This window comes from Cyprinus carpio, chromosome B20 (genome assembly GCF_018340385.1).
Source record: "Cyprinus carpio isolate SPL01 chromosome B20, ASM1834038v1, whole genome shotgun sequence".
NCBI lineage: Eukaryota > Metazoa > Chordata > Actinopteri > Cypriniformes > Cyprinidae > Cyprinus > Cyprinus carpio.
Window position 1 is genome coordinate 13,288,701 of NC_056616.1, and position 72,089 is coordinate 13,360,789.

Sequence of the window (72,089 nt, forward strand, 5' to 3'; positions counted from 1 at the left end):
TATTTGCGAACGTTCGTTCCAAAATGCTCTCTGGTGGTGGGAGTTACGTTTTGGCAAATTGACGGCAAAATTAGCATGAATTAATAAGATCTTTCGTTTTTTACAATTTGTTTACGCCCCGCTGAGCGTTATATGTTTTATAAAACTGAACGAATAACTCATGAATAAAATAATTATATTTTTATCGTAAGTTCAGGGTGTAGGCTATTTTACGCAAAACGCCTTTTTATTATTATTATTATTATTAATAATAATAATTATATAGCATATATATATAAACAAAGTTTTTAAGTGCTCAACAAGATTAATAAACAAGGTTAGACGATCTTTCTGCCAAATCAAAGTTCTGTCAAGCTAAGAAAGTTCACTATGTTTAGGCTAATTGAGATTTTAATTAACTTTTACGATTTTAGCAGGAATTGATCTAACTAACCTAATTAAAAAAGCATAGATACTTTCATATCACTTTACACTTTCAACCTACCACTCTTTTAAAGAAAACATTTCATTCTCCATTAAAAAATATCATCACAATACAATAGCAATATCACAAGACGCAACCCAACTTTCTTCAGACTTTATTTGCGAGGGTATAAACCTTAATTATGAGGTCACCATGCCCCCCAACCCACCATGATTTTCACCCTGCATGGTGAGCAGTTTGTTTAGTGGAAATTATGCGTTTTGTACATCCTCAATACTTGACTGAATTAGGTTCCTATCGTAATCGATCTCAGATAATGTGACTGTTCAGTTTAGTCCCTGAGGTCTATCTATATTCTCCAGACCTTCGACCTCTGGAGTCTGCAGACATTAAATGATCAGTAATGTCTTTGATTAGTAGGCTAAGTGTGTTGCGCTCCTCCCTCGCCGTCCTCTCTATCAGCGCACTTCAGTCAAGCGTCCGTCAGTGAGCGCGCAACAGGTCTCTCTCTCAGTGTCAAACTCAGAACTGTCCCTTACATAGTCTGCTCTTCATCCGTCTCTGCAAGGTTAATAATTTTTAAAGAGCACAACTGTGTCGTATTATCGTGATGAGGAGTTAAGGAACTTCTGAATTTTGGTTTCATGTCGGGACGGTCCAGCGTTACTGTCGGGCGATGGCAAAGACATCTCATGTGCTTTCTCTCGTCGACGTCCTCTTCACCATCAACTTGGTTATAGGTATGACATAAGCGTTTCTAAATATACAAAACACACTCTGATATTAAATATACAAATGCTCACATCACCATTAGCCTACTTTTCTCATCATATTAGGCAACCTATTGTTAGGTATTGTAAATAATCTTAATGTTGCTGGATTATGGATTATAAAAGTCCTATTTTATTTATTTTATAAAAGCCTATTGTTACTGATTTGAATAAAAAGTAGGCTATTTATCGCGTTATATTTTTTATAATAGCGTTCCGATAAATCCTTGCACGAATAACATTTGTATAGATTTCTGTTGCCTGTCATTTATGTTCTTTTTTGTTGTATGTTGCATTTAGGCTATGTAATTTTTAGTATAATTGCTTTATTGTTGTGCTTTTTTCTTATGTTGTTTTCTGTGCTCTGTCGTAATATTGGTCATAGTTGGTGAAGTCAGGTTAGTCATCATGTAGTTTTACATATTTTAATAAATATTATTGTCAGATCATTTAATAGTAGCATGTAATTGTTAGTATGTTATATTATTTAATGCAATACAGTTAAATATTGTTCATGTGTTGTTGCTTTTTAAATCTTTAGCAACCAAAGCTTTTTAACTAAATTTAAAAACTTGAATTTACAAATGCAGCTAAAATGTAAAGTAGAGATTAAGAGTTCCTTCAGTATAAAAAAGCAAAATGCATCTATTGTTTGATTTTGAATTTCATCACAGTATTAATAATGCTGTATGTAATATATAGCAACTGAATTAATCAATGGAACCTTTTTTCTTGCTCCAGTTCTCCACTGCTAATATTGAACTTATTCAAATTAAATGTATAGTTTCAAGATTTCAAATGGGATGTTTGCTCTTAGAATAGTTAAAAATAAACCTATTCTTTCTTGCCCTTATCTTGTAATTCCCTCAGTTCGCTCTTATTCATCAGATACAATCAAGCCTTCACCACCATTGTTGTTTCAAATGCTTTCAGTGCCTGGCAATTTAAATGTTAAAACAAACAGCTGAATAAGTTAGTCTCAATGGAGTGCATGTGTTTAAGCATGATTGTGTGTACCCATAAGAGTGTGTGTGTTCCCAGAGCTAGTTCCTCTGGAGCAGGAATCCCACCTCAGGCTTTGGAGCATGGGGGCATTTAGCCCGGCCCCGGCCCATCTGCCCAGGCTTCCTGTTTTGACACATCCAGGCCTCTGTGCTGCTCTTGCAGTTCCAGTGGAAAAATATCCCAGAGTCCCACATTACGCTGCTTCTTTCCACAATGCACTGTGCCATACTCTACACGTCTGCATCCTTTATATCCATTGTAAAACCAGGCCAGGCTATGGATAGACATTCACGGCCCCATCACTCCAGTTGACTGTGAATCCATGCTCATGCTGTAGTTTGAGCGGCAGAGCAGCACAGTCTTTCAACTGCACATACCCTTTTCAAAGATAAATTGTTGTGGTTTGTTGATCATACAGTAGATTTGTCTCTTTATGTATGTTGCAAATGTACTTAAGATAAAAGAGAAAAGGGAGCTGCTTTTAGATGAAGTTGAAGATAAAGTGAAGTTGTGAAGTTTAGGACTAAACTAAATTATTCTGGGCTTAAAGTTACCATATTAGGGAGATCCTAGGAAAGGTGCATGCTGTACCTTTTAAGTTTATTTAGTTTTGAGGTTATTGTAATATATTACAGCCATATGTACAGTGGTTTATTATGCTGAGGATGGTGGTCCTACTGTCTAGTGTTTAGCTTTAATGTGAAATATTGTTATATGTTGACTAGATTCCAATTTGCAATGGATGTTTTGTGTCTCTCTTGGTTTAAGTTGGTTTAATTCAACAAGATAAAAAGCAGGAATCTGGTATAATTTTTTCTTTACTTTATTATTTTAATTTATAAGATTATTTTCCCTTCAAAAACAAAGAAAAAATTGTAACATTTTATTTTAAAGTGACAATTACACTAGTTATACTAAATATATTTACTATGGTAATAACAGTTAATTGTGCATAATTAGTATATGCATAACTAAGCAACTAACCCTAAACCTAACCGTAACCTTTAGGTCAACCAGACTTAAGTTATTTGCACCTGTAATAAATGGCACATATGAAATTTATCTAAAGGCAGAGTAAGTGTTGATCTAGAGTCCTCATTAAAATCAATTAGTGAGTATTTATGTAAATATCAGCCGCTTTCCTTAATTAAAACCTTCTGGTGTATTTTTTCTTGCAGCGATAGAGCTCAGGTTTGTGCCTGATCCTCCAACCTTAAACATCACTGAGAAGACTCTCAGAATCAATGCTTCAGATACACTGGAGATCACATGCAGGTAATATTTGCTTCTAGAGAAGAGCATTTCTGTCTTCATTCATTTTCATTCTGAAGCTACTTTTCCCCACAAGAGTGCTGTTTTTGTTAGCTATTATTTTTTTATGAAGCTAAACAATGTCATTTTTGCTTGAACATTGTCTTTTCAACCTGTTACACAGGGGACGTCAGATCCTTGAGTGGTCTACACCTCATAACCGAACCCGCTCTGAAACCCGGCTCACCACAACAGACTGTAGTGGCAATGGACTCTTCTGTAGCACTTTAACGCTCTCAAAAGCAGTAGCCAATGAGACTGGAGGATATCGCTGCTTCTATAAAAACCTGCCTGTAGAGGATGGAAAGACTTCTATATCTGTGTATGTCTTCATACAGGGTATGATTTTCATTTGTAATTTTTTTACGTACGTTTTTAACAAACAGATGAACATGTTTTTCATAACTTTCCAACCCGGTCTCCCACTCTCTTTCAGAGAAAGTGGGTGCGAGAGAGTTGGAATTTTACAAAAATGTGTTCATCGCATACTTCTACTGTTATCCTTCAGGATAACCTCTTGACCTCTTCAAACTTTATAACCTCTTCATTCTGGTGGAACCACCACATTTTACTTCCCTTTTCAACCATAATAGCTGTAAACATCTGCCTTGTCCAGACAGACAAAATAGGAAATGTGTTTTTGTTTGGTAAACTTACTTTATTCCATAACTATGAAACCTGATCAAATGTGCATAACAATTTGTAAGCACTGGTGTATTATGCATTATTTTGTCAACATTATCTTTTCTGCATGTGTTTTTTTATAAATAACTTTTTGGATAAATATATAGAATACATGCTTATGTTTTTAGATTACCGTACGCCATTTGTCCGAATGGCTCAAGATTATGATGTGGTGTTCATTCGTGAGGGAGAACAGGTGGTCATTCCCTGTCTGGTATCTGTGGAGAACCTAGATGTCACACTGTACACAGTAAGTGTTTACATTGTTAACCTATATGTTACCTTCTATTTCTAAGGAGTTATTTCTGTTTAATCTAAATGTAAATTTTCATTGGCATCATTTTTATGTGTTAAGAATAGTTCAGTGATGTTAAATATTATTTTTGATCTAAATAAAACCAGTTAATTTTGCTGTTGTGATTTGTGCAAAACTTGTAGTGAGTTTTCAGCAAATTACACTACAATTCAAAAGTTTAGTTCTTTTTTTAATGTTTTTGAAAGTGCATTTATTTTACAAAAAATACAGCAAAAACATAAATATTGTGAAATAATATTACAATTTTAATTACCAATTTTCTATTTGAATATACTTTAAAATATAATTTATTCCTTTGATGCAAAGCTGAATTTTCAGTAACCATTACTCCGGTCTTAAGTGTCACATGATTCTTCATAAATCATTCTAATATGTTGATTTGCTGCTCAAGAAACTTTGCTTATCATTATTAAAGATGATTTTCATCGTGCTGCTTAATATTTTGTGGAAAATGTTTTTCAGGATTCCTTGATGAATAGAAAGAACAGCATTTAGAGAAATCTTTTGAAACATTATAAATATCTTTACTTTCCTTATTTGATCAATTGAATTCATCCTTACTTAATAAAAGTATTAAGGCCCATTCACACCAAGGACGATAACTATAAAGATAATGATAAAGATAGTTCTAAAAATCGTTCTCAATATTGAAGAATAGCCACACCACAGCTATAACGATAAAGGCACAGAGAAACAACATCGCTGGATTCACTTGCAGAATGATTTTTTTCAGCTGATGAACGATACAAACATTGACATCCAATCAGAATCCGTCCTCAGATATCGAGCTCGAGAATTTAAAGCGGCAGATGCGTGTGCGCTTAAAATAAACAATAAACGCTGGTGTAGATGCTAATATCTTTATCTTTATAGTTATCATTCTTGATGTGAACGGGGATTTAGTGTCTTTCAAAAATGTGTTTATGGTGTTTGTCTTCAACAGAAGTATCCAGTAAAAGAGCTGGCCACTGATGGGAAAGAGGTTATCTGGGATAGCAAGAGGGGCTTCATCCTGCCTAGTCATGTGGTCAGCTATGCTGGGGTGGTCTACTGCCAAACCACTATACGAAATGAGACCTATCAGTCATCACCCTACATTGTGGCTGTCGTAGGTAAGCAAAAAAAAATAACAAAGACAAAATGCTCATTTGCATGAAGTCTTGTGATTAAGAAATATATTATGACTATGGTTTATGCATCTGACTCTTTGCATGCATGTCAGAAATGATAAAATTGTTTTTGAGGAGGCAAGATTGTATTTGTTTAGACTGTAGAGCAGTCTGGTGTGAGATCAGCTGCCCTGGTCTCATGAGAACAATGCTCCACCCGGCACGTCCCTTACTCCCCTTGCCTCTTCCGCAGGATACAAGATCCATGACCTCACCCTGAGTCCACCTCATGAGAGGCTAACCGTAGGGGAGAGGCTAATGCTAAACTGCACCGCTCACACCGAACTCAATGTGGGAATTGACTTTCAGTGGACCTTCCCTCATGAGAAGGTCAGTAACTTATTCAGAAAATTGTAATACAAGTTAACCTCAGTCTTCGGCATTTGTGACATAACCTTGATTGCCACAGGAAAAAAAACTGGATTTTTTTTTTTTTACTTGTCTCCTTCCTGTTCTCTACATAAGTTCACAATGTCCGGTGATGAAAAACAGCCAGAAACAGTCTAAACAAAAGCTGTGTGTTCCGTCTTTATTTGATAGCAGGTGTGTGACAGCTTGTCTCTGTTGATGTATGAACCATAAATGGTGACAAATAACTAGAACTTCTCCTATAGAAATATTATTACAATTTAAAATACCTGTTTTCATATATTTTACAATTTATAATTTATTCCTGTCGTGGCAAAACAGAATTTTCAGTAGCCATTACTCCAATCTTCAGTGTCACATGACCCTTCAGAAAACATTTTAATATGCTGATTTGCAGCTTAAGAAACATTTATTATTAGTAGTATATACAGAGATAGAGAGAGAGAGAGAGAAAGAGAGAGAGAGAATTCATTTCTAAATTGTAATATTTTTTATTTCTTTGGTAACTTACATAATGTAACACATGCCCAGAACATTCCTTTCAAATTTATCATCAGCTAATCTTTTCTGACATTTGTGTTTTACTTTAGACACTTCAATCATAATCTCAGTTTGATATGTTTCATATTTTTATAATTTGATTTGATTTTATAATTCGATTCGATTCAGCCCAGTCCAGCTCAGTTTTGGTTGGATTGCAATTAATAAATAACATCATGCATATTTTAAACCGTTTCTCTCCTCCTGCAGAGAGGCATCAACAGCTCAATACCAAGGACACGCTATGAGACCAGATCCTACAAGAAGAAGCTGTGGAACTCCTTAGAACTGTCCAATACTCTCATTGTAGAGAATGTAACTGTAAATGACACAGGAGAGTACATATGCACAGCCTCTAGTGGTCAGATGCAGAAGATTGCCCGAGCACCCCTTATCGTCTATGGTATGTGCTTTTAGAAAAAACAACTTAAAGGGATAGTTCACCCAAAAACGAAAATTCTGTCATTATTACTCACCCTCATGTCGTTCCAAACCCATAAGACCTTCGTTCATCTTCAGAACACAAATTAAGATGTTTTTGATGAAATCCAAGAGCTTTCTGACCCTGCATAGACAGCAAGAGAATTACCTCGGTCAAGGCACAGAACCGTAATTATGACATCTTTAAAACAGTCCATGTGACATCAGTGGTTCAACTGTAACTGTAACATAGCTGTTACGAAATGCTAAAAAAAACCTGCTCTATTCAACTACTTCTTCTCTTCCGCGTCAGTTCGGCATCATTCACAAGAGTACCACGATGAAGAGAAGAAAATGTTGAATAAAGTCGTTATTTATGTTTTCTTTGTGAGAGTGAGTAATTAATGACAGAATTTAAATTTTTGGGTGAACTATCCCTTTAAAGGGGTCCTATTATGCTCTTTTACAAAGTCTTGATTTTTGTTTTGGGTGTGTACTAGAACAGGCTCTCACACTAGGTTGTTCGAAAAACACATTATTTTTCCCATATTTTACATTATTATAACACCTCTCTCCCCGGTCTGGCATGAACGGCTGGAATAGTTCCTGTATCAAATGAAGGCCCATCTTCTGAAATATGAAATGTGCTTTGATTGGTTAGCTGGGCCAGTGTGTGTTGTGATTGGCAGCACTCAACGCGTGGTCTGGAAATGTCATGCCCCTTACCATAGCCACCTGCTGCGAGCTTCAGTGTAAATATTGTGTCGAAATCAAATCAATTTGAGTGCGATTTAAACCCGGATGATTGTAACCACTCTAAGCTTGTCTGCTTGGGAAAGCTAGCGCGTCTCCGACATAGTGATAACACTTGTTGCCTTCTCTAGTGAACACAAACCACATCAAAAAACAATCTGTTCACTTAAAAAAAAAACAAATCCCAGGCAATGTGTGTTGTAGTCCAAACGAGTCGTTCATTGTAGTTTTTGAAAAGTGATTTCTGTTAAATAAAATATCTCCTTTTGAAGTGAACTTTAAGCTTTGTAACTTTGCAGATTTTTTATTTTTTATTTTTTTGCTCAAACAGCAACATTACAGACTAACTTAAGTTGAAAAAGCACAATAGGACCCCTTTAAACAAAAGAGAGCATTAAATCATTGAAAGAATCTATATTTCAGTGCTGCCAGCACACCTAAGCCAGTTATATGCTGCTGGCATAGATAGCATAAAGAGCATGTGTTTTACAATACAAATAATACATAATACATAAAACTATGTTTTAATACATTTTGCTAACATATAAATTGATATTTCAGAGAAACCATTTATAGCGCTCAATGATCAGATCTTGCAGACTGTGGAGGCAACTGCTGGCCAGGAAGAGGCAAAAATCCTGGTTAAATATGATGCTTATCCAGAGCCCTCTGTCAAGTGGTAAGTGATTAGTGTATTAAAGAATAGATTAGGATTTTGTGTAAGTCAGACTGAACTTTTCACTCTTGTCCATCCAGGTATAAGAATAATCAGCTGATAGTGTGGAAGGATGAGTACAGAATGAAGCCCAACAGAGGATATCTTACTATATATGGGGTTACAGAGAAGGATGCTGGGAATTACACAGTTGTCATGACAAATAAGATTACCAAGGAGGAGCAGAGAAGAACATTTCAACTGTTGGTTAATGGTAGTGAATCTCTTCTCTTCTCTTCTCTTCTCTTCTCTTCTCTTCTCTTCTCTTCTCTTCTCTTCTCTTCTCTTCTCTTCTCTTCTCTTCTCTTCTCTTCTCTTCTCTTCTCTTCTCTTCTCTTCTCTTCTTAGTCTGTTCATTTATGTGTTTATATGTACAGTTCACCCTAAGATCTTTGAGAAGGAAGTGCCGCTGGATCGAGATGTTCACATGTATGGCAGTAGCCCTACCCTCAGATGCACAGCTAGCGGAGGATCCAGCCCTGTCACAATACAATGGCAGTGGATGCCGAGAGAGGACTGCCCAGTCAAATTTCTGTAAGTCTTATATCACATGATTTGATGCATTGTTTTTGTTTTGCTTCAAATGTAACCTGTGTAATACTGCCAAGAATGTAGACTGTTAAAAAAAAATAGAAACCTAATGTCAGATAAATGTGTCATTCATGTGGTAACAAGTAAATTTATTAAAAATATTAATTAGTATAATTAGTATAACTCAATTATCCTGATTTAATTAGGTTAGGGAAGTGATAGTTATTTGAAGAACAATTGAACATGCCACATTTTACAGTTTATACACACATGCATTATTTTTGTTAGTATTTTACCAACATATTATATTTGCTTGAGTTGTCTTTAATCGTATTGTACTATATTATGAGAAGAAAATCTAGTATCTTGTGTGTGACAGTGTACATACACTAGTATACCCAAACATATGTAGAGCATGTTTCTTGTTCTCTCTTTTTTTGCAGTTTTATATCTGCTCTGTGTTTATATTACTGTAAATATTTCTCTTTTATGACAAAATTTGTTCATGATATTTTTCATTTGTACATTCATCTGGAAGAGATGTAATGCAAATGCTAAAACACGTTTATCACAGCAAAAACAGAATTTCCTCTTGACCTCACAAACAGCTTGCTACTAGGAGGCAGCAGAAACCTAACAAATCAGCATTTGCCTGTAGCAAAACCTGTCAAAATCATACTCTCTAAATGGTAACATTTAAAAATTAAAATGAAAATTAAATATACTTCCTGTATTTGTGTGGGGAAGCCAGTAACTGTGTTAAGTTGATGATAATATCATTAGTCATCATTGTTTTGCTGACAAAATAAGAATGGAATGAGAATGTTTGCATGTCCTTGTTTGCATTTTATTCCAAGAGAAAATGTATCAGAACTGTGCAAGCATATTTGTTCCTGGTGTCCCACAGTGCAGTTCATTAGCATGTTGTGCTCTAAATGGGCATTCATCCTGAAACAACTGTTGTGATTGGGCAGCCAGCCTGCCTTGGTTAGAGAGATCTGCTTTACTAAGAAATCAGCTCCAGTGAGTTTTGGTTGAATTGTGACTTTGATTGGCACCCTGCATTTACAGAAGATCACTTCCAAGGATGTTGTGATCATGTAATGAGCATTCAGGGCCAGGCATCACGCGAGCCTTATCTTCAGATTGCACCCTCACCTACTTCCGTAGTCCTCATCACAACTTCCTGTTGTTCTGAAAGCAGACGCATTCAAAAATCCTGTCCTTGATCTAACATGAAAATAGCACACTGTCTATCACTGCATCCTACTAACAAGTGTTCACCCTCGCTCTAACCTTTCATTACAGCTTTCATGTGTTCTATTTTTGTGTTTGTCTTTTTTTCCATCTCTTTTTCCCTTTTCCGCTCTTTCTCTGTCTCGTCTCCCTTGGCTGACATACATGAGGTGCTGATGTCTAACCCAAGTTTAAAGCTGATGTTTGTTTATTGACATTTGTAATAATTCCTATTGCTCATAAATATGTGTGGCACAGAAGTGGAATAAGAGAGGAACGTCTAGTCTGTTATAGGATGGTCTAAATTTAGACTGTTAATAATAGGTGCATTGTTGTTGTTGATTCCGTGTGGTGTTTTCTGTTCTTGCTGGAGATGTGTAGATAGTTAGTGCTTTACTTTTTGATATTTCATGAGATTTTTTTTACTACAAACAAACTGGTAAATCATATTATTATGTGTTATTCACAGACCTAAGTCGGACCAAAATGTGGTTAAGTGTGGCAAGTGGAGGGAGATATCAAACAACACTGGGAAAAACCCCATCATCAGCCCCACATCTGTCATTGAACGCTCTCTTAAGGTAAACATCAATTCCAGTAGGGTGCCAGCTGTGTTCAGCTCAGCCTTTGAACATGCAAAAAGCAATGTCTAAACACAAAATACACTGCTGGGTCCAAAAGTCTGAGAATATGATTAAAAAGCGAATTTAAACCTGGTAATAAATGTGAAGCAAATAAATTTTTGAATGTACTGTAAAATAAATATGATTCTGCACTATTTCTAGGTCACTAATCAAATAAGTGAATGTACAGCAAGAAGTGCTTTGTAAGACAGTCAAATATTTGAAGCTTAAGGTGGTCTGTGGATCATCACAATGATGCTGGAGAACATGATCATCAGATTCTAAGCACACTTGATGAGTTCATGAGTTTCGCTATCATTAAAGCAAAAGAGGCACAAACCATTTCTAAATTCACATACATTTTTCAATTTAACTATTCACTCAAATTTGTAATGAAAATGCAGAGGAGAAGCATTTTCACTAGTGATCTGAGACCTTTGGACCACACTGCATTATTGTTGGTGATTTTTAAAATCATCCATTGCCTTTCGATACTGTTTTGAAAATCTGCTGTTCTCCAATAGACCATCAGCACACTGAAGATCCAGAAAGCAGTTGATCATGCTCTCTACAGGTGCATTGCTTCCAATAAGATGGGAATAGAAGAGCGGGTCATTGTGTTTCAAGTAGCTCGTGAGTGCTGACACAGTTTTTACTCTACATCCCAACTTAACTGCAATTAAATTTTAAGAAGTGGTCAAATCTGAACTTTTGATCTTTATCTTCATCACAGGTTTCCTCAACCTAAGCGTCCTCCCCTCCAGCAATCCTATTGAGGGAGAGGATGTGGTAATGCGCTGTGTAGCCGATCGACTGCTGTACTCTAACTTGCGTTGGTATCGGGTAACAAACATAGCCAACCCTGATGCCTCTCCAGCAGCCGTGCCCTGTGACACCCTTACCCTGTCGCCTCTCCACCAGACCAGTGTCACCATATCAGGCCTGCAGGGCACCAATGCAACGCTGGACCTGCCCATACCCAATGCCACATTGATGGACCAAGGCCTGTACGCTTGCCAAGTGGAGAATGTGGGCACCAGTGAGAGAACCTGCTTACTTCACAACCTCCGACTCAGAGGTTAGTCCATAGCTTTACAGTGAGTGATTTTTAGGAAACTTGTTTGAAAACAGTCATTATTTGTGTATTTATTTGATTTGCTCAGTTTGCATATGTTCAGATGGGATATATTGCAGAAATCTTGCAAAGGCTTGAATGTACATCACAGATCAGTTTATATCTTTCTGCAGCGCTTGAGATGTCAAGAATTGTCACCAATCTGACTGACCAGAGAGTGAATGTGAGCGAATCTACTACTCTAGTGTGTGAAGTGTCTGGCACACCAACCCCTACTGTAGTTTGGACTAAAGACAACCAGACCGTCATGGAGGGATCAGGTGAGCAATGTAAAACCTCTATAGAAGTACAAAAATATTATAGGTGCAAGAATAAACAACTCTCTCTATATCCGCAGCAATAATCAATTAGCAGTTGCCTTAGGGTTGGAATACACTACACAGCTTTCGTATGGATTTTTGCCATTTGCAGTTAAATTAAGATAAATATTAGATTAACAACTTAAAAAATATGAATATTAGAAAGAAAGTGAGAAATGTTGCTGAAAAAAAATGGAAAAAGCTACATGAAAATAAAAAGGTAATTATAATAGTATATAAATAATACTGAAATAACACTGTTGATAAGTCAGCACTGGTTGCCAAATCCCAAATGCAGATTTTGGCGTCAGATTTCACAGAAAATCATGTTGCATATAATGGCCACAGATTCAGATTTTTTACCTTTATACTATGAATCAATTTACTCAGAGGATATCAGTTCACATGTTGAAAGGAAATCTGATTTTGAATAATCGGAACTCAACTCTGAACTCTTTTTGTTTGACCACAATTCTTAGGATTGAGAAAAAAATCATTTATTGTTTTGTTGAATCTCCTAATAAAAAGGAGATTTTAACAAAAATCTCTTAATAAAAAATCAGTTTGGTTTTAATGTGCTTTACAGACCAAATGAACAGCAGAAACCCACTCTGAGAGGTGATTAGTTTTCTTTTCCCTTCATTTTTGAGACTAATATTCAAAATGTCTAATAGCTACCTGTTCATTTAGATCTGGGTTCCAACAGAGCAAACAAAACCAGTGATGTCAGTTATAGTGCTGCTGTTACTGCATGTCACACAAATTAAATATTAATCAACTTTGGGTAATACACTGTATAAAGCTGTAATAGGCAATTGTTACCTTAAGAAGCTATGTCTGTCTGACCCTTAAAATGAATTATAATATATTAAATAATATTGATTTGAGTAAAACCTTTTAAGATGTTATGCCATGAAACACATTAATTAGGCTACTTGACAAAGCTTTTTTTTTTACAGTGACAGTAATGGTCATGCGTTTCTGTTGTCAGGTGTGATTCTGAAACGGTCAAATCGTGTCTTAACCATCCAACGGGTGAAAAAAGAGGACAGTGGTCTTTACATATGTACAGCATGTAACCAGCAAGGCTGTGACTCTCAAGAGGCTCATATCACTGTAGATGGTGAGTGTTTAAACATTGCTTGATTTATTATATTTAATTGGTTTGCAGTTTTAAAGAAAGGGCAGTAGGACCTAAACATTTTTTTTTTCTGTGAAGTTTTGCAATACATTAATTTAATTTGTTTTTGAAAGAATCCTCTTATGCTTACCGGGGCTTCATTTATTTAATAAAACACTAATCCACACTATTAAAGACCCCGTTTTAAGAAGATACATTCTCTGAACGTGTCATGGTTGTGAGGCGAGCTCAGTCTCCCACTGACTTTTATCCTCATTGAGATTTTGTTGTAATCAAGGCCTTGTGGCAAAAATAGCTCTCTTTTTAGTCTGTCAGGAAGGGGGCTCTGTTAGTGTACATCCTTTAGGGAGTGCTTAAAGAAAACAAAGCAAAATCCCAGAACACAAAAGAAGAGAGGGGCGTCCCACCCTCTCTCTATCACTCTCTGTCAAACACATTTTTCCCAGTCACTTACATCTCTGTATGGTTCCGCTTCTTGCCTCACACACAGAAAGCACAGAGAGCGCAAAGGCCCACAAATAACAGAGACATACTCAGTGTGTACGTGACTTGTTTCTCGGCATCACTATTTCTTGTTGTCACTGCAAAGGCGACTGTCGCCTGACTGTCACAACAAGAAACGTTCAGTGTTCCCACAAAGAGTAAAAGGTAGGAAGAGAGAAAGAAAAAAACTAATTCATGTAGTGATCCACTGAGCAGTTGCATGTTTTAATATATAGAAAAGAGAACATGGTATTTTTCAACCAAATGTGATTTGGTTCTTGCTGGTCTTATTTTGATTGGATGAAATATCAGGTCAGCAAACAATCAACATTCTTTGCTCTTGTAGCCATGACACACACCCAGCAGCATACAAATATTTCCTGTAAACTAGGTTCTTCCAGGCAATTTGTGCCTCCCTTTGCTATTAATATAAAATGAAGAGGCATTTTTTCAGCTCTATCCACCAATAAATTTTGGTTAAATCTTTTTGTCATCTTTTTTTGTGATGTCTGATTGATCATGTGACCCATCTCACAGGTGCAGAAGAAAAGATGAATGTGGAATTGATCATGCCTATTGGTGCCGTGGTCATCGCCATGTTCCTTTGGCTCCTCATCGTCTTCGTCATCCGTAATAGGAAGCGGGTAACATTCCATCTCTTTCCCTTTTCCTCGTTTGCTTCCCCTCTCTCTTTTTCATGCACAGACACACACTTCACTCTCCTGACTGATCAAAACTGACTACCCGGACTTGGCTTACGTCTTCTCTATTGTATGCTCAGCCCACATTCTGCTGCGATGCGTCACGTACACCGGCCAGCCGTGGGCCCAAGTCCTGCTGTACCCCAGCCTTAATTCTGCCTCTGAGTATGATAGTGGCTTCCAATAACTCATTAGTGGGTGTCTTTATAATGAGGGCTTGATTCTGGGAGACTCAAGCTGGACAAAGTTGGAGGTCTTGCACTGTGTTTGTCATTCAGTCATGCTCTCCCTTTCCTTCCCTACCTCTTCCCTCTCCCACAGCCTAATGAAGGAGATCTGAAAACTGGCTACCTGTCAATCATTCTGGACTCAGATGATATGCCAATGGATGAGCACTGTGAGAGACTGACCTATGATGCAAACAAGTGGGAATTCCCACGTGACAGACTGAAGCTAGGTGAGAAACCAATAATAATAATAATAATAATAATAATAATAATAATAATAATAATAATAATAATAAACAACCATAAGTTTCCAGGAGTTAAACTAACTAGGACCAATCTGGAATGGCTTTCCAGTACTTTTGATATAAAAAAAAAGAAAAGAAAAAAATTATATATATATACAGTATATATTCAATAGAATTCTGTCTTCATTTAATGAGTGTACTTGTTCTATGCAATTAGGTAATTACATGAACTCCTTTTTGTTAATGGTTAACTTGTAAGATCTTGTAAGATGCTATATGTTTGTCTAGAACAGAAAATCTGTTACTATCTATTGATTTGGAGTAGCATTTATTTGTTTGTTTGTTACTTGTTTAATTGGCATCTACATTTAAATCTGGGACTACTAACATCAATAATAAGAATTGTACCACTGGACCAAAGTATATATGCAACACATTCAGTGATATGTGTTTATTCCTCTATATAACATTTATTTATTTATTTATTTTGTTAATTGTTGGTTAATTGGAATATGGTTTTGATTTTAGGATTAATCACAAGCAAGAACATATATAAATATATAGATAGATATATATATATATATATATATATATATATATATATATATATATATATATATATATATATATATATATATAAATATATAGATAGATAGATAGATAGATAGATAAATAAAACACATATAAATACAGATAAATATAAAAAATATCACTTATGTAAAGCTAAAATATTTGCACAAAAATTGTACTATAAATGTACATGTAAGTGTTCACAAATGTGTACTACTATGCTTTCCAGGAGAGCCGCTGGGCAGAGGGGCATTTGGTCAAGTTGTGGAGGCGACCGCATATGGTATTGAGAAGGCCACCACCTGTACTACAGTAGCAGTAAAGATGCTCAAGGGTATGAGGCATCTGTTCACTGGCCTTAATAAACTGACTGCACATATCTTTCATAACACAACTGACAGCAGCATTATCAATCTCCAACAGAGGGCGCTACCACCAGCGAGTACCGCGCTCTGATGTCTGAGCTGAAGATCCTCATCCATATTGGTCACCATCTCAATGTGGTCAACCTTCTAGGAGCCTGCACCAAACCAGGAGGTGAGTATCCCTTTAAAACCCTCAAAAACAAACAAACAAACAAACAAACAAACAAACAAAAAAGAGCCAGAAATGCCACAAAGTGGTTGTGAACTGTTGAGAAGAACACAGTGTGCCCACATTAAAGGCCTTTCCTCTTCTTCCTCTGTTTCTTTCCTACTTTAGGACCCTTGATGGTGATTGTTGAGTACTGTAAACATGGTAACCTCTCCAGCTATTTAAAAAGCAAGCGAGGAGAGTACAGCCCCTATAAGGTAAATTCCATCATAACCTAGTGCAACTAGTAAAATCAGGCTGTGATGTGGTTTCGAAAGATCTCAGCTCCTCCTTTTAAAAATGTCCTCTGATGTGGTCAGATTGATTTGGGTGCCTTATGTAAGATATTAGACAACAGCCAACTGTAAGGCCTTTAAATGTTGTTCAAGGTTGAAGGTGTTATGAACTGTACCTGATATATTGGCACTTCTTGACCCTGACAACAACAGAAACTGATCCACACGTGTTGTGTTTCTCAGAAGCGAACGCCACGTATGCCGTGCAGGAGGGAGGTGCAGCAGGAAGAGGATTTGCACGAGGGGGATCTGGGTCTGGGAACCAGCACTCGGCTGGACATCTGCACTGGTACCGCCATGTGCACCAGGATGGGAGAACAGACCTCCACGACCCAGCTGCAGGACGAACAAGGTACAGTATATTAGTCTTTTGGATACTCTGTACTGTATCTGGACGGAGATAAAATGGCACATTTAATACAGTTATGGAAACCGTACCAGACTGTGACAAATGTTTAAATTAGTATTGTCATTTAGATGTTACCAAATGAATCATGAAATACACTTGGGAAGTTGACATGTCTTGTGCTGTCAACTCCATCTAAATGCTATACTAGAAAATCTAAAAATCTAAACATATTTAAAACAAGATACATTTACTTAAATTAGTATAATAAATTGATATATTAAGACTTTTTTATATTTTGATTGATTATTTTCTTTATTCACTGGTAAATCGTTTTCTTCTGTTTCGCCAAGCCTAACCCAGTGTTATTTTAGTATTATATAGGTAATATTATATTATTTCTTAATATTTAGAATTAGCTTTGTTTATATTTTCAGTTTTTATTGTTATGTTTTTTTTTATTTTAATATATCAGTTTTTGTATTTCTATTAATCTTTTACTCCAATTTCAGTTAGTTGCCTATGTTTTTTAAGTTTAAGTTTATCAAATTTTTTTTATTTTACATTATTTCATTTTTATTTCAGTCACCGAAAACTATTTTAATCATTATAAAAAAAATTGTCCTTTAAAAAACATTTTACCAAATGTAGCCTTAAGGTTAAAGATATATTCTCCATTAGAATATAAAATTAAAATATTAGTAATTATTCTAATTATTAAGCAGCTTTAATGAGCTCAATTATTTAAAAACTTACAGGGTATTGTTGTACTTTTAAAAAAATTAATTTGCCACACTCTAAATTAATAAATATTTTTTTTTAAATAATAAATACATACGTACACAAACAGTTTAATTAATTTAATATCATTAATGATTCTTTAAATTATTAGGCAGCTTAATGAGCTCCTATTATTTGAAAAAAAAAGACGGAATATTTGTAAAAGTTGATTTGTCACACTATAAATTTAAAATAAGTATAAATAAAATTAGCAGCAGAATAAAAATAAATAAACAAACAGCATAATTTTTTTTATTAATAATTCTTCTAATTATTAGGCAGCTTAAATGAGCTCACATTATTTGAGAAAATATATGAAATTGTATTCATTTTAAATACTTTTAAATACTAATTCATCACACTGTAAAATTAACACACACACACACACACACACACACACACACACACACACACACACACACACACACACACACACACACACACACACACACACACACACACACACACACACACATATATAAAAAATCAAATTAATGAATTAATAAATAATGATGAATGCAAAAAACATTTACAGCACACAAAATATACACTTTGTTTTACACATATACATACAGTAAATATTAACCTATAATCTTTAAAATAAAATAAAAATATGTATCATCTGATTATGTATCATCTGCTCATGTATAGAGAGTTCAGACTGGGATCACCTGATGATGGAGGATCTCATCAGCTATAGTTTCCAGGTGGCCAAAGGCATGGAGTTCCTAGCCTCTCGAAAGGTAAAACAAAACACATGACCATGGTCTGCTTGTGTGTGCATGTGTGTGTGTGTGTACTTTGTTCATTAATGTTTACAATTCATTCAAGATGATTGCTTCAGTCATAATGCTACTTTGTGTTTGTAGTGTATCCACCGGGACTTGGCAGCCAGAAACATCCTACTCTCTGAAAACAGCGTGGTGAAGATATGTGACTTTGGGCTGGCCAGAGACGTATATAAAGACCCTGATTACGTCCGCAAAGGAGATGTGAGGACTCTTACTACTCACACAGACAATTTAATTTCAGCTGTTCAGCGAAATAGACTCATTTATACTTGAGCATTTCCTTTTTATCATCACAGGCTCGTCTTCCTCTCAAGTGGATGGCTCCTGAGACCATCTTTGACCGCGTGTACACCACACAGAGTGATGTTTGGTCATTTGGTGTGCTGCTCTGGGAGATCTTCTCACTTGGTAACACATGAACATTGAGCTTATTAGACAGCATAAACCTACTATAATAGAATGACTGATGTCCTGATGGCCCATCTTCTTTGGTGCAGGTGCGTCTCCATACCCAGGTGTGTGCATTGATGAGTCTTTCTGCAGGAGACTAAAGGAGGGAACCAGAATGAGAGCTCCAGACTATGCCACACCTGAGATGTAAATATACTTCACACTTTTAATCTTGCCGTAAAATTGAAGGTTTTTGGAAACAAGCAGTTGATCTAGGTTTTGTAGTTCTGGTGATACCAGTCATAGTGTTTCAAATGGAAAATGGGCATAAGTACCTGAAAATGGGCATGTAGTACCTACAATTTTGTTTAACTTTAATACTATTTCATACTGTTTACATAGCAGATGGACCTTATTCTTATTATTGAAAAGAGAGATGTGGCAACTGACTGAATCCTGATATTGTAATCAACCCCATCTCTTCCTTGTATTAATTTGAAATTCTTCCAGATACCAGACCATGCTGGACTGCTGGCTTGATCGACCTAAAGACAGGCCAACCTTTACTCAATTAGTCGAGCATCTGGGCAATCTGCTACAAGCTAGCGCTCAACAGGTCAGACTTGACACCAGTATATGTTTTGTCTCAATCATTTATTTTTAGTAATTGAGACATAGCTAAATAAATAACTATAATAACTTTGTCTTGTTTTACATAAAAATATCTTAAAATAAGATACATTTACTTAATATAGTAAATTAATATATTAAGTCTTTTATTTTTTCCATTAATATTTTGAATGATTTTCTTAACTTCATTGACAAATAGTTTTCTTCTTTTTAGCCAAGCCTAAACCAGTGTTATTTTAGCGTTATATAGATACTATTATATTATTTCTTACTATTTAGAACTAGCTTTGTTTATATTTTCAATTTTTGTCTTTGTCATTTTAATATATCAGTTTTTTGTATTTCTATTTACCTTACATTTATTTTATTTTACAGTACTCCGGCTTGTTTCAGTTACTTGCAAAGTTACATTTTCACTAATGTTAATATGTAGATTTTACTTTATTTCTGCTATATTTCAGTTACCGTTTTTTTAAGTTTTGAACTTTTTTTAAACTTTACAAAAAATGACCAAATGTAGTTAGATGTAAAATCAAAAGCTCTTATGCAATTGCACATCTCATGTAAATTTGGATTGTTAGATATTTTTATTGGAAAATGACAAAAATAGGTATAAAGGGACTTTTGCAGCATGTAATGGAATCTCTTAAGTGAACTATCTTTTGTTACCTGTGTTTTAGGATGGAAAGGACTACATCCCTCTGACAAACGGAGAGATGGAAGAGGAATCAGGGGCTCCTCACCTCAGTGTGACATCGAAAAGAGCTTTCTGTGCAGGCAACAAAGAGGCCCAGCTCCACTATGACAATGCTCCACCTCTAGGGTTAGTTACAGTAACTTCTCAGTCTAGTGTTTTGTTTGTGTGCAGTTGTTGGCATTACTGACTCAAATCTGATTACTGACTGAAATGAATCAGATTTATTTATATCCTTGCGAGCACTGATACTCATCCCCACCCCAGTTATCTGACTTTTATTATGTTCACACAACATTGAAGATTTGACATTTGTGAATATAACATGCTTCACCTCTCCTTTGACAAACTAATACAATAATGGTCCCACCCATGCCTTTCCTGACAGGTTCCCACAGCAGATCGACAGTTGCGGTGTGCCAATAAGTATGACGAATTTTGTGGACATTCCCCTGGAGCACACTGCTGTAATGGTACATAAACTCTACAATACTACAACTCGGATCTCTCCATGATCCAAAAACACTTTCAGCAGAAATGAGAAACTTTCCTGCAAAAAATTTAACTGCAGTTAATATAGATGATATTGATTGGTGTAATTAAACAAAGTCAAGTGGATTCAGGAAATTAAATATTTTTTATATATTTTATAAATATTTTAGATCTATTTTTAGATTTTCAAAAAATATGTTTTTGACTTGTCAATTTTAAATGCTGATTTTAAATGTGACAGAATGGTCACATGGACTGTGGCGTGGGCTTGTCACGTGAGCAAATGAAAGCTTTGGATCGGCACGCGCAAAGACCACTTAATTTCAGGTGACTCATTCATCCTGATCTCAGTAGAGCTACAAACCAAGGCAGTTTCACAATCATATAAACACGTTCATGCTTTTATCCGCAGCCCACTACTGCGATGCAAGAGTAAGGAGTCTTTAGCATCTGAATCCTCCAATCAGACCAGCGGCTATCAGTCTGGCTACCACTCTGATGATGCAGAAGCCCCCATATACGCCAACGAGGAGATGATCCTGAAGAGAGACATTCGTTTGAAACCTCCACTGCCCAAGAGAAATGACAAGTTCAGTGCAGAGGTCCGTTATAGTGTGCCTCCAGTTTAACATCTGCAGCGCTTCAAACAGTCTTCCTCTTTATGTTATTCAGAACTTTAATGTAGTAGTTCAGCCAAAAATGAACATTTCAGTTTCATCATTCACGGAGCCCTGCACTTGGCATGCAGGCAAAAAATAGTAGGCTAAATTTACTAATTCATTCCCTCAATTTGCTAAGTTGTGCACACGATTTATAAATCGAGAGAACGAATTAGTAAACTGTGCGCACGATTTAGCAAATCAAGGGATCGAAATAGTAATCGTGTGCCCGATTTAGTACATCGAGGGAACAAATTAGTAAATCGGGTACATTATTTATTTTTTTTTTCTTGCATGTCATGTGTGGGGCTCTGTAATCATGTAAGGCACGATAACCATAAAGATAACAATAAGGATATAGTTCAAAAAATCGTTCACAGCTATAACGATAAAGGCACAGAGAAACAATATCGTTGGAATCACTTTCAGAACAATTTTTTTTTTAGCTGATGAACGATAAAATCAAGGACAACCACTCAGAATAAATCTTCCTATCACAAAGCTTGAGAATTTAGAATAAACAGAGGATATCATCCGCTGGTGTGGGCGCTAATATCGTTATCTTTATAGTTATCGTTCTTGGTTTGATTGGGGCTTTACTCACCCTCAAGTTGTTCCAAACCTGTGAGTTTCTTTCTTCTGCTGAACATAAAAAAAGATATTCTGAAGAATGTTGGTAACCAAACAGTTGACTGTAGCCATTGACGTTCATAGTATGGAAGAAAAAAATACTGTGGTAGTCAATGGGTGCCAGCAATTTGCTTACCAACATTCAAAATATCCTCCTTTGTGTTCAACAGAAGAAAGAATCTCATACTTGAGGGAGAGTAAATGAGGAAACTGAAATGTTAATTTTTCAGCTATCTTTAATGTAAAAGTTCAGTCAAAAATTAAAATTTAGACATTGTTTCCTCACCCTCATTTCTTTTTAAATCCTGTTTGACTTTCTTTCTTCTGTTAAACACAAAATGCGGTATTTATAAAACAATGTCCAAGCTGCTCTTTATGATGCTTTATGATGCTCCTTTTTTTTTTTTCTTTTTTTTTTTTTGAGCTTGTCAGCCCTTGGTCTCCATCCACTTACATTGTCTGGTACATTACAACTTTTTTTAGAAAGTCATACAGGTTTAAAAGAACATGGAGGTGCATAAATGACTAATTTTTCCTTTCATGCTCATGCGACAAAACAGCCAAAGGGCAGTTTCCTACCTAATATGAGTAGCAACCTTCTCACTTTTCATCCCGCATTAGGTTTTTCCTGCCATTACTCATAATATCACAACCACATGACTGTTTCACCCTAAAACAACAAACTGTTAAATTGGCTGTCGAGCTTCGACTGAGTTGCCCCATTATCGCTTCTTTCATAATTGTATGTGTAAAGGAACCACTGACTCATCTGAACTGTTAACTGTTTCTTTAATCATACTCGCTTTTTGAAATAAATGTAATATATTGTTTTGGAACAGACTGTTTTGGAGCAGATAAGATGTATGTTTTAGTTTTATTCTTCTAAATGTCAGGGGAGTTTGGAGAGTGAGAAAGCCTTAGCCATATACAATCATGTTTACACAGACTGCGGAGCAAGAGTGGTCTCTCAGTGTGTCCACATCACTTCCTGAGCAAAGGCATGCCCTCTTCCTACCGCACAGGAAATAGCAACTGGAATGTCAGACAACTGAGTGTGTGAATGTTTTCCATTTTGTTGTCTTCATCTTTTGCATTGTCTTTAAACGTATCGTGACCAGACTTGTTCTCCCCCAAGCAACAAACAGTCTGTCTGAATTTTGTTTTCTCAGCTTTGTTTCTCAGTTGGCCTTTTGATTGTACAGTTTATAATGAGGGCCTTCTTTGTCTTTGTAAGAAAAATGTCAGTATTTTGCCATTATGATTATATTATTTAGTTACGCGTCCATTAATGTAATTAGTTTTTTAAAATAAACACTCTTGCCAGTTAAAAACAACATTTAAGTGTGCGTGTTTGCATGCATCTTTTGTGACCCCTCTCTTCCTGTATCTGTTTCTGAGTGACCCTGATGAGACAATGTCCTCGTATCTCTAGTTATTTGTGTGCAACTGAGAAAGCAGGACAATGTGTTTCAGCCTCTGTGAACAAGACTTGCTTTTTTTCTACTAGCGTGTGCATGTTGGGTTTCATGCGTTTGTATTTTTGTGTATGTGTGGGTGTGAACACTTGGGCCTGAGGAAACAATGCTCACACAGCCTTGGGTGTTTTCCTAGGAGTGCTGCCCTCAAAATGGCTGCCTAGAATAGCATGCACAAGGCCATCAAAGTGCGGTGAGATCTGCGCTCTGGGACTTACTTTTCATCCAGCTATTGTTTACATTTATCATTGTATTAATAATAATGAAAAAAAAAAACTAGGTTAGTTGTTTCACATCATGTGTCTCTCCCGTGGAGGAAACAACCTTATGAACACAAGTCCAAAAACATTTTATTAAAATTTTTAGATCAAATAATTTTTTTTTGTTTCACGTAAAAAATGACATGAATTTAGTAATGTCTTTATATTCAATTTCACTCTGTTTTGCTTTGATAATCTCAACATGTTCTCCAGCATGATTTAACATGATCCAAAGAGCATCGTGAGCTTCAGTGTAATCAAGACCATTTGTATAAAGAATCATATAATTACTGTCACAAATTTATAAATTTGAATAGTGACCAAAAATAGTACAGAATTTTTTTGTCAATACATTTCATTTTATAATATTGGGTTTAAACAAAATGTTTCTGAATTGATTATTTCTATTTCACATATAACATTTATAATATTTCTTTATTAAAAAAAAAAAAAATCTTAAAGCTTTATTTCCTGGTTAAAAAAAAAAAAAAAATCCGTTTAACATTATTGAATATTTCTATTTCAACATACTGTATGTATTTAATTTCACATACATTTATAGTATTTATTTTACTTCTCGTCATTTTAAAACTTTATTTCCTTGATTAAATGTTTCTAATTTTTTATATAGAATATTTCTATTTCAACATGTGTGTCATTTCACATATGACATATATTTGTTCTCTGTTTTTCTCCGAGCTAGTAAACCTTATGTCCTGGTTTAAATGAAATGTTTTTGAATTTTGGACCACAGTGTAGTTTTTGGAACAAGAATTATTCATTTTTCATTGCCTTAAAACACCTTTTGCCTCATAACCTTTGCGTGCATTTGATATCTGGTGTTTGTGTAAGTGAACTTGAGGTTGTACCCTGCTCGGATTCCCACTGTGTGAGGAAGCTGTGCTTATATAAACTTACTCTTTACTGGTGCCTACAGCTCCTGAGAACATCAACATCAAAGGACTAACCACAGTCTTGCTGCCAAACACGGGCACAAATAAGGGCATGGGATTTTACAGTGCTTGCCCTGAACCATGCACATAGGTTATGCATACACATACTCTGCAAGTTTTGTTCCAGAAATGCCATATTTTAAAACTCTTTATTTTAAAAAAGGCAATGATCTGAGGAGCACTTAGTTTTAGTCCTGATATTCTTACTAGCACCACCTAGAGATAAGGAATGGCTCCACATGCTGCAACAGAGGGAATCTGTGAGTGCCTATCATGGTGTCAGTGTGGATGTTTGCTCTGTTAAGTAGCATAACATAACGTTTTTAAACCCAGTTTATATTTGAGATTATTGAAAATAGCTGGGGATGATCAAAAACTGACGTTATCTGTTTGTCTTTCATGATAAAAGCGTATCCTTCTTAGCTGCAGGAACTCTCATTTCCTTTGGAATGGGGGAAATGTCCTGCAATGATCTGCAATGCCAGGAAATATCTTTAAACACACAGACTCTGGCACACTGGCACACATGGGTAATGTGGAACACACACACATACAGTTTGAACCCTGATATGTGACATACAAAGACTGGAAAAATTGATAGCTCTAACAATGGGCCCAAAGTATTCACCCTATAATGAAAATTAAGACGTCTATTTAACGGAGATTAATTTGGAGAAATTGCTTTTCCTATAAATAGCATAATGAATGTTTCAAGTGTCCTCCATTGCTCTCATTCCACCGTAAACATCATCCAAACGACCGAGACGTCTAATATTTGTGATTCTGATCCATCAACTAATATGACGATCAGATGATCTTATTTTGTATGTATGATTTTATTTATATTGATATTATTTTTCATAAGCCTATATTTTGTATATTCACCAGCACCAACTTTTGTTTTGGAAGTTAACAAATAGTTCTGCCGCCGCCTAGTGGTGTATTGGGTGAGTAACATTTGATGAAGTTACTCTTTAGTTCAATGCCACAATAATACATAATCACATTACTAACATTAGCTGTAAATAAATTAATTACTAAATCAATTTCAGCGCTTTTAAAGCATTACATATTTTCAGTGCGTTTTATTTTTATTTTGTTCCAGAAGGTGTATATATAATTTAAAGTCATTTATAAAATGTGAAAAAATTGCAAAGAGTTTGCAAAGAGCCCATTTCTATGATACTGTTGTTCTTTACTTTTCAAAATATTCAGAACAAAATATTCAGAACATTCAATGTGTATTCTACGCAATGACGCAGTTTTGCATCATGGTTTAATGATGACATCATCATCCAATGATGTCACAACATCATTTAGCAACCTTTAGCAACTTTAGCTACCTTAAAATAAGTTGGCAACACTGGATGACACTAAATGAAAGAAAAAAGAACACTTGAAGATAAAAAATTTGAGTAGGCTGCTAAAGAGTTTATGAATATAGCCTACGTCTGAAATAATTTTTGCTGAGACTTGATGTAGTGAAACAATTTTGCGTTGTAGTTACATAATGATGTCATCATGCAATGACATCACAACGTCATTTTGCAACTTTAAGCAGCAAATCAACCTTCCTTTAGCAACTTCCCCTGAAAATTAGTTGGCAACACTGGTGAGCAACAGAAGCAGGTTACGTGAGCAAACCGCCAACACAAAAGTAAAGAGTAAAGTTACTTTAATGTGGCAAAACAACGATAAGTACACTAGCACAATTTTGTAAACTTTTATAGGATTAAAATCTTTATATGGGCCACAGGGCCAGTCATAATAACATTCTCCCAAACCGTGTGACTTCAGGCGACGGGCCTGTATCTGTTTCTGCAGGTCTGTTGTGACACAAGCATACAGTACACAGGTATACAGGTTGGTGACATATGAGTTTGCATCTGGATCATCATGACAATCTGTAGCAGACGAACAATTTATAAATCTTCATAACTTTCCTATCCCATTAAAGGAATATATTACTTTGATGAAAGCTATCCCTGCAGGCTTAACCCAGTTAGTCTTATTTAAAATCCCCTTCAGGAAATAGTGTTTTTTATCCGGCTTTACGTTTGGGTGGGATTTTAGATCAGAAATCCAACAACAAACATATTCACAAAATATTTCAAATGAACAGAAAGATTACTCTGAGAGGTACATTTCATTGCTAATTTGTTCCTTTATAACAAATGTAAATTGAAGAAAGGTCTGGGTTTTGCAAAGTAAAATTTGTATAGCTTATATCCAACAAAGTTAGATAGATTCATGGTTAAAGTTAGAGATTCATTATAAAATCTATCCTGTTAATTTGTCCATTTACAAATATTCTGATGTCGATGAGACTTGCTCATCTTGAGGTTCTGTTGAGGAAACAGCTGCCCAATTGTTTTCTGATTGTTTTGGGTTGACTTAAGTTCTTATGCCTTGGTCCTCAAAGATGTTATTTTTTAGTATGAAAATTCAAAGTTATTATCTGTTGAATATGTTGTTAATTTCCTTATATCAATTGCAAAATTCTTCATTCAAGCAAAAATGGCTTTAATCTTCTTGATCTTTCCCCCTTTTTCTTGCTGAATTTGACTCTCTTGTTTCATCTCTTAGACTTATAAATAACAACAACAAAAAAAGTGCCAAATTCTTTGATGCATTATGACTCTTTTTTTTTTTTTTTTAATATGTTGTAATCATATTTTTGGTGCTTTTCTTTTTCTTTCTTTCTTTTTTTTTTTTTTTTTGTGTAGATAATGCCATAACTTGATGCATGCAAATCCATAATATTAGTTTTAGTATGTGTTTATAAGTTCTGCAATAAAATAATAATCTGTAGCAGAGCTTTTTATTCGAGAGCAGCGAGGGTGTTCAACTTCTGCTGTTTATTTTTGAGATTTTAATCCTTGTCAAAGTTTATCTCATATGAAAGCACTTTGTGTACATGCACAAGAATTGATTTGATCAAGACTTAACAGATAAGGTTAAGCAAATACAATTCAGGCATAAACAAATCACTGCTGTTGTTGTGTAAGGAATGTAAAACAAGTTTAGTTTATGGAAAATGTAGAGACGTCACTGGTCCTGTGCCTACGTGGTTCATTTCAATGTATTTCATTTCTGCTTCCATTCAAGACAGCAATGACAATAAAAGACTTTGACATGACACGCCTAAGGGATAAACATAAAAGTCACGGTTAACAAGCCAATTCCTGCTTTCTTTCATGTACTCTTTATCTTAAATGAAAAGAAATGAATAGATGAATGCAGAGATGAACATGTGTAATTAATGATAGCTGTATCTTGAAGAAACAAACAAAAAACTTGTTAGGTAGTCCGTGTATCAGTACAAACATGCACACGTTCATGCTCAACCTTATCAGTCCTGTATAGTTTAAAATTATATGCTGGGTAATAGTTGTGTTTATTCACATCTGACAAATTTGTGTAGGTATAAGTGTAATTGGCTAATTTACTAATTGAAAGTAGTCTTAAAAGATTAACTTTCAATTTTACAAAGTGAATATAAAGGTGAGATAAAGATGCCAAGATGGATGTGTGGCTGGGGCTGTACAGCAGCCAAACTTTCTTCAGCCTCTAGGGGGAGTGTGTTTCTCACTTTCCAGCATACTTCTCTGACAAGCCAATCTATTAGGACTTTTACTCAATTGAAATGCGTGTAGAGTTAGTCTTGCTGCTAAATTCCTCAAATATGAAACCACAACAACACCTTCAGGCAAATTTTGCTAGGCACTGTGGAACATGCAAGAGAGTATGTGAATTATGTTGATCTTTAACGGTTTTCATTATCTGACTTGCACTTTTCATGTCAAGATCAGAATATTTTATATGCATTCCGATATAAATCATGACTTTTCCCCCAAAGCGATGTTCTTTTTTCATTTTCGGAGACATAGAGCTACCCTGAGGTTCATCTGTAAAATGATCTGGGAAAATACCTAGACACTGACAGAACAGACAAACTCAATAAAGGCTTTAACCTGTTTAACATGCCATATCCAACAGTTTAAACTCTGAAAGACTTGCAGATGATGATCACACTGAATGCTCGGTCGTTTGGCCGTATTAACATAAAAGCATGTGAATTAAGTTCCATTCCAGAGTAACGTTTGTACATCAACAGGACTCAAACTTCTGAATGCTTGACTTCATATGTGAGGCTTGAGGCATCATTCATAGCTGTCCCTTGGCTCAGCTGTGTTATGGTTTCACATTGTGATGGTCTGTGTTTTGAGTGCAGCCCAGTGTAAATAGGTGATGTTTTGAAGAGTTTGAGATGGTATCTCTCTGTCAGCATCGATCTTATTTTCAAACCCACATCATGGAGAAAACTGAAAACAAACCACACCATTTTTTTTTCACACAAATAGATAGTTCACCCAAAAATGTTTATCTTTTTACCCCCAGGGCATCCAAGATGTACTGTAGGTGATATTGTTTCTTCAGTAGAACTGAAGATTTTTGACTCAAACTGAGATTTTTGACACAAACCGTTGCAGTCTGTCAGTCGTATAATGTAGTAATGTATAATGCTGGTTATGTGTTCTCACCATTAAAAAAAGAGATGAAACTAAAATCTTGTCATTACTGGGTTTATTTACCAATTATTGTCTTGTACTAATTCCCATTCTATATATTATTCTGTGAGCATAAGTGTCTAATAACAGGGAGAATATGTGGACAAAGTATTTAACTGGTTATGTGATTTTAACATGGTGCACCATTAAAAAAATAAAAAAATAAAATAAACAGCACTACTTTAACTGGAGTCTTCATCTGATTTGAGAATATTAACATGTTTTCAAAAATACTATTAATTTCCTTATCTCAATTAGGAGTGTCAATGGTCCATTTGAGAGATAGGTGGCAGTAATGCACTTATAAATTTGCAATCCGCTGTAAAGCAAGAAGAAGAAGACTACATCACTTGCAGGCTGAAGAAGAAGACGCAAATGCTCAGAACACTTTAGACATTGCGGTGAAAATCAGAGGTAAAAAACTATATAAATACTGTTCAGTTTCTTGCACAGACCGTTCGTTTTGTGTCTTTACACATCAGTGTATCGTCACAAGCTGCAGGGTTTTGTTTGTGTATGTTTTATGACTCTCAAAGCCATGATTCCCATCCACTTACATTATAAGACTGACAGACTGCAACGGTTTGAGTTAAAAATCTCTGTTTGTGTTCTACTGAAGAAACAGAGTCACCTACATCTTGGATGCCCTGGGCATAAACAGATAAACATCAAATTGTCATTTTTGGGTGAACTATCCCTTTAAAGCTTCGTTCAGTGTTACACATAAGGAAATGAATAGTATTTTTGAAAACGTTTATATTCTCATGTCAGATGAAGACTCCAGTTAAAGTAGTGCTGTTTAATTTTTTTTTTTTTTTTTTAAATGGTGCACCATGTTGAGATCACATAACCAGTTAAATACTTTTCACTTTGTCTAAATATACTCCCTGTTATTAGACACTTATGTTCACAGAATAATATATAGAAAGGGAATTAGTAAAAGACAATAATTGGTAAATAAACCCAGTAATCACAAGATTTTAGGTTAATCTCTTTTTTTAATGGTGAGAACACATGACCAGCCAAAAAACTTAACCTCCCTGTTATTGGACACTATGCTCATAGAATAAATTAATCTTGGCTAAGTGTGATTAGCACATTTCTGCAATGGGCTTGGTATTGAAAATGTTTGTTTTCAAGTGATACTTTACAAAACTCTGTGCACCTTTCAAACTAAAGGATGTAAATGGAATATGTTCCATACGTCACATGTCAGGTCACTGTCACTGATGTGGCATAATTTTGGAAACAAAGCAGAAACAACAGCTCAACAGCAACAGTCTTTTTAGCTGAAGACATGATGTAAAGGAGATACATTTCAAATGAGACATTATGACATTAATTTGTTAGGACCGCATGAATCAGACAATAATTGAATAAAGCTCAAGCCAAATTGGAATAGATATTAAATTGGGAAAGCAACATTGAGCGATGGACAAATGGTTTCACATTAAGGGATGAAAATTAAATAGATCTGTACCTTTTAATGGGCTGTTACTGATTGGTATATTTTAGTGATATGTTTAGTTATACTTGATTGTGGCTTTGTCCTCTGTCCACATTTCAGTTTCAAAAGAACTGAAAAGGGTAAAAAATATTTATAGTAATAAAATAAATAAATAATTAAATAAAAATACTAACATTAAAATGAAGGATTTTGATATCTAAAAATGATATTTATCAGCTTATTTAGGCCAATATTGATAACCAATAATGAAAATTTTTGTATTTTAACACAGCTAGCTAAATAATTTAAACACTAATTGGAGACAAAACAGGTGCCATTTAAGCATATAATCTGGACTTTAAAGTGGATATAAGCAATGTGTTTGCTGATAAATTTTATAATCTCGTGACAATTTGTAACTGTTTTACGTTTTGGTGAATTGGTGGCTAATTCATATGAATTTGTACATTTTTGTGTCTATTTATGCTCCAGTGTTGGTTATGTTCAGGAATGGGCCTTCATGCTTTTTTTCTTCTTCTGAAAATCATATGTTTTTGTATGATTCACGTCATTTGAATTCATACAAAATCGCCACCTCCTAAAATAGTTAAGACCTCTTAGTTAAGGGAAGTCAAGGGAAGTCGTGGCCTAATGGTTAGAGAGTTAACTCCTAACCCTAAGGTTATGGGTTTGAGTCTCGGGCCGGCAATACCACGACTGAAGTGCCCTTGAGCAAGGCTCCGAACCCCCAACTGCTCCCCGGGTGCAGCAGCATAAATGGCTGCCTACTGCTCCGGGTGTGTGTTCACAGTGTGTGTGTGTGTTCACTGCTGTGTGTGTGCACTTTGGATGGTTTAAATGCAGAGCACGAATTCTGAGTATGGGTCACCATACTTGGCTGTATATCACGTCACTTTTTTCACTTTAAAATAGTTCAGTGAGAAATTGCATAAGAAGTGTTATGTTCTCAAATTCATGTGAAATATGTTAATAATTGTAATAGTAATTGATAAATAATTTTCAGCAGCCGTCCAATACTTTGTGCAGCTCAAATAAAAATGACTTGATCTCCTCTATAGCAAACACCATGACATCACACATAATATCTGTCATGTTACTGAACTAATTAGGCTCCTTATAAACAATTAGTGTTATTCCAGTTATCAGCAGCTGTGATCTGGGGATTACCTCAATCAGACTAATGCAATTATGCTCCACAAACAATACAAATCCTCAGGTTATAGTAAGTGCAGCGAGTTGGACAGGATGTGTTCTCTTTCTCTCTGCGTCGGGAGTGTGTTGCCACAGCTGGTTCAGGGAGGTCTGTAGGGAGCGATAAGAGTCGTCAGTGATAAAACTCTCCCAAAATCTCAAAGCTTGAGTATGATGTCATACATCTGAATAAGGCTTTGGAGAGCTGGAGAGAGGTGCTGGATTTCAGGATGGTTGTCTTTTATTCATTAATATATAGTCAGACTCTCCCTGAGGATGAACGGCCATAGTAAATGGAGCTTATACCTGTGTTTGTGTGTGTGTATGTGTACAGTCAGTGCCTATCCAGCTGTACAGGAAGGGGTAGCTCTCAGGTTGTCAATTTCCACGAGTGTTAGTCTCCCACGTCACATTCCACTCATCCACACAGCTGTGTTTGAGGAAAACAATCTTGAACGGAAAAGACAAGCAGACTAATGAAGAGACAATAGTCCACCCCCGCAGTACCGCTTACACACATGCACACTCTTTAGACATTGTGTGTGGATAATTCAGTAAATCCCCTTGTTTTATTCAGGTCCACCGATTTAGTAGGCATTAGATAGTGAACAAACATGAGAACTAATTTCTAACTGTATTGTGTGTTTCTGTGTATTAGTCAGGGCATGGCATTGTGAGAACATTGACAGTGTGTGAAAGGTGTTGGTGAAGTAATTGCTGTCAACTACAATTTATTTAACATTAAGCCTAATTGCATATGTGGGTTAAATGTTAGCGAACAAAAAAGAGCTTATTGTTTGAGAAAGTCATTTTTTTTATGTGTGCAAGTACAGAAATCAGCTCTATTTGAGCATAAATGGGCTGGATAACAAAAAGAGTTTTTTGTTCTTCATTTGCAATGCAGGATGTGACAGCTAGGAATTTGAATATGAAGTGAGTGTGAGACTATTGTACTCATTTCTTTGGATTAGCATTGTTATGGATGAACGTGTCAATTGTTTATGGCAAGAACATAAGAGCTATGGAGGTTTCCAGGAAAATTAGACATCCATAGACTGTAACCCTGTAATTTGTGTGAAAAGAAATGTCTTTTTACTGGCTGAAGCTTTATTAATTTGTGCGTGCACCAAAGCGAGGACGTTTTTCTTCCGATGTTTATTTGTGCTCATGTGTCAGCGTCTGTGATGGTTTTGGGTTGTTAGCTTGTGAATAGATTGTGGAGGAAGGAAAGTTGATTTCCTTGTCCTGTGTGGATCCAGAGAAACAGGATGTTTGTATGATGACCACAAGAATGCTCAGTGATATGATAAAAGAAGACACTCTTCTTCTGAGTGTGTCTGATGAGTCTACAATCTACAATCTACTGTATGTAGCCAGGATGCCCTGCAGGATTTTTATCTCGTTTGAACATTGAAAAATGTAATTTATGGTAAAAACATACGTCATGGAGGTTTACTGGCTTCTGTCCATTTGCATGAATGGAATACTGTCTTTTCAGTGCATAAAGTTATTTAATTTAAGTTAAATTCTAATAAGACTCCATTTTATTATGACCTCGTATTTGGGTTAGAATGCCAATTATTATTGATCATTCATCTGATTATTTATCTGATTATTCTATTTACTCTTTAATGTTATTGTACTCGTTTGGGTGCTCACGTTGCTCAAAGATATCGCTTGGGCCATTAGCGTACCTTATGATCACATTCTCGTCAGTCTTGGTTATTAGACAGAGGTAATTGACTAATACTTTAGATGGCCGCTCCTATGCTCGATCATTCTAAAAGTACTTTTATGTAGTTCCCATAGATCTGTGCACTCTTGAATAAAGCAACATTATTTCTATTCAGAGGTCACGACCACTACTATATAAGCTGACCAACATTTCTTTCTCTGATAGTAGCATTGGTTTGGTCATGCCATGGTTTCCCATGTACACTTAGCTAGAGTAATATTACAATAAACAGAGGATAGGCTCACCCTATTTAGATTGGTCGGACAACATCCAGTTGACCTAAATGGAAATTCCCTATAAGCCCTCACAATCTAAGTACACTTGAACTAATACCAAGTGAACTCTTAAGATACAGTTGGCATGCCCTATGCTACATCTTGACTAAATTTGAGTACATTAATAACCTGATGCAGGAAATGCGGTAACAAGGATACAATGTAATCTACTAGAGTCAATAATTACAGAGTAAATCAGAATAAAAATAAATGTAACAATTTATTATCAGTCAGGTAAATTTGTATTATGCCAATTACAGCCAGTTCAGATATATCAGATCAATTCAAATCAATACAAACCATCAGATTCTCAAAGATAAATCTAAGAGTAAGAAATGCATACTTGAGCTTAGAAAGATACATAGAGTGTAGAGACACACACCATGCTACGGGCTTCTGGCTACAGAATCGCCCTGACCTTCTTGCAACAGGCTACCCAGACCAAGACAAGCATCCCCCAAAATAGAGACAGGAACTAACAATTGGAATTTGCATTGATGAAGTAGAGTTAACACCTTTTGGGACAGAAGGTAATTTGCATTAAAGACACTGGCAAATGGCATACCCTCTACAGTAATCAAATTATCTCTAAACCCTTAGGATTTGTATTACCTTTTTCTAATCTTGATGGCTGTCTGTCCTATTGTTGAGAGAATTAGAACTTTTTACCAGACACACAGAGACCTTTCAAAAGACATCAAACAAGAACAGTTGCATTGTTATAAACTCTGATTAAGAAAAGTGGTTTCGGTGGTCTCTGTAGTGTCCTGTGTTTAGATGGAAATGAGGGGAGAGTGTGTAAAGGAAATGGATGTGGAGAATCATACAGAAGGTGTGAAACTTTTGTCTCTCTCAGGGGCCGTTTACATGACAAAGTTTTCATCCAAAAACGTGAAACGTTTTATGCATTTTGCCTGTTCGTTTACACGATAACGGCGTTTTGGGGACTAAAAACATATTTTTGAAAACGGGTTTCAAAGTGCAAGTTTTCAAAAGTGCCACCATCATCGTTTCTGTGTAAACACCCAAGACGGGAATCTTTGGAAAAGGCGACATCATGCTTGTGCGTAGTACGTGTTAGGTATGTTGACATTCGCAGTACATGTGGATTTTAAAGGCAAGCGCTGAACAAACATATAAAACAATAGTGGAGTAAATGGTACTGTTGTTGCTGCTCAAGGGTTTGCTAACGCTTCTTCAGCAAAGTGTGGATTTACTTCACCAATATTACAACCAACAGCGGAGACACACCATATACAACATATATTCGACACTTCCAGGTACTGTTTACTAACAAAGTGACAGCGTCAACTACTGGCCTGGCATAAGTAATACAGTGTTTTTGGCCATTTTGGCAAAAATGTGTAAACGCGAATCATTTTGAAAACTTTGTCACGTATACGTTAAACTTTTTAAAAACACAAGGGAAAAACTTTTCCGTTTTTGACTACATTGTTGTCGTGTAAACATAGCCTCAGTTGGGTGTCTTGTCTTGAATGGGGATGCTAGGCTTGTGAGGCAGAGTTCAGATGTTGAATCTCGTAAGAGTTCTGTGTCTTTTCAGACTGTGGCCCTCCTCTGGTCCAGATAAATAGCATGAGCCTTACAATGAGGACCAATTAAACAGGACCAATCCAACCAACAGTAACCTTGGTGTTTGAGGCTGGGTTATTTATTTATCTGACCAATGCGAGACAAGATCATGTTCTGTAAATCTGTTTTACTGGTCGTCATTTTTGTACCTTTTAAGGTTAGAAAAACAATCATTAACCTTTAAGCAGAAAAACAGTATTAATTGTTTTAATTAAAAAATGAAAAATTTTAGGCAGAATATCTGCAGCAAAAATCTGAAATCTCAAAATTGCAATCAACTAATGTAGAAAAATATGCAAAACAATGCCTGTTCAAACACACACACACACACACACACACACACACACACACACACACACACACACACACACACACACACACACACACACACAAATATTTGTTAAATTTTAAACTGATGTATGCAAATGCAGAAAAGATGCCCATTCTGAATGGATCTCTTGCAACACAGGCTGAGTTTCCAGATAAAGTGGCAAATCACGCTCTTTAGATCATCTTAACTTACCTTGTTCATTATTTAATGGTGCAGTAACACCTGTTTCCCAACAAGCTCTATATTTAGTAGAACCTACGTGCGTCATCCCTTGATCTGTCAGGTAAAGAAGTGTGGAAAAAAGGTCAAACTTTAGCCAGTATTTTCTGTGGTCTGTGAAAATATCACCAAACAAACATATTTCAAATGATCTGCCCTCAGAACCGCCCATGCCTAAAGCTTTTCTATACAGACACAAATTTTCTTGGTGAGGTGTTTGTTGCTCAACATTGTATACTCAAAAGATGAGCCAAATTCAGGGCTTATTTAACCTGTCCTAAATATGATCCTAACGTGGAAACTTGAGAATAAATGACCTTGAAAGAGAGGATTAGATATGATGAAGCATGGCAGCACTTTTGCATGCTTTTGGTGTCTGAAAGCTTCCCAAGTGGCCTCTGGAGTTCCAGAGAGCATTCCTGACTGAATCCTGTTTTAATAAAACAGCCTCTCAGCGCTCAGAAAACAACTTCCTTTTTAACCACAACTTATTATTGGAAATACCGTGAAGATGGATGCCCTCAGAAGAAAACTAATAAAGAGAGAGATCCAATGGACTTAACTAAAAGAAAAGAAAATATTTTTAAAGTTCATCTGAGAGGCAACTCTTAAAAGACACAGAAACAACTTCTGATGCGTATAATTAACTATAACACAGATTCAAGGAGTCACTTTGCAAAGAAAATGGGAAATGGTATTTGAGTAAACAAACTTAAGTTCATGGGGTTTCTTTATAATGAGAGTGGGAAAAAACTCCATGTGAGTGAACAGGACTGAACACACTGTGGCAAACGTATTGTTCACTTGAATCCATGTTAACAGCGAAACAATTGTCATTTTGGGGCCTAGAAAAAGACACAAAGACAGGAAATATAAACAGTCTGAATTTGAAAACTTATCATTTGAGAAAGTACTGCAGAGTATAAAATGATTCTGTAGTTCAGCATGTTTTTTCTCTTTCGTTTGCCTACACATACTATTTTTCTGGAGCAATTATTTATTTTTAAAGGGGTCATGTTATAAAGAATCATATTTCCTTCCTTTTTAGTTCTTGATAAACTCTGAAAACATAATGAAATGTTTAAACCTTGGAAATATCCCTAGTCTAACAGTTTAACATTGACAATAAAGTGCAAAATGACACATAAAGAACTATCGCATAGAAATGAGAAATAATTAAGTGATATCTAATGTGTAATAAGTTGACTCTTGAGTGAAGTAAATTTAAACTTATACCTCTGTCAACATAGTCCGATTTTTATAACAAGCATAACATTTTCAAAACATAACTCTGTGTTTGAAATCTGAAGAGCAAATACTGTATGTTGCACATTACAGACAAACAAAGAATGACAAACTCAATAATGGCAATAATAACCAGGGTGTCAATGGAATCTACTTGCTAGATTAAAATAAACAGAAACTCTTTGCATCTCTTATAAATTCTGTAATCTCTATGATGTGCTGTATCATTTTAATGCTTAAATCAGCTCATAATATTACATGACATCTTCACAAGCACGGAAAATGAAGCACAAACACAGTCTTTGGAAAAGCTTTTTCTGTGTAAGCTATGCCCCATTGAAATACAATGCAGTTGTCAAGAACCATACATGTACTCTAACACTTACCCGGTCAGTTCCTCCATATGCATTTGCAGTGATCTTATAATAGTAGCGTGTCTTTGAGCTATGTGACATCTTGTGTAAACCTGCATGCGATTGATCTTAATTCTGTTTTAAACACCAAGAATGTGGCACCTGTGTGCATTAAGACTCTTTCAATTTTGAGGACATTCCTCCTGTCATCATGGTGATAATTTTTCACTGAAATGCGACACCTGCATGATGGAGGACTTTGAGCATATTCTTACCATGCCTTTCTCCTGACACCATCCGTGGACAGCATGGGCACACAGATGGGAGAAAATGTTTGTTCATCACCTTGGAAAAACTAATGCAGATGGCACATCCAGATCATTTTTACCCTTAAGGCCTGTTCACACCGGGACGAATTTCGCGCGCGATATTCGCCGACGTTTAACGCCTCGTGACTAAACAAAGGGCGCCAATGTGAGTGTGCACACCGACGCGAAAAACGCCACGCGTAAAAGCGTCATTTTTTAAAAAACGCCTCGGGTTCGTTTTTTTTGGTTTGACGCACCGCGTCAAAAACTATACGACCAATGAGAATGGCGCTTTTGCACACGTGTCTGGAGCTTCTGAAGTTACAGTAAAACACAACTTGGGGGCGCTCAAACACAAAACTGTCTTGCTGACCACACATACGTAACGGCGAAGAAGATATACGCCAAGTAGCGTCTACACTGCCGGGAAGAAATAAGACGAAGAAGATGCAAGGCAAGATGAATGTAGAGTTGCTGGTCTCGTTGGTGTCGGAACACAAACGCGACAGCGATTACAAAAATCTTGATAAAAGAGAACTAGTATTTCTAGTATTTCTGTTTTACATTAAGCGCCATCTAATGTCAGGGAATGAATTTGCATGTTCACTCGGCTCATCGTCAGCGAAAATCGCTTGGGTGTGAACACAAAAAACGCGTTCAAAAACGCTGGCGAATAACGCGCGCCGATATTCGTCCCGGTGTGTACGGCCCTTTATTCATGCATCACTTACATAATCAGGTTAAACATTTGAGCAAGACAAATGTTGTGCAAGAATAATTTGTCATAGATGATATTTATTTATGCATGTTGTGTGGATAGATTGATTCCTATTTATTTATTGATCCCTGAGGGGAATTTTTGGCATGTGATAATTATACGCCAGGGACCTGGAGTGAACCCAGAGGATGTTGTAATATTCCTAAACATCTGTTATCAAGCAGGTGAGATGCACATGATTATCCAGCTGAAAGCCTCTTACGTTTGCTAAATGTAGTTGCCTAGTGTTGTTGACTCAGACACAGAATATTTAACTAGTGTGGTCTTGTACAAGTGACGCAAGTGTCAGCGGCTGGTCAAACACAAGACAGCAGAACAAAGGAAATGGATGAAGACAACAAAAATGAAACCTAATACGGTGACCTTTGTGACCCCTCACACCTCCCGCTGCATATTTAATGAGTGGATAGCTGATAGTCCCACACCCGGAATGTTCCAGGACCGTGTGCTTGTCTGTTACATTAAGATTCCAGTGCGCTGAGCTTCCAGCCTTTTGTTTTGAGTGGTGAAATATTCGTGCAGGAGAGTACAGGAGTGATTAGATGCTGTATGAGCACATAAAGTGGGGTCTTGAGTTTAAGGCTTTTTTATGTATCTGGCTTATTCCTACAGAATGTTGTTTGATGGTGTAGTGTGTTATACGCAGTGCTCTGAAACAGTATCCTTTTGTAACCAGTGGGTTCAGTGCAACATTACAACACTAATGTTCAGGATCTGCCTGACTGAGCTCTTGTGTAGAATTTTCTGCACTACAAAAGCCTTTCTACAACAAAATATGATTCATACATACAGGTCCTTCTCAAAAAATTAGCATGTTGTGATAAAAGTTCATTATTTTCCATAATGTAATGATAAAAATTAAACCTTCATATATTTTAGATTCATTGTACACCAACTGAAATATTTCAGGTCTTTTGTTGTTTTAATACTGATGATTTTGGCATACAGCTCATGAAAACCCAAAATTCCTATCTCAAAAAATTTGCATATTTCATCCGACCAATAAAAGAAAAGTGTTTTTAATACAAAAAAAGTCAACCTTCAAATACTTATGTTCAGTTATGCACTCAATTCTTGGTCAGGAATCCTTTTGCAGAAATGACTGCTTCAATGCGGCGTGGCATGGAGGCAATCAGCCTGTGGCACTGCTGAGGTGTTATGGAGGCCCAGGATGCTTCGATAGCGGCCTTAAGCTCATCCAGAGTGTTGGGTCTTGTTGGGTCCAGACCATCACTGACTGTGGGTACTTGACACTGGACTTCAGGCATTTTGGCATTTCCTTCTCCCCAGTCTTCCTCCAGACTCTGGCACCTTGATTTCCGAATGACATGCAAAACTTACTTTCATCCGAAAAAAGTACTTTGGACCACTGAGCAACAGTCCAGTGCTGCTTCTCTGTAGCCCTGGTCAGGTGCTTCTGCCGCTGTTTCTGGTTCAAAAGCACACGCCTGTGCACGGTGGCTCTGGATGTTTTTACTCCAGACTCAGTCCACTGCTTCCGCAGGTCCCCCAAGGTCTGGAATCGGTCCTTCCCCACAATCTTCCTCAGGGTCCGGTCACCTCTTCTCGTTGTGCAGCGTTTTTTTTGCCACACTTTTTCCTTCCCACAGACTTCCCACTGAGGTGCCTTGATACAGCACTCTGGGAACAGCCTATTCGTTCCGAAATTTCTTTCTGTGTCTTACCCTCTCGCTTGAGGGTGTCAATGATGGCCTTCTGGACAGCAGTCAGGTCGGCAGTCTTACCCATGATTGCGGTATTTGAGTAATGAACCAGGCTGGGAGTTTTTAAAAGCCTCAGGAATCTTTTGCAGGTGTTTAGAGTTAATTAGTTGATTCAGATGATTAGGTTAATAGCTCGTTTAGAGAACCTTTTCATGATATGCTAATTTTTTGAGATAGGAATTTTGGGTTTTCATGAGCTGTATGCCAAAATCATCAGTATTAAAACAATAAAAGACCTGAAATATTTCAGTTGGTGTGCAATGAATCTAAAATATATGAAAGTTTAATTTTATCACTACATTATGGAAAATAATGAACTTTTATCACAATATGCTAATTTTTTTGAGAAGGACCTGTATATGATAAATATTATCATTCAGTCACTTACTTGCTGTTAGCCATTGACTTCCATTTTATGGAAAAAAAAATACCAAGGAAATCAATGACTACCAGCAACTGTTACCAACATTCTTCAAAAGATCTTTTTTTTTAACAGTAGAAAGAAATTCATACTCACCCTGCACTACTCAGATTTTTGTCCAATCAAAAGCTCTCTATAATGGGAATTATCCGTCCCTTAATATTACCTTACTTGCAGGTAGCAAATCATGTATATAAAACATATTGGACCCTTTTTTGACAGTTCCCATCCAAACTTCCTGCTTCAGTAGGAAATACACCAACGAAGGACAGAAAGTTGCCTCTTTCAAACAATTTCATGTGGTCTTCAGCTGATCCTCAAAACAACAGTTGAAGTTTATTCAAGGCTAACGTGATGGTGTAAGGTTATTGATATCATTCCTACCCTTTGTTTGTGTCATAATGGAGTAGTCATATGTTCTCAGTTTAATTTAGTCAGTTAGTGAGGGTTAACTTGCCCTGAATTGTTACGGGTTCTGAGCAGTTTCTTAGAAGAGGAATAAGAGAATGTGTGCATGTGTGTATGTGTATCCTTAACCTCTGTTATTACTACACCACTGTGGTGGTGTTTGAGGAAGTTAACTGTATCAGAGATAAACCCTGCACACATTTCCCCACTCCACCTCATCTATCTCTCCATCCTCTTCACCTCTCTGCTGTGGTTTCTCTGCAAAGTATATGTGTGTGTGTTATTGCTTAAGGTTGTTTGTGTGTGTGTGTGCATGTGTGGTTGTGGTGTTGTCCTGGACTGGTTTAATGGTGGCTCTTGTGGTAAATATGCCCCCCAGTATATATACACACAGATCCAACACACACACTTCCTTAGCAGCTGGGACAAAACAGGAAGTGGTGTTTACCCTGCCATGGCCTCCCCGTTTGTGACACACACAATGTAAATTAGATAAATGTATGCGTTAGAGATGCGCATGAATAATCGACAATCGAATAATCGACAACTCGTTCTGCAACTAATCGACTATTAAAAACATTATTGAAGTTGCAAATAAATTTTCCTTTGAGCATTTTAATGCTGTGGGCATTCAGGTATTTATTAGGGGTATGACGTTCTTGGTATAAAACCGAACCGTACTGTTCTTCACACATGGTTCGGCACACACTTGCACCACGGTTCAACTCAAATCTGACAATGCACCTGTAATATAGTTTGTTATAAATAACAACACATAAAACAGACCAAGTTCGGCTTATGTGTGTTTCTGTTGATGGATACCCATTCTGGCTTCACAATACATTACAACAACAGCGATGAACAAAAAGAAATGTGAACAAACCAGTCACTCTTTGTTCAATGCGAGTGCCGTATGCACGAATATTACCAGACATTTATGTTGTCAATTTATTTTTTGAAAGAAAAGTTTATTCCCTAAACATAGCAGATACCAAATTGTAGTGAAACTGTGACTCTAAAACCCTGATACAATCCAAATCGTGAGTAATCAGAAAATCACTCTGGATCCCTCACACCCAAGTTACCCCATCTTTGAACTCATATACATACACACTAGTGGTATAATGTATACCCCTATATATATATATATATATATATATATATATATATATATATATATATATATATATATATATATATATATATATATATATAGTGTGTGTGTGTTTTAAAATATATAATAGGTATTAATTATAAAATATGGCAAATAAAAATGGCAAAATTCAAGTTTTATACACACTCATTATTAAAATGGATCAATTTTTTTGGTCACATTTATAATTGGTACTTTTTTTTACATTTTAATTTTAGCATTAAATAATTTTAATACTAACCATATGATAATATCAGAAATAATTCAGCATCAAGAACTGGTTGACAATCCAACATAATAGTTGGCAGTATTGCACCTTAAAGGGGTCATATGATGAGATTTCAGTTTTTCCTTTCTCTTTAGGGTGTCCAAGAGAAGCTCTTGGTGCATAAAGAAGATCTTTTAAAGTTTTAAAGACTAAAGTCTCAAATTCAAAGAGATATTCTTTATAAAAGTAAAGAGTCAACCACACCCCCCTAAAACGGCTCGTTCTAACACGCCCCCACATGTCTACGTCACGATGTGGGAAAATTTGCATAATGCCGCCCAAATGCTTATACAAAGAAAGAAGGCGTAACTTTTATTCTCTCTGTTGCCGCCACTGCCATTTTGTGTAGTCGCTGTGTGTTTCGTTGTGAAAGCGACACTACTTTGTTTGGCCTCCCAAAAGAGAACACGACTAGAAATCAGTGTTTAAGTTGTATTTTAACACTGTTCCAGAACAGTTCAACCCAAATATTCTGATGTGTGCTGCGCATTTTATTGAGGATGAGGACTGTTTCCTGAACCAGTAGCCTGCAATGCGTCTGTGGCACAAAGGCTGTTTCTATAAAGTTGGGCAGTTCCAACTTTGCAAGGACAGTCTGGCGCTTCTGACTCACAGCTTGTTAGTACGTTTTTTATGTTTAAATAATTTGCCAATGATGATTCAAATGCAAGTTTTGAGCAGTAGAGTAGGCTTGTTGTTTGTTGTTTCTCAGATCACAAATGCAGACATGGTTTTATGTTTATGCAGCGCAAAACGCAACGCGTAAAAAGACAGTATAAGTCAATATAATCAGTAACGAACGAATCTTTCTATTTAACCAGATCTTCTTAGTGAACCGCCAAATCGAACTGAATCGTTTGAAATGGTTTGCGTCCCCAGTACGCACAAATCCACAAATTACTTACTAGTTCTTCGGTTTATAAATGTGCCTTACACTCCCTCTGACGCGAAATAAACCAATATCTTGACTCCTAACAGTACATTGACTGAACTGCTAAAAGAGAACCGATGATGGGATGTGCACGAGCAGAGGAGCTGGACTGAGTCTCGTGCTGCTGGCCTGGGACTCAAGACAGCATAGTATGTTAAGGGGCATATCATTTCTGTCACACACTTGAGGCATTCGACCAATCACAATGCACTGGATAGCTGGCAAATCAGAGCACACCTCGCTTTTTCAGAACGATGAGCTTTGTAAAAATCTACGTGTTTCAGAAAGACGGGGCATAGAGGAGAAACAATAATGTACATTATATGGAAAATAATGTGTTTTTTTAACCTTAAACCGCATAAACACATTGCATTAGACCAAATACACAAAATAATGTTCTTTTTAGCAACATCATATGACTTCTTTAAAGGGCCGTTCGAACAGAATGTGTTTTTGCATTTTACTATGCTGTTTTTCCATTGTTTTTCTTTGAAAATGTTTTACACAATGCATTTGCATCTTGCATTTTATTGCTGCCGTAAACTCTTTTGGCCATTATATGTCATGTAGTGAAAATCTGATACTGTGACAACTATGCAAAGTGATGAACAAACTTATTTTGTTGGTTGCTGTGCGCTGTGAGTGTGAGAGAGTTTCCAGATGGAGAGATCTATTCTGACTGGCAGTGTTTTGTGATTGATTATGTCACACCACACCCCATTTTTACATCAGTGTAGACAGATAAATTGCTTGGTTACAGTACTGGACTATAAAATAAACATGAAATGCCCATCCCTTGAACACCTGAACTCTTACTTTTTTTTCACTTATAGGGTCACTAGCAACAGCCAATCATCCTTGAGTTCCCTATATGTGTTCACAGCACATTCACATTCAGCCTGGGGCTGTCCTTCATCATTTAACTGCTCAAACACTGCCTGATGCAACCCCTCCCTGTTTATACACCCTTATACCTTCGTGTGGGCTTCTCCAGTGCAATTAAACTGCTGGCAATCCAACGCCCAAAGAAATAACAGTTAGTAAATCTTAACAAAGCAGCAACTCATCAAGAATTTTTTTTATTTTTATTATATGAGTACATTGGAATCCAGTGTCTTGAAAACAAGAAGTAAACCAAGCTGATTGTTTGAATACCAGAAAAGAACAACTTGATTACATAGACTGTCAAAGTTCTAGATTTACCTAAGATGGAAATATTCCCATATCCCATGTTTCCATCATAGCCATTTTGGATTGAAGGTAGACTCTAACAACAGTGTTATTTAGGCTCATATCTCACCATATCTCATGCCTATATGACAGCCTGTGCCTTCAACTCAAACAAAAGCCTCAACCCATCCAGCAGAAGGAGGATACGTTATCTACATAAAGTCACGGTCCTATCTGGAATCATAGAGGTATGTTGCGGTCTTGTCTGTTACATTTTTTAATTTCCTCTAAACATTTCAAAGAATGTGATAAATGAGACTTAAAGTTAAAATAATGATTACAAATTTTAAATACACAAATGAAAACACAAAACAATATTTATAAAGAACAAGTCCACCAAATATTATTTTGCCTGAGTGACCTTTTTTTTTTTTTTTTTTTTTTTTTTGGTGGTCTTGGACTTCATACTATATCCGCATATGCTGATTTTGTTGTGTTTAAGTATTGGAAATGACCCAATTTAACATTGATTGCTTGGATTGTGAGACAGGACTGGACATGTAATCTCAAAATGCTTGCTCCTTATGTAAAACAAAAATGCTTTTTTAGGCCGTTGTTATGACTGGAATCTTGATCTTATGTGTAGACTACATAATTTTCATAATTTCACATTTTTCTGAAACTCCAGTGACAGGACCCGACATGAAGACTTTTTTTCCCTGAAGAATGATGGTCAATGTACCTATTTTTTAATGCAGATTAATAATAATAATAAAATAAATAAAAAAACTGAGCCATAACCAGTTTAAAATCTAGAAAACTGTAAAATCTACTGATTTTTTTTTTTTTTTTTGAATGTGCATTTAATGAAGTAGGAAATTTTCTTAATCTTCAAGTCACAATCGGTAGCTTTCTTCTCCACACTGTATTTCTTCATCACACAGTATTTCATCCTTTTTTCATCACTTCTTTCATAAACCCATCTAACCCTTTCACCCTCCTTGTCCTGTTTTGAGCACATTGAACAGGTCAAACTGTCATCAACACCACAAAAACCACAGGAAGGGGACGCTCATTAGAGAAACCACTTTGACTGAAGGGCACACAAAGTACTATTACAGCAACATGGAAAAACACTAAAAGATAATATATTTTTTTATTTTGATATGTATTTCTAGCTAAAATATTTTTTTATTTTTCCATCATTTCAAGAAATACAGTAGGTATATGTGTGCAATAGAATTAAAGGGGCAGTAAGACTGCAGTTAGGGGGCGTAAATAAGGATGTCTGCTTGTCTTAGAAACCTGTTTGAAACCAGTCATTATTTTTTGTTTTTCAGTTTCATGGCACCAATGGAAATTACACACTTCAGCTTTATAAGTAAATATTATTACTTCTTCAACATCTGGAGTTCATTGCAGGTGTTTCTGGTCTTGCAACAAAACTGTAGTGTGTTGTAAAACTTTATTCTTTTATTCCCTCGCTGTCTTACAACTGGCCAGTGTGTGAAGTCCTCAGGTGCTGCTGACTCACTGCATGTATTTTTGGTCATCTTCAATAGTGGGAAATCCTTTGCATCTTATCAGATGTGTGAACAATAAACTCTGACTGTGCTGGGAGACTCACATGCTCAGAGAGCTTTAAGATGTCTACAGGACACCTCTGAGTGCAAGTACCATCTAAGAGCTTCCAAAATATACACAAAACACTTCAACCTACTGTTAAGGATTCCAAATAAACATTTTCCGGAAAAAAACTTCTTGCAATGAGGGTTCATGTCTGTGGCCCATTAGAAACAGATGTCCGGAGTTGAATCAAAGCCGAAATCACAGTCCCTATCTCACTAAGATGTCACAGACACCATGTTATTAAATTCCTTTGCAGCCCATTGGGCAGAATCATAAATGAGACAGCATTTCTTCAAAGACAGTTGCATTTGCTGCAGTCTACAGAAACTGTACTGCATGCGCCTACAGATGGCCCAAAATCATTTGGTTCACATATTAGATACAGACTGACTGAAACACCTTTTAATAGTATGAATTTACTTATTTTACTGAAAATTGCTTTGTCAAATATGATCATTTCCCATTCCAAAAATAGAAAGAATATCAATTTTACTTTTCTGTGGACACCCTTGCAGCTTCTTTTCATGTCAAAAATACCTTTATCAGTCTGTATTGTTTTTTACGTCTACTGTAATATTTTCTTTTTTTTTCTCTGATAATTCATTTTGTTTTTAAAGTGATGCCTCAAAGTGCTCTTTAACCTTTCTTACTTTCTTATTTATTTATTTTTTGAAGAACACCAACGATTTTGCTCCAGATGGCAAAAAAAAAACCCTCAAAACTAATAATCTCAATCATTCCAAGATTCATGGTTTCAGTTATTTATTTACATACTGAAGTAACAAGAGCTACACACAGAATTTGCAGATGTGTTTTCAAAATAAAAACTGTAAATAAATATACAATAAAATACATTAAACAAACATCTTTTCAGGGGCAAAAAACCTTTCAATCACTCATGAGAACTATTAAGTGACTATGCAGTCACAAATGGAATTCCTGGACCGTCTGCGTTTAGTTTTTACGTATGTTTCTCCAGTCATAGGTCATACAATCACTGAAAATACTGAAACGACAAGCAACGCTGAATATAACGTAAATGGATTAAATATATATCCAACTGTACCTGTGTCTGAAAACTGCACTTATGAATAAATGAATCAAGAGGCAAAATAACGACAGAAGATGATCACGTCAATAACAAACTAACATACAAAAATCTTTTCAGCACATGAGAGAACGTACCGTGATAAAACAAGAAGCAACATTATGATTTACATATATATATATTATTTACATATAAGAAAAGAGCAAACAGTGATTGAATAGATGTAGCGGCTGAACATCGATTGCTTCAGCACTATAATTCAAACAATCTGAAGTTCATTAACTACAGTCGTTCTACAAGAGGAACCCATCAGTGCTCTGGTATTTTAACAGCAAATGACCTGCATTTACACATTCACACACTCTCCCGCAGACACGCAAAACACATTAGCACAAATGGAAGCGAAAGCCAGTGCCATCAGGAACAATGTTCCAGTGTGGCGAGAAGGAGGAGGGAGTGGTGGAGATGGGAGACGGGCTGAGTTGGATCTCCCCGGCTGAGACTTTGTGGAAGTGATACATCCGCAGGAGGAAGCAGCTGGACACAAAGAACAGAGGGAGACCTGGAAATGAGCTACCGACTGAGTGCCCGGACTACTGATGTTCTGCGGTTGGTGTCTACTGAAGCGTTCACTACGTAGCTCATATTCAGACCAAAACTCTGCCCTTTTCCCTTTGGCAGTGGAATGAGAATCCTATTGGCTCATGTAAGTAACAGAAAGCCGCTCTTTTTGTCCTCCATCTGAAAGCCACCCTTCTATTGGCAGATCCTTCATTGGCTACTCCTACAGAGAGCAAGAAGCCATTGGCACCCATTTTTCTACACAGCAGCGGCAGCTTTCTATTGGCTCAACCTTCAACACCACGATTCTCATTGGCTAAAGAGCAGAGAAAACATTTCAGGCACAACAGTTGGTGTGGTAAGTAGAAGTCAAAGTAACTGAGTCAAGTCTGTAGGAAATGAAAACCCGCGATTTCCGCAAACACGAGAAAGCAGAACTTCCGAATCCTACCTTACTTTTTATGCACAAAATCGGACGTAACACAAAAAAGCCAGCAAAACATTTACAAATGTACAAGAGAACACTACTCGCTATGTCTTCCAGTTTCATGAAGGATAAAATGTGAAATCACTGGAACTGGAATAAAGAACAGAACCGATGCTACAGAAGCTACTGATCTTCTACAGTCCACCATTACGGAACCAGATCATATGTAAAACAACTCAAAGAAGCATTTTGAATGTGTTGAAACAGGCTATGTCTGTGCCATACAAATTAAGTATTCTTTACCAAATATTTTCCTTAAAACACATGGGAGAAGTGGACGATGCTATCTAATGTGATACCTAAAAGACACGCTGTCTAAAAGATTGATGCCTCAAGATTTAATTTTTGGATCAGTTTGCTGTCCCAAATTACACTTCCTGGTTGGAAGGAAAAACACATCACAAGCCAATAATATAATACTGCTATGTAACCAAAATTTCACTGAGTGTTTAAAGTAAACGATGAAGTGTGATGAATTGCCTCTACATGTCTCAACATCTTTCCTGACAGTGAACTGAAATGCTCCTTAATTTGGTCTATTTAAACATAAAACAGTTTCAGCTGCCAACTGACAAAATACTATCCTGAATGCAACATGCAATAGGTAGCTTGTTTTTGGCTTGCGCAGCAACATGATCATGCTGTCAATGTTACAATGCTGAGTTATTGCTGCTTATACATATAGTTTCCAAATAGCATAGCCTTTTGTGTTGTTGATATTTGAATTTACGAGCAGAATGATCTGCAGAATAGTTGATAGGAAAATAACCGATTTCCACTCACGGCAGGCTCTTTTATTACTGACAGTCACGACAATCATGTCAAACTGGATGTCAAAAAGACGTCAGAGATGTTTTGGGAAAGTCATTTCCATTGTTTTCACTGTGATGATTTCATTTAGTCTCTGACTTGAATCAGCCTGTTTCCTGAATCATACTTCTGTCGCTTGTAAAGACTTGACAATCAACAAATGAAGCGTTATTTTGTTTATCTATCCCATATAATAAAGCAAAGGGATTCTGCAGAAAACAAGTTCAGTCCTCTTGCAGACTCATTTTGGAGAAATAGTACCATGAAATGATACCAGCATTGATTATAAGCTTTCTTAATAATTCAAAATATCCCACAGTTCCAGAGAATACATGAAATGTTAATAGGAACGCACACCATCACTGTCCTTTCTGGCAGGGGCTTATATACACAATCTGGGAGAAAGGTGACTGGAAAGAATATGACTGCTCTTGGATCCAAAAAGAGATTTATGATCAGTGTTTTCCACCAGTGTCCTCATGTATGTCAGACAGCTACAATGATGCTTAGCCAGGGCAAAGAGAGATGAATGGCATCTGCCGGAACGCCTGGTTTTTGCTGAGAATTGATCTTCAGACCGGAGGGTGACCTCGACTTGTCCCTTCCAAGAAGACATTGTTGCTGGAGAGCAGGGGCTGAGTGGTGGTGCTGTGAGTGCCGACTGAGTTCAGCCGCTGGACGTGAGAACTGGACTCATCATGGGACCCCGGTGCTGCAGGCAATCTGGAGCTGAAGTTTAAGTAAATCTAAAGAGAAGAAAGGTAAAAATCTTGTTTAAAACTCATGCATTCTTAGAAAAATACTCTTTGTATTCTTGCTGGTTTAATATAGTTTTGAATATAATTCTATACATATATATATATATATATATATATATATATATATATATATATATATATATAAAATCTAATCAAATAAAAAATAACTGAAATTACTCTAAAAATGTCATGGGGTGTATGTAATGATTAAAAATAACATTTTCCTTACACAATGAATACAGGTGACTAATCATTAAAAAAAAGTTTTTAAAAATATTTTTCAGGATAAATAATAATTCATAATATCTGTTTTTAAAGAGTTGCATCACATGACATTTTAGAACCTCCTCTATGATATATATTTTTAATGTTTTATGTTTTTTAAATGAATATTAATGCAATTAATAAAGAACTTTTGAGATGAGATTTTTTTTCTTAATTATGATTTCAAACAGTTACTCTGACATTTATTTAATGCCCCTGCAAAAAAATAATTTTAATACAGAATTTAAAAACATGTTAATCATGTTTCAAATAACTATGTATGAATTGCAATTCTTATGTTTTTTTTCTTTCTTTTTTAAATAGATCTGAACCAAAAAAAAAAAAAAAATATGAACATCATGTCAGTGACCCTTCCATATGTTTTGAGAGCTAAAGAGGATAAAGGAAGACATACATGTTTGGTGCTGTCTGAGATTTGCTGTTCGATCTTCTCTACTATTTTGCCAAATGAAGGTCTCTTGAATGGGTCAGCATCCCAGCATGAGTGCATGATCTCGTACCTGAAACACAACAACACGGTGGCGCTGGTGTTATTGGGAACACTGTTAGGTGTGTACATGATAAATGCTTGTCATTCTTGTCATGTTTTTTTTCCCACAGAAAGAAATGCTAACTAATTACAGCTCAGACTTACATTTCCCTCGGGGCAAACTCCGGTGAATCCATTCGGTATCCTTCCTTGATCATCTTATAGAATTTAGAGTCCACGGGCATACCCGGGTAAGGACTACTCCCTACAGAAGCAGATTGTCAGTATTTGGAATAAAAACAGCATATCATACCAAGTCAATATAATTATGAGATAAATTTAACTCACCGAGAGAGAAGATCTCCCATAGCAGGATACCATAAGACCAGACGTCACTCTCAAAGGTGTACACGCACTCAAAGATGCTCTCTGGGGACATCCACTTTACCGGGAGACGAGCCTGCACAGAGAAGAGCCTCATTACATACACAGGCAGAGCATGAAAGCACACAGTACAAACCACATTTCTTGATGGATTCAGTCTGTGTCTAACATAGAAATGATTTACAGTAAAAACATGCGTTTGGAAACCTCAATCATGCAGTTTTGTTCTGGGTAGCAAGATGTAGACTTACATTCTCTTACTTGTATTGTAAATTTAAAGAATAAATATACAAAAAGAATACTGATACAAAGACTAGCAATACTATAGACCAGGTTTGTTATGACTGTCATGACATGTGCTTTTTTTGGGGGGATCATTAAATCAGGATGCAAATGAAGTATCTGTAGTTGAAGCCAGAAAGGACCACATGAGGGTCTTTTTCCTTTTCTTGCAGAAAGCTGTTCCAACACACAGTATAAATTAAAAAGCATGTTTGCTTGTCTATTTACTTAGTCCCATAATTAGTTAACGGCATGTAAAACCTAGTGGGAAAATATACAAATAAAATAAAGGTTAAAGTTATTTATGTCATGTAATGACAGCTAATACTTACATTGCCCTTTACAACATAGTTTGAGTCAGTAGTGATGTCCCGGGCTAGTCCAAAGTCACAGATCTTGGCCACCCGGCCTTGGGTGAGGAGAATGTTTCTGGCTGCCAGGTCTCTGTGAATACACTGAATGAACACAAATGCAAAACTACAGGTTAATGTATACAAACTAATAGATTATGTATTAAAGCAAATTGGCCATAGGAACGGACTACTTGTTTTTAGCGTGATATGAGCTAAAGAAGCTCATACTGTATTGATGATTTAAAATATGTTATTGAACCGTAATCTTGACAGCTTTTGAGATTTTGGCTTTCATAATTAAAGTAGATAGAGGCTGTACTTGTATGAATGTAACCTGCATAGAAATGAGTGGCCTGGTGGCATTATCAAAATGACCACAGAGGGGACTGACTTGTCTTAAAGGAGTCATCGGATGACCATTTTCCACAAGTTGATATGATTCTTCAGGGTCTTAATAAAAATCTATAACATACTTTGGTTAAAATGGTAGTGTAAAAAACACCCTTTTTACCCTGTCAAAATCAGCTCTGTTTTCAGCACGCCGTTCTAGTCCATGTTGCTTTAAATGCTAATCAGCTCTGCTCACCCCGCCCCTCTTTTCCTGTAAACTTCAGCTGCGAAACTGCCTAACTAGCACATTATTAGAAAAGGTGATTCGCAAAGATTCATAAAAACCCTTATACTCACTTCTTCTGTAGATGAAGTTGGATCACGAATGATTTGCGTGAACTTAAACGCATTTAGGCAGATCGGGGATCGGCGCATCCCCTTTAAAAACGAAAGTAACGTTAATGCTCTGCGCCTTCATCGCCTCAGATCTCAGGAGTAAATGACGACTGCTATGTTCATTATTACATCCAACAACAAAACATCTCAATCGCTTAGACATTCTTGTCGACATAATAGCGGACAGCTCACAGCTCACTCAGGGCGGGTCTAAGGTAAGACGGCCTTGTCAGTCAACTATCATGGGAGCGGCCTGTGCAGAACTACGTCATTCTGACAGGAATCTTTTTTTTTATCATTATAGGGTGGATGTGTAAACACACGTCCAACACACAATTATGTTCAAACAACAACAAAAGTGAATTTTGCATCCGATGACCCCTTTAAATGTTTTGCTTAGAATTGCTCTTATGTGTCAGGATGCTCAAAACTGTCAGGTATTTACAATAATCTTGCCAATATTCAAAACCTCATTAGCAAAGACGTGTTCTAAGTTAGCAGAGAGTTGCTAAAATGAATTCACTGACAGAAAACTCCCATGCCTGCTCAACAGTGTGACTAATTTAGTGTCCTTTCCCTAAATCGAATACTGGACCTGCTGACCAGGTGGAGAAATGTGATATTTCTCAGCATGGTCCTCAATGAATGAGTGTGTGCATGTGCTTGACTATATGTATGCGTTCGTGTGTGACCTTGTGTAACCGGATCCTTGACTGGACAGAGGTAATGGAATGTGAGCCTGTGGCATTGTAGAGGAAGAGCGAGAAGATCTGCAGTATGGGATTACTGCAACCACTTGGAATATAAAACTCTGTATCCGTCAGAGAGACAGAATTCAAATAAATGAGAAAAACACTTACGTTCTTGGATGCCAGGAAATCCATCCCTTTGGCTACTTGGTAGGAGAAGCTAAGAAGATCCTCAGTGTCCATAGTCATGCCATCTTCCTGCAGAATTTCACTAACGGCATCTGAATCGCTGTATGAATCACCTAAAGGGATGACAAATTTATTGAAGATGATGATGAAGACACAATAAGACAAAAAACCAACAGACAAGCAGAGACACAAAAAGAAAAGGGAAGGACTATAGATGAGACAAGAAGACAACAGACAAGATGGACAGGAGAAAAATGAGACAGAAGAGACAGAATGAGAAAAGAGAAGAGATGGGATGAGAACAGTAAAGACAAGATAAGCCAAAAGGGATGACGTGAGACAGAAGGGATAGATGAGAAGATAAGGAAAAAGAAGGCATGACAAGAGGTGAGACAAGCTGAGAAGAGATGAGAACAGTAAAGACAAGACTACAAGAGAAGACAAAACAAGAAGAGATGAGATGAAATGAGAAGAGAAAATTTGACATAAGAGAACAGATGAGAAAAGACAAGGAGATTTGAGAATAAGACAACAGATATGAAGAGAGAAAGGAATGAAAGAGAAGACAATATGAGACAAAAAAGAGATAAGACAAGAGACTGAAAAAACAAAGATGAGAAGATAAAGAGAAGGCATGAGAAGAGATGAGAAAATAAAAAAGAGAAGGCATGAGAAGAGGTGAAATGAGAAGTGATGAGACAAGAACAGGAAAAACAAAATGAGATAAAAGATGAGACAGAAGAGAAAAGATGAGAAGATAAGGAAAGAGACGATATGATAAGAGAAGAGACATGGTGAGAAGAGATGAGAACAGGAAAGACAAGGGCAGACAAGACTAGAAGAGAAGGCACACAACAAGAAGAGATGAGCTGAAATTAGAAGAGAAGAGCCGGGATAAGAGAACAGATAAGAAGAGACAAGAAGACATGAGAAGAAGACAACATAAAATAAGAGAAGGACAAGACAATATGAGACAAAAAGAGATAGGACAAGATGGAAAAAACTGAAGACACAAGACAAGAAGACAAAGGGAAAGCATGAGAAGAGATGAGACAAAGTGAGATGAGAAGAGATGAGACCAGAAACACAAGAAAGACAAAATGAGACAAAAGAGATGAGATTAGACAAAAGAGACATTATGAGAAGATAAGAAAAATGAAGGCATGAGAAGAGATAAGACAAGGTGAGAAGAGATGAGATAAGAAGAGCAGGCACAAGACAAGATGAAACGAAAAGACTTTGGGTGACAAGAAGAGACAAGATGACAGGAAAAGAGATGATGAGAACAGAAGAGACATTGATCCAACCTTTCTTAAGTGATCTTCGGTTTTCTGAGGACAGAAGTCCCATTACAGAGGGCTTCATGGTCATGTATCCATTCCTGCTTTCACTGTAATTAAATAAAAACTGGTTTTAGTGAACCCATAAGCACTTCACACTATCACACTTCACCAGTTGCACTGATCACACTTACTTTGGTTCTGGCTGCAGCATGACGTTTCTATAGTAAGAGTCTTCTCCCAGTGTAGTGAAGTAGAAGGATTCTCTCCTTCTGCGCAGGAAGTTCAACAGGTCACCAAAACAGCAGTACTCCGTTATAACTAGAGTTGGACCTGTGCAACAGACCAGTCCAGTAATGAAGACCAAAACAATACAGAAAAACTTAGAAAAACAATATCTAGCCATAGCCTCTTACCTCCAATAGTGCAGGCCCCTAGCAGGTTGACAATGTTAATATGGTTGCCAAGATAACTAAGCACCTTCAGCTCTGACATCAGAGCCTCTTTCTCGGTGGCATGGGCACTTGCTGTGGGGCAAAACACCACAGTAAATAAAAGCATAAATAAAACAGCAAAAAACAGAATGTTCCCCTAATTTTAGTGTACGGTTCCCCTTCGATTATTGCATTGGAAACCAATGTTAAACATTATAGGAATGTTTTTTTAGGTTTCATTGTTTAAAAAACATTAACTAACGTTCGCAGAATGTTCTAGGAACCAATAAATTGTGGGTTACTGGGAATGTTTAACCTCCTTTCATCTTATCATGTAGGTTTGTATAATTTCTGGTGTGTCTTTACACACAGCCTTATTTGCTTAAATAAACGTGCTGGTTAAACATGCCGTGAAGTTACTATGCTACTTACATTTCACAAGATTATGAACGTGTTTTATGTTACTTTTCACTCACGTTTGAGCATCTTCACAGCTACGGTCATCACAGTGTCTGCTTTGGACATCCCATAAGCAGTGGCCTCTACCACCTTCCCAAATGCTCCAGATCCTAGAGTTTTCCCTGGGAATGCAGAAAATCAACAACATCAATTTCACATTTCCTTCATACAGTTGTTTACAGTCAATGTTCCTGGAAACTGATCCAAAACCAGCTTTCAGCTTGAACATCGAGTTGTTTTTGAATCAAGGAGGTGTGGCTTGTGGGGAAGAGGGATATGCTAGATCCTGTTAGATCCTGTTTGTTGACGGATATGGCTGTTCCTTTATGGGGAAGATATGATACTATGTCACAAGGTGCCAGCTATCAAGCGTCACAAGCCATGTAACAGCCAATGAAAATAAGCAAGCTTTGTAAAATTCAAAAGGCCTTTATGTTTTCTCGTGCACTAAACCTTGTAAACCTTTCCATACATAATGTTCAAACAAAGAATATTCCAATAAGGAAAAATTATTAGAAATTCGATGAGTCAAAGCAGACCGATTTAGGAATTTAACTCACCAAAACGCAGCTTATCTCTGGGAAACTCCCACTGGTGGTCGTATGGAAGCTGGGTGGGGTCAATATACACATAGCTATTTCCATGGATACCTTCTATGACTTTCCACTGTATTTGGTATTTAGGTTTCTGTTGGAGACAGAATAAACATATGAGCAATGTTTCCAGACAAGCAAAACAACCTTTTACATTAGATCCAGTTACTGCAAGTTGTAGGTGCTCTCATAGACAAAAGCAAACAATGCCTACTAATAGGAGTTTCGTGTAAATGGACATAAATTATTCAAACAACAATGTGAATGGTAATTTTATGTGTGCGTGTGTTGTTGTACATATCACTGATTACTCCCCTGTGCAACAGTGCAAAACTGCACGGTGAAACATCAGGTCTTATGACATGTTAAGTAAATAATTTCCTTAAGTGTGTACTGTTTCAAAGTTCCCCTGAAGTGTGGGAGGTACGCCAGGTGCGACAGGTAAATTGCGTTGAGTATCACGTTTAATATCAAATAACCAAAAACAAGCTGTGCTGGAATAACAAATAAAGGTTACAATATTTTATTGCTATAATAGAGTGAGAATTAAAAATGTTCAATTTTGTCTAATTAATGAATTACCTCAGTGAGTCAGCGTGCACTTCCTGTGCTGGAAGAAAAACTATGAAATGAATGACACTTTACCTGTATGTACTTGTAGGACAGCACGATCAGGATGAGAACCAGGATAACAGCCGCAGCAACAAAACCGATGAGCAGCGGTGTAAAGAGTTCATGAGGAACAGTGTTCTCTGTGAAGAGTAAAACAACATTGAGTTGCCATCAGAAACATGCAGAACATATGTACTCTATCAACAGCAAACAAGAAATGTGTTCCTTTTGATCTATGGATATTAATATTCTGACCGATATGATCAGTTTTAATGCTATGGTCGATAAACAATAAATGGCACACAATAATCAATGATGTTTTGTTTAAAAATATATAAATAAAAATAATTAAATACATGACAAATATTCCCAATATATATTATTATTAAATAAATTATTTATTATAATTTTATATCCATTTTTTTTTTTCAGTAATGTTCAAATGTTTGGGGTCAGTAAGATTTTATTTTATTTTTTCTTTTTTTGAAAGAATATCTGCATTTATTTGATCAAAAATACAGAAAAAAACAGCAATATTCTGAAAAATTTTTTACAAATTAAACTGTAAAATAGCTGTTCTACATTTGAATATATTTTAAAATGTACATTTACATTTAGACATTTAGCAGACGCTTTTATCCAAAGTGACTTACAAATGAGGACAATGGAAGCAATCAAAAACAACAAAAGAGCAATGACATATAAGTGCTATTACAAGTCTCAGTTAGCTTAAACACAGTACATGTAGCAAGGGCTTTTAAATAATATAATAAATGAAAAGAAAACAGATAGAATAGAAAAAGAAAAGAGCAAGCTAGTGTTAGAGGTCTTTTTTTATAATTGTATAATAAATTAATCCAGAATTTTAAAGGTTTGAATAGAACTGGCTGGAAGACCTGTCAAGAGAGCATTGCAATAGTCCAGGCTGGACAGAACAAGAGCTTGAACAAGGAGTTGTGCAGCATGTTCCGAAAGAAATGTATGTGTTAAGCTTTTGATTACAAATAAAACCTTGACATTAATTGATTTAGTTTTAAGTGTTTTCTGTCTGTAACCTGCCCAGCTGGGAATCACTGCTCTAGACAGAATGTTTGTGTGAACAAGGCATCGATGGATAATCAATACACATGGCTCATCCCTGAGGATCATTTCTGTTAGCACAGAAAACCACAGCAGATCTGATGCTAGTCTTGGGACTTGAGTGAGTGTGCCAACTGAAATCAAAAATGATTACTGCACTCCGTATAGACACTAAAACCAAACCACAGTCTTTACCCTGCTGGAATGTCTAAAAAATAACCAGTAATAATAAGTAAGTGCCTCACAGTGGGGTTATGTCATAATTGTTTTTACTGAGGTGTGAATAATCCAGACTGATGCATTGAGGTCAAAACTCTTACCTGAAGATTTTTGCGACTCACTTTTTTCACATTTTGAAAGTGTAGCTGTGTGTTTTTTGTAAGGACTGGTAAGGTGTGTGTATGTGTTCATGCGTGGTGTGTTATTGTTTTTCTGCGTTGTTCTGAGCGGTGTAGTAAGCTCTTAAGCTATAAGAAGCTTTCTCTCCATTTCAAATCAAGAATGCAGACTCTGCAGGAAGTAATCCCTTGTAAACCTGCCACTGGCTTTCACGGTCCTCTTCTGCTCCCTCCCTCTGTCTCTCTCTCTTCCCATCTTTCCCCATCCATCCATCTATCATCACACTGCATCCAAGCATACCATCAAGCCCTCCACAAATCAACATAAACCTTAACAATGGACATTTTTTTGCATCTCGCTCAGCTGAGGATGAACAGCTTTGAAAGTCTAGCCTAAGGCTCATCGTCCCACTGGTTTTCCTGGACCTGCTACAGCCTAAACATTGAGAGTCTAAACAAGTTCCCACATCACCTAACAGGCTTTTCTGAGGCAGTGGATTCAATTCACGCTCTCAAAAACTCCAGTCCAACTCCTGATGGACTCAATGTTCAGTTTTTTACTTAAGGCTAATTTAGCTGAAAACATGCAAAAAACAGGCAATGTACTCAACAACTTAAAAAAACAACAACAAAAAACAATGAGGATAAAAAGTGAATGTACCAGAAACAAAATAAACTGGATGTGGATGACCTTTTGTTAACTATTCTGTCCATACCAATAATACCAGTACTAACTGGGGTGGAAAGCCTGGTGTTTTGCAACAAACCAAAACGAACCCCCCCTAAACCGGGGAGATAATCCCCAACAGTTGGTAATGCTAGGTTTACAAAAGAAACAAGATTAGGGCTAAAACTCAGCACCTCTGTTTATATAATAGTCTGTTGTTATCTCGTCACATCCAAAAAGTCTGCCTACACAGGGTTGAGCTGGAGCAGGAGTGGCGACCTGCGAGTTGGCAGCTGCTTTAGATTTTCTCAAAAAGATGCAGCCAGTAGAAAAAGCACAGCTGGAGCGAACGTGAGGAGATATGTATTTCCTCTTGTTTGGTTGTTTAACTATTCCTGGGAAACTAGAAACACCTGGGTCGAGGTCTCTGAGTCTCATTCCATTTCCTGGTTTTCTATGATGTGCAAAAGATGAATACTAAACATTGAAACAATGATGACACAAGGTTGAGGTTCTTCATCTTCGTTGTAGGTGTACAGTACTATTTTGAAAATTGCACTATATCCTGCATTTTAAGATTTGTTTTTGAAATCACTGCTGCATCTAACTGATCAAAAATATAATAAAAACAATAATGCTGTAAAATTTCATTACAATTTAAAAATAACTTTTGTCTGTTTTAATATATAACAGCAGCCATTAGTCTTCAGAGTCCCATGATCCTTCAGAAATCATTCTAATATGCTGACTTGGTACTCAAGGAATATTTATTCTTATTACCAATGTTGAAAACAGTGGTGCTGCTTAATATGTTTAGTGAATAGTGTGATACATTTTTTTTCAGGATTCTTTGATGAATAGAAAGTTTAAAAGAAAAGCGTTTATTTGAAATGTATTTTTTTTTTTGTAATATTATAAATGTCTTGTAACTTGTATAAATGTCTTGTCATTCTTGCTGAATTAAAGTACCAATTAATAATAATAATAATAATAAAAAAACTAATCTTACTGACCCCAGTTTTTTAAATGATACAGACATTACTGTATTTGTTCCAATACACAAAATGCCTATAAAGTACATATTAGTATCTCACTCCATAACTGCAAAACATGCATAAATGAACAAATAAAAATGTTGCAACCCTGTGATCAGAAATTAAATATAATCTCTTTTAAAAACATACAACACATTGCTTTGACTGAAAGAACATTTCCAGTAAGTGCATATATTGAGCAGTTGACAGTTTTTTATAACGTTTTCGGTGAGTGTTTCAGTGCACAGCTACGATTTTGACTCCCTGGCCAGTGCACTGACTACTTGAACTAGGGAGCGGATTGAGACACACCCTCAAAGTCAACAATGGAAGAAATCCCCAAAACAAACAAGTCACCGAAATTAAAATATTTTACTACCAGGACACCAAAGCAAAAACACACATCCAGACCTGTGACAAATGAGCACAGTCTATACACTGGGTCAGTATGTGGGCAAGGTTAATAGGCATGTTTAATAGGTATGTGTATGATAAAAAGGCCAACAAAGAGACAGAGTCTAAATTCTAAAACTTGATCTTGTATATATTTAAGTAAAAACACCTGTTTGCCCTTACTCTGAGAAGTTGCATGAAGTCAGCCAATCATATTATAGCCTATAGATGACAAAAGTGCTTTCCAGTTTTGTGAGAAATATGGATCAGAGGGTCAGCAAACAGACTGTAGGCAGTTTGTGGGTGGAGTCGTCTGAGGCTGAGACTTAGTAATTACTAACTAGAGTCTTCAGTCATTGTCTGTGTGTGTCTGTGTGTGCATTTGATTTGGGAGGTTATTTGCTCACCGCTGATAGAAAAGAGAGTGTAAACGATTTCTCCATTGGCAGATGCCACACATTCAAGGGTGGAGTAACTGTTCTTGGTGATGTTTAGTCGACTTTCCACTGTGCCTTTCCCAAAGGGAGGATTTGTCATGGTTACAGTGACAACATCCTCCTCCTCTTGAGTGGCATTCAGCAAATTGGAGCATCTGAGGAGGCATAAAGTTAGAAACATTGCATTAAAGGAGCAATAAAAAAAATACTGTTTTGGCTTGATAAATTTTCAACTTATTTTATTTTAGAATTAAAAACTCAACTTATTTGAATTCTATACATATTTAACTTAATTTATTTGAACTTATTTCAGTTACCAGTCAAGGCAACATTTTTAATTTTTATTGTTTAGTACATAATGTTTAGTGCAAGTTTTTAATTTAACAAACATTTATTTGTTTGTTTGTTTCTAATCTAATAATTATTTCAGCCTCATTTCAATTAATAACATTTTTTTCATAGTTTTAGTTAATGATAATAACTCTGCTTTACAGTCAAAATGTATTGCCCATTTATCCCATTTTACTTCCCAGGAACAGCAGATTATTACATTTTGATGTAAGATTATGAGAGCCAAAAAATTTTCTTTGGAATAAAATGCACCAATGCATTTCATGATAAGGCCAGGAATGTAAGAGGTAATTTTTGATTTCATTTAGACTTTAAGATCGAATGTTAAGCACCACTGCTTATCAATAATATGATAAGGATGTGATAAGCATCTCTCACTGCATTCAAGGGCTATGACAGATTTTTACTGATGTGTATAAAAATAGCTTATTGCTTAAGACAGCAAAATGACAAGACCTCAAGGGCTCTTTTACTTAAAAACATCAGTAATGCCATCGAGTGCTTTGATTTATTTGTTTCTCCAATTTTTTCTCACTCTTCTCTTAAAATTTAGTATGAGTGCTACTGAGTTGAGTTCAAACTTAGCTTTGGATATAAAGCCAGAACAAATAATCACAACTGGTTTACATTCCTTGTTCCGTCTCTTTATTACTGAGCGATAACTTTAATTGCACTGTTTAGCATGTTGAAAACTTCTCAGCAATTTCTCAACAATGGAATGTCTGTTCGGTGAGAAAACCATCAAACCGTTGACAGACAAAGCGAGCGACGCACGAACACGATCAAAAGACACATAGCACTACGTTTACATGCTCAAATTGAAGCAAGGCATGTTATCCTGATCGGATTTGATCATCATGAGGAATTGATTGGATAAGCTTGTGACTAAGTCTATGCTAAGGTGTTCTGTCAATGCCGCTATTCAAGAATAAACAGCCCAATGGAAGCAGCTTGTTCTAATGTTGTTGGGTGCTGTCACATGATTGATAGTAGCCAATCGCTTTTGTGATGTCAAAATCAAGACAGAGTCAAATTGCTTATCCCTATTAATAATAGGCTAAAGCCTTGTTGTCCAATCATCAAACATCAAGTTAGCGGTTAGTGGCTAATCCATGCTGCGTCACAATGTACCCTCAGAGAGGATAATACGTTAACACTGCTCAAGGGATATGCGGCTAATATTTGAAAGCAACTTTTGGAGCCCATTGTATGTAGCTGTGGATGTATTTGAAACAAACAAAACTGAAGAAAGACAGTATGCATACCTTGAATAGGGCTGGTCACAGTAATACCACTTAATCTGAGGAGTAGGGTAGCCTTCAGCCACACAGCGCACCTGTCCACCAATCGGCCCTTCATAGGACACAATCTGTGGTTTACCTAACAGCAAAGATTGGTACAGGGTCAGTTTTACAATCTTGGTTATTGGGATGGATGTTTGTACAGCTGTCTTGTTTGAGATTACTTTGCATACTGTTATTATTTTAAAATATGACTTAAGTGGCATTAAAACAGCACATATGAAACATTTTTGTCATTTAAAATGTGACCAGTTTGGGGAGTTAATCTGTTAGTAATTGGTGATCAATAATTCTAACAAAAAAGAAAATGACTTGACAAATGTCTTATTTGCAGTCTTTAAGGCCAGTGCTTCTACTATTGTTAGTGGGCTTTAAGCCAGGGTCTTACACAGACAATCAAGTTATTTTATCCAGCAACATGCTCGAAATGTGAATGATTACTTTTGAACCAGAATACACACAAAACTCATATATCACATAGATTCTATGCCTAAGTTGAAAAGCCAAATATTTGCCATTTGCATTAAATGTTTTCACTCACTTGTGACATGGACTTCGAACATTTGATGGACAGTTGCGTCACGGTTTGAGCATGAAAAGGTGTAAACTCCGCTTTCTAACACTTTGAGACGCACTAGCTTCAGCTCGCTGGTGTAACTGTCGAATGAAGAAAAAAGAAACATGAATAACCTAAACCTAAAGTATCTTTCAGTGCTGTGAATAAATGGGAAAAAATTGCGAGTTTGCATTGATATTAAAATTCTGGCTGATACTGATAATTCTATTGTATTTTCTCTAAAAGAATTATATATGAAAGACATCAAAAATGCCACAATTTAAATGTGACAAGTGAATTTAGGCTTTACAACATTATAATACACAATACAAAAATAGATATTGAGAGATTTACTAAAGATTACATTTAACAGTGTTTCTAAATTAATAGTATTTTAAAGATTAACTTTAAGTGAGATTTAACAGTAAATGAGCTAACACAATTAAATATACAATATTAATAAATATATCCAATAAATACCAATATGATACTGATATATGGTGCATCCCTAGCAATTACTACATAGGAAAAACAATTGTTTGTAGCAACGTAACAAAATCATACCTATTCCCATGTGAGCGAGTGGTAATGACATGATCAGTAGTGTTGGTGAGTTTTACACCACTGTAGCTCCAAGAAAATGTATGAGGTTTCGGGTAAGCATCCATTACCACACGCAGGGACAGACTTTCCCCAGCCCGCATTCTCTTAGTGCTGTTATTCACACTTGTTAGGTTAATGAAGCCTTTATCTGCACACAGAAAAGCATAAAACATTGTTTTATTCTTTTGAGACTATTTAAATTAAGACTAAATAGTCATATGATTATTGATATAAATTCTTGAAACAAGACCCACCATAGATTTCGACCCAGACTGTCTTTGCACTGGTCCCTCTTTCATTCCGGGCTTCGCAGTTGTAACTCCCTGCATCCTGTTTGGTCACAGAGCCCAGATTTAGGGTGGCATTCCTCAGGTGAGAAATGGGTTCGGTCAGGATCCTTGAGAACTGCTGCACTGAAGGTTGCGGCACATGCAAAAGGAAAACAGACACAAAGCTTATTGGGCAACTCTGAAGAGATGAGGCATAGACCTTGTCTTGGGTAAAATGTCTGTGGTTGTCTTTATGTGTAGGTGTGCCTGTTTTTATAATCTTTATATAAAACAAATTGTGCCATTCATCTCTCAAATCCCAATCTTTGATGCCAGTGGAGTCTTAATACTGAAGATCTATTTACATAGGTTGTGTTTTCACAGCACAAGCTTGCCAAAAATACAGCTGTGAGTGCTGAAAATTTAAGAGAGCGAGTTCAGTTATAAAATTCGGTAGACTTGCATTAAGAACTGAACTGTGTTTTAGCAATCAAGATAAATACAGAATTATACAATTACACTTTGCAATTCTGCATCATGTTTGCTTTCTCAATTCCAAGCTAAATCCTGAATTCAAAACTTAAACTCTCAATTCACTTTTGAATAAAACACAACACTCCTGACAACTGTATTCTGCTGCTGTGTATACAGTACATGAACATATAGAATTTGAGGAGCACCTCAAACCACACAAGATCAAATTAGCCTCTGGGCATAATATAAAGTACAAACAACATTTAAATGATCTTTTTCAGTCTACAAACACTAAATTGATTATGGGTACACATTACCACATTAAGGTTAACTGGGGCGTGCAGTCATACTATAAGTCTGCTTTTGTAAACATTGGTTCTACTCGACTGAAATGGTTGGTGTGTTTGATAAAGCCTGCAGTGTCATGGAGCACCACAGATGTGCTCAGGTGTATAGGTGAGAGCTGGTTAATTTATGAGAGTGCTCTTACCACTCCTTGAGGAGCCTTCCACCTGATTGTGATGTCACTGTTGACATTTGAGGTGCTGCAGGATAGGGAGAGCTCTTCCCCCTGGATGAGCAGCACTCTCTGAGGCCGACCCAGTGTGATCACAGGAGGTGCGTCTGGAACTAAAAGCAAAGAAGCATGAAGCATTATATCAAATGGGCAAGTGTGGGAAAGAAAGAGCAAGCTACAGTGGGGTTACATGGACGTGTGTGTCTGGTGTCTGTCTGTGTCCTCTATCAATATTTAGGGCTGGAAATTGATGACATTTTTTAATCAGATGAATTACATGATATAGTGATTAATTAATCGGTTTAATCTTGATAAATTGCAAACATCAATATTTGAAATACCTCAAAATAAAAACATTGCTAAAAGTGTCTAGAACTCTACACACTACCGTTCAAAAGTTTGGGTGTGGTAAGATTATGTAATGTTTTAAAAAAAACAAACAAACAAACAAAAAAAAAACATCATGCTCACCAAGGGTGTATTTCTTTGATCAAAATATGGTAACACAGAAATACTATAAAATATTATTACAATTTAAAATAACTGTTTTCTATTTTAGTATATTTAAAAATGTAATTTATTCCTGAGATGGGAAAGCTGAATTTTCAGCATCATTATTCAAGTCTTCAGTGTCACACAATCCTTCAGAAATTATTCTAACATGCTGATTTCCTGCTCAAGAAACATTTCTTATTATCATCAATTTTGAAATCAGTTGTGCTGCTAAATATTTTTGTGGAAACATCTTATTGACACCAAACTTTGAATGGTACTGTATATTTCCCATCTGCTTTGAATGCAAAAACACATTCAATGTCTCCTATTTCAAGCTTAAATTATTATTTTGCACTTTAAAAAAAAAAACAGTCCTAATATTAATGTCTCTCCTTTTCTTTCTCACCGAGGCGGACATTGAGTTGATATTGTCCGGATTTAACTGTGTTGCCTTCCAGAGTCCCGACACAGACGTAACATCCCTCAAAGTCCTTCCTGACATCTTCCAGTGTTATGCCCGTCTCAATACTGGCTGAATATCGTAGGCTGTTGGGCAGGGGCTGTCCGTCACATTTTTGCAGGTTCAAGTCTGTCATCCGTGGGTCTGTGGCCAAGCATGGGAGCGTGGTCATTTCTCCTTCTCCAGCAACAAAGTCAAACACAATGTTCCTCCTGAAGGGATTTTCAGGATCTGCTGAGAGGAATGCTAAATCAAAAACCAATGAAACACAACCAAGGGGGCTTAGATCATAACATTACAGCTCAGAGAAAGAGAGAGTGTCACAAAAAGACTGAAAGTGAAAAACTACCCTCCATCATACCTAATAAACAAATACAAATAACCCACATCTGCAGTGCTTACATTAATAAAATGGGTGTCAACTGCCAAAAATGCCAAGGATCAATTTGAAGAGTTTATTACCGGAATTATGAGAACATGCTTGAAATAACACATTACACAAAAGTATATATAAAGGTCATGCAGGTGACTGGTGAATACAGCGAGCTGATTGTAGGTATTTGGGGCATTTGTTGACACCCATGTTATCTTTTTGGCACAAAAATGGAACCACACATGAAGATGAGAGATGCAGGAGAGTATGATCATGGAGAGAGAGGTAGAGCGAGAGAGAAAGACATAAACATAAAGCACGAACATGTTAGAAAGTGCACATGGTGCAGACATACTTTCTATCTAGTATCTCTACTAGTATGGTCGCCGTGATTTTGCCAAGTAAGACATGTTCCTGGATCAACATCTTTTTAACGATCTTGGATCAACATTATTGTCCAAAAATATAGATTTAACCCAATCCCTACCCCTAAATCTAACCCTAGCCATAATTTATTCCCAAAATCAGTGGAAAATGATAGTTGATTAACAAGGGTGTTGAAGCCCCTAACCCTGATCGTAAGCCTAAAACAGATATTTCCTGAAAAGTTATATCTCAATTCTGATTGGTTGATTGGAATGTTGTTCCAGGATCAACAAGGATGTTGGTCAAGGAACATGCTGTACTTGGTGAAATCACGCTCATCCTACTAGTATACTGTTGCTAACATGCTTGTACAAACCTAGCACATCTAAAACATACTGCAGCTGCACTCACATACAGACAAGGTAGACACTAAGACACAAAGGAGGGTTGAAGAATTCTTTAAATACTGCCCTACAGACTTGTTACTCAACCCAGACATTATTACACCCAATTAAAATACTGACTCACAAATGCAAACAACTGACTTACCTTTTACATACACATAGATGGAGCTTTTTTCACCAGATGCCTCTTCTCGGCAGGAATATTTGCCCATGTGTTGTGGGCCTGCTTTGCTCACTTTAAGAACTGTCACTTGACCCTGTCTTTGTACGTTAAGGGTTCGTGTGGGGCGGTCTTCTCGCAGCCAGCGCACTGAATTGTCACTCTGACAATGCAAGCTGAAGTCACTGTTCAGTGGTACTGTGAGATGGGGTCCTTCGGGGGTGATAGTGGGCCTGGACCTGGCTGAGAGGAAACAAGTAAGTGAACATGGTGCACAAGTGGAAGATAAAATAGTTTAAAATTTGATAAACATACAAGAGAGGAGATTATTAAGAGTTAACGTGAGGACTGCGGGAAAGAGTCAGTGTACATCTGCCAAATTTTTCAAATGCATTTGACTTGCCAGAACACTACGGTACTGGTTTTGAATAGTAGAAGAATCAACACTGATATACAGAATATACCAAGCACATACGCATTTATTCACACACAAATCAAAGCCCTCTCAGGTTGCATAAATGACAGTTAAGAGTGAGAAATAATTTCACAAATAAAAAAAAATAATAATAAACTAAGCCTTCCGAGTTCCTCTAATAGCAGTTTTTTTTAGAAATGGCAAATTTATGTGACAACTCTAAATGAGTTCTTAAAAAGATGAATGCCCCCTTCTCAGTTGTGTTCGATTTGACTGAATTATAGCAACCTTCTTCATTCAGAGCGCTGCATTGCCTTGTCTGCTACAACCCTTAAAGGCAACAGATTAGAGAGTTTTAATCAAACAAAAGAGCATTTATCCTTCCCCTCCCCACATGACTGGGAGAATGGTGAAAATAAGTGAAGAAAACAACAAAAGTAAGAAAGTAAAAAATAAAAAAGTATTAAAACTCACTAAATGTATGTCGCATAACAGTAAATTTTCCAGCTGATTATATAGGCCTAAATTATACCATATATATATTTAAATATATACACATACATCTGTGTTAATTTTGTATACTATTAAATATTGCAAAATAAATGCAGCAGGGCAAACAGTGAGCAGAGGGTAAAAGGGCAAGAAAACACCTGTTTGGCATTTAAAGGATTGCGTGGATATATAACGATTATGTAGAAGCAATAATGTTTACTCTTGTTTCCTGGTATCTGGTAAATACTGTTGTAATCTGTCATTAGTTTTGATGGATTGAGACAATTATGGCAATTATTAACACTGACAAAGTGGGAGCGATTTAAGTGTAAAGGAAAATCTTTTAAAAAGGAAAAATGTGTGAACGGTAATGTCTTTAAAATGTGTTCAATAAAGTCTAAGAATCCTTTTTTTTTTAGTTTCTGAGAATGTGGGAGACAGGGGGTTGGGGTATGCACTGGCTTCCATAGTTGCTTCAGGCTAAAATGAGATAAACTGTGGTTTAGCCTGATGAGTAGCTTGCCTCATTGCAAACTGTCACTTTATGCCAAGAATCAAGAAAACGGCATCTGCAAAGTCAGGTGTCCTTCCAGAGAAAAACCTAACAAAACAAGCGATCATGTCTACTCGTCCTCTCCAGTGCTCTAAACATTATCAGCGATAAAAGAACAAATAAGAAACACTGAATGAGACCAATATTGGTCACGCACACGCATAGCCCAGCACCTCTCGGTTTCTCTGGTAAATATTTAAACCATTTTATTTAAAGTACGCCATTACGACAACATTATGAGATGTTGAACAGAGGTGATGTAAGGGAACTGTGTGTTCACTATAAGAAGATGTTTGCACTAAGATGGAAGTTGAACCCTATTTAGCCTGTTTTCCCAAATGTTAGGTTTCTACAATCTCCTTTGTTTTTATTTTTGTTTGTTTGTTTGTTTTTTAGCATAGGCTACTCGCAATTTTTTTTTACAAAATTTTGAAAAATATGAACTGTGTATTTTGTAACTTATGGTACCACCATCAGCCACTAGGGGTATCCGTCTGAAGACAGCAGCCCCTTCCTATCATACACCCAGTAGAAAGCTAACTTCTGAGAACAATTACGATTATTCTAACTGTGCATATCAGATCTCTCTAATATTAACTAGGGGTATTTCCATGTAAACGATTTTCTCACGGCTGTTATTTGAAAGCCCGTATCGTTATGTGTTAGAAAGAAACCGATGCAAAATAGTCTGTATGGTGAAACCCTCTGGCGTTACAAAGCTGATCATCAGATTCATGCCAAAACCACACCAAAGCTGCATGTGGGTAGCTGACAAATTTGAAAAAGAAATGCATATATTTATGTAGTGTGAAGTCTGATCTTTGAGAAAATATAAAGGGTCTTCTTCGATTCTTTCACTGCTTTAAAACATCTCCCCTATTGCAATACTTAACTGTGTTTTTTTTAAAAGATGTTTTGAGATAAAAAACAAAAACAAATCTGTGGTTATTTTATGTGTCACACCATAGGACATTACGTCACACTAAAGGACAGAAATAATAGTTATTAAATTATTTCTATTTTGAACATGTCAAAAGAGAAAGAAAGTTTAGTTTTGATACAAACAATATCAACATATTTTTAAACAAAACAAAAAATTATTTTCATCAACAAAATTCAGTCTCTTAGTCAATCAGTATGTTACTGAAACTCTCCTAAGCATGCTTGGGACAGTCACACCAAATTTAGCTAAAAAAAAAAACAACAACTTTCAAATAACACTGCAGCTTTTATAAAACCATGTCCACGTAGGAGAAGGAAATGTTTAACCATTTACTGCATTTTAAATAACGACAATATTAATTATATTAATTTTTATCTTGTGGGACAGTGAAAATGCCATGTCACGTCAACAACCCATGTGTTTAGTTGCCCTACGCTCACTCTAAACGTGATCTTTATAAGGTTTGTAAAAAGGCCTGGGTTACCATAATCGGGTTTCTTCAGGCAACCCCATATCTCCAAACACAATGACATGCGTGGATTCTAAATGATGTAACGAAATAGATTTTTCCCCAAAAACGAAGCATGATCCTTTTTGGGAAACTTAAATTTACCACATAATAAGCATCTTTAATTTAGCAAATGAAACTGTAAGACAAGTGATATCTTTGTTTCCAAGCACGAGTTACACAAGGATAAATGTCTGAACACATGATACGCAATGGTCATTTAACAGATTCAGTCCAGCTAATGACTCGCCCCTCATCTTTTAGAACATCCGTAAGGGCTTATCTGAGCACTACAAAAGACCATCTGATACAGGGATAGGCAACGTCGGTCCTGGAGTGCTGATGTCCTGCAGAGTTTAGGACCGACGTTGCCTATCCCTGATCTGATATGTCCATGAGGTGCCAGCAAGCGCAGGCAAAAAAGTCAGGTTGCAGCATGCAAAACAACTTCTCTGGCTTATAGGAAATAACATGGAATTGCCGTTAACATGCAGCCTAACTGCCCATGCTGATATGATAATAATAGAAAAGCAATTGCAAATGCAAACTCATATTAAGGCAATAAAAATGGCATGTTCCAACAAAGTTTGACTATATCAGTACCCTCGTAGCCTATCTCTGACAAATTCTATAGGTTGTTCCATGGAGCTCAATTTGTTTAGTGCGCAACCCCGCCTTTTGCGCCCCAATCTTGCAGACTTCTATCACATTTGTGTTGCTAATACATGCGTGGGGTCCTTAATCAAGCGTTAAAAAGTGTTTCACGTAGGCTACGTTACTGATTCTAACGTAAAGTGCTCAAGCTGCGCACTGTTGTTATGGCTACCTCCTCAGATAAACGCGCTGCAGCTGAAATCGTGATACTTTCTGGTTACTAAAACAAGATGCTTTAGCAATTTTGTAACTAAATCTGTTTAGTATATTCTGTAAAACCCGCAAAATTTGTTTCGAAACATTTTGGGGGGTTCAATCCGGTAGAGTCGACCCCGTCTCCCCATTATATCCTAACTCTGTTAAGTAAATAATATCAGTTAAGTGCGTTTTTAACCATCCACACTCTTTCCGTCACGTCTCTCACTAATTATATCTAAAGCTTCGTATTCCTCCACTTGTTGCGGAGACGGGCACTCGCGAGCCTGAGTGATAAATAATTGAGAGCAGCGCGCAAGGATCAGCTTTACATTCTCACCTGCAGCTCTCCGGATCGATATCTTGTTTCAATGATAGGTTCCTGTAACCGCTTAAATTGCTGGTATGAGCCTCCGCACGGTAAGTGAAGAGGATATGATTCGCTGGGTTTATCAGTGGAAATTCTGCTGCATTAGGATACTTTATTTAGTGGAGTCCCGAACTAACAGAACGTGCCCCGAGGTGCGAAGGCTCCTCATGGAGAGCTTCATTATGTGGAAAATTAAGAGAACACGCATGGGGTCGTTTAATGTTAACGGCCAAACTCTGCTTCTATAAAGAGCCTGCATAAATCTAGAGTAGTTAAAAGTAAGAAGCAACAGGTAACGTTACACACATTATTCTTTAAAGGCACTCAGTTTTGTTTTGAGGAATAACGTTCCATAAAGAATAATTAAACAACCCCACTGCCTGTCATATATAAGTGAATAGCAACAGCAAGTGCAGTACATCCCTACACCTCAATAAAAAACTTTCTGGAATCTTTCCTCTAAGCAAAGTGAGACCATTAAAGACCAATAAATTATAATAGTCGCCCTACCTGGTTGGACGATTAACTGCAACAAAACAGTAAATAGAACGCAGTGATATTCCATTGTTATAATTCCATCTAGCTCATGTGTTTCGGTAGTCTGGGAGCTCGATAATACCGCGGAACGGTCGCCAGCGGAGCGATCACTCCCGTCTTAAAGGGCCAGCGTTGTTTTCTACCTTGTACTCTGCGCGCGGGTCATGCGGAACGACGAGCGAACATGGGCGGCGACAGGGAGGCAACATCAACAGTAATAGCGCTAGTCATACCTGAGACGCACAAACGAGGTTAAGAGTGCCACAGGGTGACACGTGGTTTGTCAGAAGAAACTATGATAACTATGGCTAAGGAGAG

General features: G+C 36.6%; 2 protein-coding genes across 3 annotated transcripts; one reads left to right on the forward strand and one right to left on the reverse strand.

Annotated features, from left to right (window-relative positions):
- The first annotated feature begins 878 nt into the window (after positions 1-878).
- Positions 879-21,556, forward strand: LOC109066966 (vascular endothelial growth factor receptor 2). Its single transcript, XM_042747253.1, has 30 exons — positions 879-1,164; positions 3,378-3,474; positions 3,635-3,849; positions 4,323-4,444; positions 5,454-5,622; positions 5,873-6,009; positions 6,799-6,991; positions 8,323-8,440; positions 8,518-8,690; positions 8,854-9,010; positions 10,713-10,824; positions 11,391-11,499; positions 11,600-11,944; positions 12,115-12,261; positions 13,292-13,423; positions 14,462-14,568; positions 14,947-15,082; positions 15,897-16,001; positions 16,091-16,204; positions 16,370-16,458; positions 16,720-16,888; positions 18,314-18,405; positions 18,532-18,654; positions 18,750-18,861; positions 18,951-19,050; positions 19,354-19,459; positions 20,154-20,296; positions 20,556-20,640; positions 20,901-20,986; positions 21,072-21,556. The coding sequence occupies exons 1-30, from the start codon at positions 1,101-1,103 to the stop codon at positions 21,286-21,288; spliced, it is 4,074 nt and encodes a 1,357-aa protein (XP_042603187.1). The 5' UTR covers positions 879-1,100; the 3' UTR covers positions 21,289-21,556.
- Positions 21,557-47,154: 25,598 nt separating this feature from the next.
- LOC109113016 (mast/stem cell growth factor receptor kita) lies at positions 47,155-71,921 on the reverse strand. Of its 2 annotated transcripts, none has more exons than XM_042746312.1 (21): positions 71,745-71,921; positions 67,090-67,347; positions 65,748-66,032; positions 64,821-64,959; positions 63,841-64,010; positions 63,548-63,734; positions 62,969-63,084; positions 62,392-62,506; positions 60,746-60,930; positions 56,860-56,966; positions 56,182-56,308; positions 55,639-55,743; positions 55,145-55,255; positions 54,923-55,061; positions 54,756-54,838; positions 53,431-53,561; positions 51,824-51,946; positions 51,174-51,285; positions 50,991-51,090; positions 50,751-50,856; positions 47,155-50,059 (listed from the first exon to the last, which is right to left on the reverse strand). In XM_042746312.1, exons 1-21 carry the CDS (start codon positions 71,797-71,799, stop codon positions 49,886-49,888), a joined length of 2,928 nt encoding a protein of 975 aa, XP_042602246.1. In that variant the 5' UTR covers positions 71,800-71,921; the 3' UTR covers positions 47,155-49,885. The 2 variants fall into 2 exon arrangements, with proteins under 2 accessions (XP_042602246.1, XP_042602245.1); XM_042746311.1 differs by having other exon boundaries at positions 65,748-66,047.
- Between the last annotated feature and the right edge of the window lie 168 nt (positions 71,922-72,089).

Coding starts and splice junctions, on each gene's coding strand:
- LOC109113016 (XM_042746311.1), bottom strand. CDS start 71,799: ATGGAATATCACTGCGTTCTATTTACTGTTTTGTTGCAGTTAATCGTC. Junction 60,931..62,391: donor TGTGACCAGCCCTATTCAAG/GTATGCATACTG, acceptor ATGCCTCCTCAG/ATGCTCCAATTTGCTGAATG. Junction 55,256..55,638: donor AGCTGTGAAGATGCTCAAAC/GTGAGTGAAAAG, acceptor TTTGCCCCACAG/CAAGTGCCCATGCCACCGAG.
- LOC109066966 (XM_042747253.1), top strand. CDS start 1,101: ATGGCAAAGACATCTCATGTGCTTTCTCTCGTCGACGTCCTCTTCACC. Junction 4,445..5,453: donor TAGATGTCACACTGTACACA/GTAAGTGTTTAC, acceptor TGTCTTCAACAG/AAGTATCCAGTAAAAGAGCT. Junction 9,011..10,712: donor GACTGCCCAGTCAAATTTCT/GTAAGTCTTATA, acceptor TGTTATTCACAG/ACCTAAGTCGGACCAAAATG.